The sequence below is a fragment of the Stegostoma tigrinum genome, chromosome 7, assembly GCF_030684315.1.
Source record: "Stegostoma tigrinum isolate sSteTig4 chromosome 7, sSteTig4.hap1, whole genome shotgun sequence".
Lineage (NCBI taxonomy): Eukaryota > Metazoa > Chordata > Chondrichthyes > Orectolobiformes > Stegostomatidae > Stegostoma > Stegostoma tigrinum.
The window spans coordinates 22,878,339-22,950,427 of NC_081360.1; the positions used below are offsets into that span (position 1 = coordinate 22,878,339).

The window sequence follows — 72,089 nt, forward strand, 5'->3', positions numbered from 1 at the left end:
GACAAAGCACCAGATCCACAGCACAAGTGCTCTTTCACTCCCTCGCATGCGCGCGCGCGCACACACACACACACACACACACACACACACACACACACACACTTTGCCTGCCTCCATGTTTCCCCCCACTCCATATTCATAGCTGGTCTTGAGCTTCTATTCCAATTTACCACTCATTCTCTATGAAATCTGAGGGATAGGATTTATGAGTATTTGGAAAAGCATAGCGTGATTAAAGGGAGTCAGCATGGCTTTGTGAGGGGCAGATCATGCCTTAAAAATCTTATTGAGTTCTTTGAGGAAGTCACGAGACAGGTTGACGAGGGCCGAGCAGTAGATGTGGTGTACATGGACTTCAGCAAGGCATTTGATAAGGTTCCCCATGGCAGGCTCATTCATAAAGGTCAGGAGGTTTGGGATACAATGTGATTTGGCTATCTGGATTCAGAATTGGTTGGCTGACAGGAGGCAGAGAGTGGTTGTAGATGGTAAGTATTCTGCCTGGAGGTCAGTGCTGAGTGGTGTCCCGCAGGGCTCTGTTCTTGGGCCTCTGCTCTTTATAGTTTTTATAAATGACTTGGATGAGGAGGTTGAGGGGTGGTGGGTTAGTATGTTTGCTGATGACACAAAGGTTGGAGGTGCCATTGATAGTATCGAGGGCTATTGCAGGCTTCAGCGAGACATTGACAGAATGCAGAGCTGGGCTGAGAAATGGCAGATAGAGTTCAACCTGGATAAATGCAAAGTGATGCATTTTGGAAGATCGAACTTAAATGCTGAATATAGAATTAAAGGCAGGATTCTCGGCAGTGTGGAAGAACAGCGGGATCTTGGTGTTCAAGTGCATAGCTCCCTCAAAGTTGCCACCCAGGTGGATAAGGTTGTTAAGAAAGCATATGGTGTTTTGGCTTTCATTAACAGGGGGACCGAGTTTAAGAGCTGCAAGGTTATGCTGCAGCTCTACAAAACCCTGGTGAGGCCACACTTGGAATATTGTGTCCAGTTCTGGTCGCCCTATTATAGGAAAGATGTGGAGGCTTTGGAGAGGGTGCAGAGGAGGTTTACCAGGATGCTGCCTGGACTGGAGGTCTTGTTTTACGAGGAGAGGTTGACTGAGCTCGGACTTTTCTCTCTGGAGAGAAGGAGGAAGAGAGGTGACCTGATCGAGGTGTACAAGGTAATGAGAGGCATGGATAGAGTCGATAGCCAGAGACTTTTCCCCAGGGCAGGATTGACTGCCACGAGGGGTCATAGTTTTAAGGTGTTAGGAGGAAGGTATAGAGGAGACGTCAGAGGGAGGTTCTTCACCCAGAGAGTTGTGAGTGCATGGAATAGTTTGCCAGTGGTAGTCGTGGAAGCGGAGTCAATAGTGACATTTAAGCGACTGCTGGACATGCACATGGACAGCAGTGAATTGAGGGGAATGTAGGTTAGGTTATTTTATGTTTGAATTTGGATTATTCCGCGGCACAACATCTTGGGCCGAAGGGCCTGTACTGTGCTGTACTTTTCTATGTTCTATGTTCTATGAAATCAACAAATACAGAACCGAGATGTTGTATATGGCAAAAGTTGGGCTTAAGGTTGACTTAAGTCAGCAGTTAGATCAGAGGTTCAGGTTACCCTCACAACAGTGGGATCTACCCTGTGGTAGTAAGAGGTGAAGATTTAACATCTTGAATCAGTCCATATCACCTCTGCCTTTGTCACCAGCACAGTATAATTTTAAAGGTAAAACACAGGAAACAATGCTTATATACCTCCAACATGAATCCTCAGCAATTAGGGTGTATTCCCTACATTTGATTATTTTTTGCAAATATAATTTGCATTACCATTTTAAGTAATGCATACTAGCTGAGCTAACAAGGCACAAAACCTCTGCCTAAGGGATTTAATTTTTTTAATTCGGTGATACGACGTAGGCATTTCGGCCAGGACAGCATCTATTGCCCGTCCCTAATAGCTCTTAAAAAGGTGATGGTGAACTGCCTTCTTGAATTGCTGCAATCCCTGTGGTACAGGTAAACCCACAGTGCTGTTTGGGAGGGAATTCCAGGATTTTCATCTATTGACAGGGAGGGAACAGGGTTATAGTTCTGAGTCCAGATAGAATGTTGCTTGGAGGGGAATTGTCAGGTGATGGCGTTCCTATGTTACTGCTGGCCCTGTCCTTCCAAGTACTTTCAAAAATATATTTTATAAAAAAAAACAAAGTTACGTAAGCAGTTCGATCGTGTACTGTAGCATGTGAGGAAAAGAAACAAATGTTGCAGTTTGATTCTATTTAACAAACAAACCAAGGCATTTCTTAAAAACCAAAAGAACTGCAGATGCTGTAAATCAGGAACAAAAACAAAGTTGCAGGAAAAGCTCAGCAGGTCTGGCAGCATCTGCGGAGGAGAAAACAGAATTAACATTTCGGATCCAGTGACGCTTCCTCAGTTCCGAAATGTTAACTCTGTTTTCTCCTCTGCAGATGCTGCCAGACCTGCTGAGCTTTTCCTGCAACTTTGTTTTTGTCCAAGGCATTTCTTACTTGTGCAGGAATACGTTTACAAATATTTGAGGCATAGGAGGGACTGACAACTGAATGGACCCCCATTTAATTATGATAGAAAGACCTCAGACAGTGGTCTTTCCCCACTGAGAGTTGGTGGCAGATGCATCAAGCTTTAGTGCATCCCTCAGCATGTAGTCCTAGACCTTGGAATCTACCAGTCTGCAACACTCAGTCAGGGTCAACTCCTTGTTCTGGACGACTAACAAGTTTCAGGCAGACCAAAGAGCATCTTTCACCGAGTTGATGGCCCTCCATTTCAATGTTTGTCTTGGTGTGTGTCCGACGGAACAGCGGTTGAGCATAGAGTCCTGCCTCAAAGAGCTGCTCAGGACAAACCAACACAAATCCCACTGCATATTTGTCCCTTTGCAAAGACACATTCCAGCAGGAACTGGGTTACAGTCTCCACTGCATCCATTTTGAGGCAAAGTGAGGTGGAGCAGACAGACCGGGCCGACAAAACATATGTCACATGTAGTGCCCATCTTACTACCAGCCAAGTGATACCTTGGTGCTTGTTGGAAAGTAGTGGTGATAATGCAATCTGCAAAGTGACTTTGACAGTCTGCTCAGGGCCTGTCCTTCAAAGTGGTAGAGGCAACGGATTTGGAAAGAATGCTTTGCTGAGTTGTAATTGCAGAGAGTACATTGTTACGATGGTGCATTTGTGGTCGAGGGTATGAATGTTGAAGGTGTTGGATGTGGTGCCAGTCCAGTGGGGTTGCTTTTCCCTGGATGGCGTCAAGTTCCTGGATTGGTGCTGGAGCAGCAGGCATCTCAGCATGTGGAGAGCATCTCATGCTCTGCTGCTTGATTTGCATTTGTTTGTTTACGAAAGCATGGAAAATATAGTTCATTCTTGCTTCATTAAGGTGGGTTCAGGTGGCATAATAATTAGCATATTGCACTTTACCTCTGGGACCTGGAACTAAACTCAGTGCCGTGCAGGTTAATGTGACATCCCTCACTCTTGTCTATTATGGGAAATCTCCGTTTCTCACAGTTTGGTACTTTCTAATGTCACGAATGAAGGCAAATGTGGGAAAATGTAAAAGTGACATTATTGCTGTAAAGAATAAATTTTGAGGTTACACATTGGTGGAACAGAGCCCAGGTGATTTCAGTCTGCTTAAAATCTGTATTGTACCTGACCTGGGAGTGCATGATAATGATGTCAGTCAAGAACAACAGAAAGCAAAACCTTCCCTTCCCTATGCTAACATCCATCACTCTAGTGTGGAGACAGTCTTCACCAGAGGTTAGAAAGGCAAATAACAAAATAAAACACAGACACAACTCAGAGCTTGTGTTTCAGGAGTCTCATTTGCCCATTTGCTTTCTTTGGGGTGACTGGGTTCCCATGAGGTAAAAACTATGGAGATCGCCAATTCCTACTGCATCCCCATGGCAACACCCTCACCAATGAAAGCTAAAGTGCCTGGTTTGAATTTAAAGTGAACTTTAGACAGTAACTAGATTCTGCTACATCTTCATGCCAACCATAGTCCAAACAGTCATCACCTTGTTCTCATGCGGTATAAATTGTTGTTTCCAAGCTGGCTTCCTTGTGCAGAAATATATGGGGCCTGGGTAATGTGAGCGATGGTTAAGTTTACATCAGGATTGGATGAGAAATCTAGTGAGGCCTGTAGAATACAGAGCTGTACAGCATGGAAACAGACCCTTTGGTCCAACTCATCCATGCCACCCAGATATCCTAAATTAATCTAGTCCCATTTCCCAGCATTTGGACCACATTCGTCTAAATCCTTCCGATTCATGTACCCATCCAGATGCATTTTAAATGCTATAATTGTACCAGCCTCCACCACCTCCTCTGGCAGCTCATTCCATACACGCACCACCCTCTGTGTGAAAAATGTGCCTTTTAGTGTCCCTTTTACATATTTCCCCTCTCACCTTAAACCTATGGCCTGTAGTTTTGGACTCCCCTATCCTGGGAAAAAGACTTTGAATATGTATCCTTTCCATATCTCTGATGATTTTATCAAACTCTATTAAGTCAACCCTCAGCCTCCGACACCCCAGATAAAATAGTCCCAGCCTATTCAACCTCTCCCTATAGACCAAATCCTCCAACCATGGCAACATCCTTGAACATCTTTTCTGCACTCTTTCATGTTATTAACAGCTTTCCTATAGCAGGGAGATCAGAATTGAATGCAATATTCCAAAAGCAGCCTAACCAATGTCCTGTACAGCTGCAACATGTCCTCCCAACTCTTATACTCAATGTACTGACCAATAAAGGCAAGTGTTCCCAACACCTTCTTCACCATCCTGTCTACCTGTGGCTCCACTTTCAAGGAACTATGAGCCTGCACTCCAAGGCCTCCTTGTTTGGCATCATGTTGGGAGCATCTCATTGCATCTTTTATGCGTTTGCCAAGTAGTGAGGTGAGTTTCTCACCAAGCAGTAGTGAGTTGCCGTTTAAGAGGGATTGCAGCAGGTCAAACCCCTTATTACCACCACACAACTCTCCGCATTGACCTCCACCTACCTATGTTACTAAATGTGGGAAGCAAACAAGGCTTTGGAAATCAGGGTGGGTGCCTGACTTCAGCTCATTGCTGGCTGTGATCAATCTCACCTCCTTGTTGCTTAGTACCAAATCAGCATCTCAGGGCAGGGCACAGCAGGCACTAGCATTGAAAACCTCCAGCAGGGGTAATTTGTGTGCGGGGCCAGAAACACAGCTCATAGTTCAGACTCACAGGCTGCTTGCTTGCTGTCTTGGCACTCCAGCTCACAGCGTCCATGCCCTGCCATACCTTGCTATCTCATGCGTATTAGCACGTTGTTGCTTCAGCCCAGAACCAAAAGCTAGCAGTATGTTCATGTCGACATTCTGTTTAGCACAGACCACAGACAGCCTGCTGTAATGAGCTGACACCTTGCCGTACGGCACACTGAGATGCTAGCTTAATGTCATGTGCCAGCTGCTTGTGTGGCAAACACACCGCACTCCCATTCAACCAAATGAATGGGACAGTAGCAGGGTGGGCACTGTTAGTCAGGGGTCCCAGTACCGTCAGTCAGCCCACACACAATCCAGGGGTTTGGCCATGTTCAGTTGCCCCCCTGAGCTGGTTATGATCAGGGGACAGGTCTGACTGCAGTCCGGGTAGTGCAAAATGGTCCATTCCATACCATTAGCACCAAAAGTCAGGGGAATCATGTGTTGTCGGTCAGGGAGGTGCAAACACGATGGTCAGGGGTAAGGAAGTTGCAAAAAGGGCCTGCACGTGCAACAAGAGAATCGCTGCCAAAAGAAGTGGGGGAGACAGTCAAGTCTGTGCATGGTGGGGGAGGGGGGAAGCAGAGGCATTAGTGGAGGTGGGAAAATGGACAACGGCAGAATGATACTCCAGGTGTACGGGGTATGCAGAACAGCACTGGAGGACAAAGTAGGCCACGAGGGCATGGGAAGGGCTTTGGGGACGTGAGTTATTGGCAGTGCCCTCAACAGAAGGAGAGTAGAAGGGCATGTAGGAGGGCATCATTAAGGTGGACCGTGGGATGCAAAGGACAGTTGGAGGCAAAGTTTGATATGGTGGGTCTCCAGTTGTGGGTCTGGGTGGAAATGGGCCGCTGGGCTAATATGAGATAAGAGGGGACATGGAAGCTTGGTTTCCAATTTCCAGCTTAATTTCCAGCATCTGCAGTTCCCATTATCTCTGATACTATGGAAGCTTGGTGATGGGTTTGGATGGGCTGGTTAATCTGGTGACCAGGCAGAGTCCTGACACTGACCAGCACCAGCTGCATTCCCTGCCTTCACTTGTTGGTCTCTAGATGTGAAATGCAACTGGAAAATGGCTCGGGGAGTGACGAGAGTGGGCTGAGCCAGTGTCGATTGGATCGATGAAAGTGGGATCCGTGACTGCTGGGTGTTAAGGTGTTGAAGGGATATATGCATGAAACACAGGTTTGTAAATTCCAGATACATTTTGTTTGTAACCATTTCTCTGGACATAGGCAGTGCATGCTGGGTGGTAGGGTGAGCTGGGAGGAGGATGTGGCGATGTTTCACTGTTATTTGGGTTGAGTGAGCTGATGCAGAATGATGTGGATAAATATAAGTTTGTCCACTGTGCAAAAACAGGAAGGCAGATGATTGTCTGAATGGCTAAAACTTGAGCAAGAGTAAAGTATAACAAGACTTGGGTGTCCGTGTGCGTCAGTGAAAGTAAGCCTCCAGGATCAGCAGGTGGTAAAGTTGGAAAACAGAATATTGGTTTTCATGGCAAGATGCTTTGAGAACAGAAGCAAGGATGCCTTGCTGCAATTGTGCAGGGATTTTGTGAGACCATGCCTCGAGTATTGTGTGCAGTTTTGATCTCTGAACCTGAGGAAGGGTCTCCTTGCTGGAGGCGGACTACAGCAGAGGTTTACCATGCTGCTTCCTGGCGTGAAGAGAGGTTGAACAGTTAAGATTATATTCACCGCAGTTCAGAAGAATGAGAGGGGATCTCATAGAAACCTGCAAAATTCTAACAGGACCCAGACAGGGTGGATACAGGAAGGATGTTCCCAATGGCAGGGAGTCAAGAACTAGGGTTCACAGTCTACGGATACAGGGTTGGCCATTTAGGACTGAGATGAGGAGAAATGTCTTCACCCAGTGAGAGGTGAGCCAGCGGAGTTCATTATCAACGCAAAGCAGTCAAGGCCAAAACATTGTAAGACTTCAACAAAGAGCTGAATGTAGTACTTGGAGCTGAATGGATCAACGGATATGTAGGAAGTGGGAACAGGCTATTGAGTTGGACCATCAGCTAGGATCATAATGAATGGTGGAGCAGGCTCGAAGGGCTGAATGGCTACTTCTGCTCCTGTTTCCAAGTTTCTATGAGTGAATGTGATGATGTGTCAATTGTTGGTTAAAAGGTATATCATACCAGGCAATTGGTGTGAGTTAAGCTAACATTGTCATCTCAGACTAAGCAGTAATAACTTCAAAGGGGTGAATACTGTCCCAAAGTGGCCGATCATTTTGGAAGCTTCAAGAGTGCTTTGGGATTAAGGGAGTATTTGCTGCAACATGTATCATGTAAACATGACAATGGACTCTAATGAATACAATAGAAAGTGGAATGATTGAATGGGTCTGGGATTGGAGCACAGCAGCCACACTCTTTTGAGATAATGGGTTTGCCATTTTTCAGTTGGCAATTTCAGTAAGTTGGTATCCGCTCTCCGAGCTCTATGCAATGCACAATGTGGTCTTGTGGCTGCTGTACATTACATTGCCAGTGAGGGCCAATGCCAGACTGTCAACCCTTGTCCAGAAGCATTTTGGCCTCGGAAGATGGCACAGAAGCAAGGGATGCCAGTCTTTCAGCAGATAGCCAGTAAGCAGTGATAACAAAGTGTAGAGCTGGATGAACACAGCAGGCCAAGCAGCATCTTAAGAGCAGAAAAGCTGATGTTTCGGGCCTAGACCCTTCATCAGAAATGGGGGAGGGGGAGAGGGTTCTGTAAATAAATAGGAAGAGAGAGCAGGAGGTGGATCGAAGGTGGATAGTGGAGAAGATAAGTGGAGAGGAGACAGACAAGTTAAAGAGGCGGGGATGGAACCACTAGAGGTGAGTGTACATGGGGAAGTAGGGAGGGGATAGGTCCATCCGGGGAGGACAGACAGGTCAAGGGGGCGTGATGAGGTTAGTAGGCCGAAAATGGGGGTGGGGCTTGAGGTGGGAGGAGGGGATAGGTGAGAGGAAGAATAGGTTAGGGAGGCGGGGATGAGCTGGGCTGGTTTTGGGATGCAGTAGGGGAAGGGGAGATTTTGAAACTTGTGAAGTCCACATTGATACCATTGGGCTGCAGGGCTCCCAAGCAGAATATGAGTTGCTGTTCCTGCAACCTTTGGGTGGCATCATTGTGGCACTGCAGGAGGCCCAGGATGGACATGTCGTCTAAAGAATGGGAGGGAGAGTCGAAATGGTTCGTGACTGGGAGGTGCAGTTATTTATTTGCAAACCGAGCGTAGGTGTTCCGCAAAGTGGTCCCCAAGACTCCGCTTGGTTTGCCCGATGTAGAGGAGGCCACAATGGGAACAGCGGATATAGTATACCACATTGGCAGATGTGCAGGTGAACTTAATTATCATTGACAAATAAACAGACTCACAATATCCTTATTCATTTTTAAGTAAATATATAATGAATGTATTATTAACTGAAAATCATCTCATTGCTTGCAGCAGTCTCACGTTGTCATGTGAATTCTAGAAGCACAATTGTCTCAGCTATATGGGAACACCACTGCGAGCAATTTCTCCTGCAAGCAACACAGCACCTGATGAGTAGGTAACTCACCGGCCCTTCACTGTCCCTGGGTCAAAACCCTACAAGTCCGTTCCTTGCAGCATTCCAAAGCATCCTGCATCTCAAATATTTTATTGGTTCAAGAAGGCAATTCATCACCACATTCTTCAGGGACAGGCAGTAAATGTTGGCACATTGCGTAATGCCCAAATCCTATGAATGAATTAAAAGTTGTGCATCAAGAGCAAAATAGCTGGATTTATATTCATAGATGTGGTGTTTTGAGCATTATGTTTGACTATTGCAATAGACACTAGTAAACATGAGAAACGGGGTTTGTGTAATGGCTTCAAGGTAAATTTTGGTGGTTTCCAATCTACAACTTCAGGCTCTGCACTCCACCTACTGAACTGACCCCAGTAGTATTTATTCCTGGACTGTGACAGGTATGAGATCTTCACCCCTGTGGTATGTATTAGCAGCAATTTGAATAAAGACAGTCAATGAATTAGGTCAGGAATCATCTTTCTTTGGTGAAGAGTGTGGTTTTTTCTCTTAGGAAAACTATTACTGTTACTTGTACTTTAGTCAAGGAACTGGGAGGCACAATAATGCTGAAGGCTATTGCACCAGACCCTCTACTATCCTCATTATGAAAGGGATACTTTTCATTGTCAATGTCTCAGACGTTGCTTGCATCTATTTATTCTGCAAATTTATTGTTTACAGGAAGAGAAGGCTCAGTCATCTAAATTGGGAGCTTTACACAATGTTGTCCCACATCTGCATGCCCTACTGCTAACCTCCAACTGTATTTCGCTTTGTTTATTCTTTGTGTCAAGAAAAACTGCATAAAATTCCAGCGGTATTGATCAGAAATCTTCAGGAGTCCCAGAGGCAGCTGGCCTGATAATTGAGGTCCTTTACGTGGTCAGTTAATGGCACACTTGAGGCTAGTCCTCACATATTGTAGGGCAATCAAGCAACAGGATTGGGAAAGTGGAGTTGAAACTGGAGACCAGCCAATAGACCAACGATGATGCCTGTGTCCTGCTCCTTGCTTTATATTCTTATGTAACTGGCTCTGCAGCAGGCTGCTAGTTGCTTCTTTTGCCCTGGCTCTGTGTCGGTTCTCTCCTGTGATTTTCCATTTATTCTTAATGAGGTGTTCTTGTCGTTCTGTGAAAACGATGCCTCTTTCGGCAGCAGCTTCAAAACCCTTTCGCTTTGACAAGGGGTGACAACAGCCCGTTTTTGTCCGACTCACCGATGACAAGTTGTGGTCGTTTTTAGAATGTCTGTAACCATTACCATTTGTCGCTTCCATAATGAATTTCATTAACCGGCACTCTCTGAGATTCAGCAGGCATGTTGTGTTTGATGGGCCATTCATGACAAAGACTGTTGAAATACCAGTGAGTTAGCTGGAGCAACAGCTGAATGCTAATTTATGTTGCTTTTGTCTAGATCTAGCTTCAGCACAACTGGAGAGAGCGAGAGGAGAGCGAGAGAGACAGAGAGAGATATGTCTGATAGCACAAATGTTTTGAACCAAGCGTTTGCTGAGTTTAGCTTTTAATCTGCGGAAATGTTTGTCTTTCTGGCTTTTATGTTTGGTAGTTAATCGCAGGATTCATCTTCACTTATTGACACAAGGTCAGAAACCACACGGCACCAGGTTATAGTCCAACAGGTTTATTTGAAAACACAAGCTTTTGGAGCTTCAATCCTTCAGGTGTTAGTGAGAGAGATAGTTTCAGGCACAAAACATATAAACAAAAGACCAAAGGGTCTCACCACTGATGAGGATGTACTAAGCAGACCTAAGATTGGAGGTTTTAATTGACTAATATGTATATTTAAATCCCTAAATTCCTTTGAAGTCCCTGTCCTGAGAGAACTAAAGGCTTTATCAGTCTAAGGAAGAGGTTTCATTTTAGGTCAGACAATGCATGTTAGGTGTGAGACCTTGTTTAGTATCTGTTTGTGTTTTGGTTTGGAGTCAGAATGGTTTTAGTCGGGGATTTACATGTACATATTAATCAATTAAAACCTCCTATCTTCGGTTTATTTAGTACATCCTCATCAGTAGTGTGACCCTTTGATCTTTTATTGTGAATTCTGTGTCTGATACGACCTCTCGCACGAACACCCGAAGAAGAAGTGAGGCTCCAAAAGCTTGTGCTTTCAAATAAACCTGTTGGACCATAACCTGGTGGCGCATGATTTCTGACCTTGTTCAACCCAGTCCAACACCGGCACCTCCACATCATGGCTAAATGGTACAGCCTGGAGTCTGTGTGGAGTTTGCACATTCTTCCCATGTCTGTGTGGGTTTCCTCCGGGTGCCGCAGTTTGCTCCCACAGTCCAAAGATGTGTGCGTTAGGTGGATCGGCCGTGCTAAACTGCCTGTGGTGTCCAGGGGTTTGCAGACTGGGTGGATTAGCCTTGGGAAATGCAGGGTTACAGGAACAGGGTAAATCTGAGTGGGATGCTCTTCGGAAGGTTAGTGTAGGCTTGATGGGTCGAATGGCACGCTCCCACAGTGCAGGTATTCTATGATATTACACACCTCCAACCTGATTACTGCCACCATCAATGCAGGCTGGAAAATGGTTTGGTGACCAACCCCCATTCAGGGAGGTGGGTTTAAACTGAAATAACGCAAGCCAGGTGACCATTCCGTTTTGAAACTTAAACAGTTGTTGGCTCGGTTTCTTAAGCTTTGTGAAGATGAGGAGTTGGTGGATTTAGGAGGGAAATGCCTCTACACTGAACACTGGGCACCTGACCAAGCAAGCTCTGTGATTGCCTGCCAGCACTCTCACAGTGACATTCCCCACCAGGTCACGGGTCGCAGCATGGGGCCCTTTGGCCTGATAGGAGGTCCCAGTCTCTCCCAGGGCTATCAGACGCTGGCTTTTTCACTGTGTTTAACAGTTGTGCCCAGCAGCTCCTCACCCTGTCACTGACACCTCCAACCAGTCTCTCACCGTGGCTATACCAGATGTAATAGGCAATGACGAACAGCTCCTAGCCCCCGAGGGAGACCCAGCTATGAGAGAGTTGACTGAAGGCATGTGTAAGAGAGGGAATGTGTGCATACCTGAGAGTGAGTGTGTACATCTGTGAGTAGGAATGTGTGGAAAATGGCAGAGTTAGTTTTGGTTTTGCATTTTCACCTAGGAAGCAGAGCTAGATAGAAACAGCTAAGCCCCGAATCATCGGGGAAATGAAGAGGCACAGACTAGGGATGAGTAAAGGAGTTGGTTTTAATTAACTCCAGCTTTGTGTTCACTACTGGTCACATATATTCTGAGCTGGCCTTGGTGGAATTTATATGAATGCTGAGAAGTGTCAGTGCATGTGTGTGTGTGTGTGTGTGTGTGTGTGTGTGTGTGTGTGTGTGTGTGTGTGTCTGTGTGTGTGTGTGTGTGTGTGTGTGTCTGTGTGCACGTGGGTGTGTGGTGTGAGTGAGTGTGTGTGTGTGTCTGTGTGCACGTGTGTGTGTGTCCACCTCACCCCCCGCCGCCCCTGTCTCAGGGTACATGCACTATACACACACACACATTTAAGAATCCTTCTCTCACTGACACACACACACACACACACACACCACACACACACACTGACACACAAATGGACACACACACACACACAGATACACACCCCACACACACGCACACAGATACACACACACACACGCGGACACACACACACGCACACAGATACACACCACACACACACACACACACACACACGCACACAGATACACACACACACACGCGGACACACACACACGCACACAGATACACACCACACACACACACACACACACACACACACACACGGACACACACACACACGCAGACATATGCACGCACACACAGAAGGGCACACATAGAAACACACGCACACACACAAACACACACACACACTCGCATACACACAAACACACTCACTCATTCACACGCACGCTTGTTTCCACACTATAGGTAACCTAATCTAACCAATACACACAAACACACGTAACCACCAGAAGCAGTTCTACCAAAAGTCTGTAGTGCCCATTGTTCTCAGCCGAGGTAAGTGATGTTTTATTATGTTCATGGGAATATATAAATATCATGTGCTTGTTATTGATAGAAACTGCACAAGTAGCCTAAACGTCATTGATTTGATTTGATTTATTATTGTTGCAAACCTAAGCGTGGTGAAAAGTTTTGTTTTGCATGCAGTACAGATATCATAACATACAAAGACACAGAGATCATACGGTGATTGAAGATCTGCTGTAGAGAGCTCACAAAGAGTCACCCTATGTCAGCTCCATCTGGTCTAGGGTTTGGGAAGTGGGCAGGGCAACATGTTCAGCACCCATAGGTAATCATTACAAGGCAAAACACTGAGAAATGGCCTTCAGGACTCAGCACTGAAGCTCACACAAGAACTGGCGATCAGCCGGTACCCATGGAACCAATGCCTCAGCGGGTTCAGTATTTTGGGAGAGTGCTGGAATTAAAACAGCCAGACAAAATTGTGCCATTGTGCAAAGTGACTCATTTTATTTATAGATCCATTACAAGCATGTTTCACTGTTCACTGATCCAGTCTTTCACCTACACTAAGAGGTATTGTTAATTCTTTATTTGATTAAATGTATTTTGGCGTTACACAATCTTCGACAGCCTCGCTTGTGTTACATTGCTTTCAAATTAGTGCTGTTCGTCAGTACCTGTAGCTGAAACCCTGCGCTTTATGCAGCATAATGGGCTTCTTCACAACTACACGGAAGCGAAGGTTAGTTTGCAAGAGGGTGCGCTTGCCTGGAACTGCTTATTATTTCTGCAGTGTCTACATAGGCAGAACCCTGCTCTGAATTTTGCTTCCAGTGCCCTGTGAAGGAAAAGAAGGTGAATGAATTTAAATAACTTTAAGTGCATTTTAAACAAAAAGAAGAACTCTGCTAATATGCCTTTTGAAGGACCTTTCTCTGGGAACCTAAGGATTCACTTCTCTGCTGTTGAAACTGATGCATTTCCTGACATATACAGGTAATCACTTATATGACAGAAGGCCTAAAGGAGGTCATTTACTCTTTATTTATAAATATGGAGTTCGAGACGAGGATGGTGGCTCAGCAGTTAGCACTGCTGCCTCACAGTGCCAGGGTCCGGGCTTCAGTCCCACCCTTGGGTGGCCACCTGTGTGGAGTTTGCACATTCTCCTGGTGTTTGCGTGGGTTTCCTCCCGGTGCACCAGTTTCCTCCCATAGTCCAAAGATGAGCAGGTTAGGTGGATTGGCCATGCTAAATTGCCCGTAGTGTTCAAGGATGTGTAGATTAGTGGGTTATTGGTGGATGGGTCTGGCTGGAATGCTCTGAGGGTCACTGTGGACTGGTTGGGCCAAAGGGTCTGTTCCCACACTGTAGGGATTCTGTGAAGGATGACCATCCACTTCCATAGTTGCAGGATTTTGTAGAAACACCACATTCGATGGCTATTAACGGGTACTGCAGTGCTGGCCAATGTGAACTGCGCAAGCTTTTAAGGGAGATTTCAATCTAGTGCCTTTTCACTCAGAGACAAGGATACTATAAACTGTGACAAGGTCAAAATCTGAAGCCTTTCATCAGCATTTCTACACTTTGTAGGATATCCCTGATCCCTTCCCTCCAAAGTACAGAGAGTAAAATTATTTTTCTCACATACATTATATGTCTTTGCCTTGATTCTTTTCTGAGCATGACTTTTACCTGACCTTGACCTTCAATAACTATATTCCACCACCTTTACCCTGCTAACTCCCATTCCAGCTATTTGCAGTTCTTTACCAAAGGGTTGGAGTTCATTTAGTGTTAATTGATTTACCTGGATCTTCATTTCTCATGGTCACAGTTTTGTTGTGCAGAAGCATCTTTTCTAAATCTTGCAAAAATCTGGTCTACTTTATGTTCAAGTTTTGTAGCTTGTTCTTCTCAATCCTACTCAATAAACTGCTTATTGATGTAGCTTGGGCTTTTAAAAACAAAGTTTTGTGTCTCCCCTTTGTCTCACACCCTCATCATCCCCTGGCCACCCTCCCCACTATCATTTTAAAAGAGAAACTCCAAAGATCCATTCCAATTTCAAATAGCTGTTGGCAATTATCTCTGGGATGCATCTTATTGCTGCCCTTATCTCCTTGACTTTTTTCCTATTGCTGTCTTTCTCCTTGATTTATTTTTATTGTTCCAGGTTAGTCCATTTTTTATGTTACTCCTGTGTTTTGTTTGTTAGTCATTAATTCCCCAGATATTTATCTATCCCCACAGAAACACAGAAATGTTACAGTGAAGAAGCAGGCCATTCAGCCCATTGTGTCTGCACCTGCTTTCTCCTGCCAAATTCGTGCCAAACTCCTTCCTGCCTTGTGCCCGCAACCCTGCTCATTGTTTCTGTTTAAACAGATATGAAATGTGCTCTTAATACTTCAACTGAACCTGCTGTCACCACTCTTTCACACAATGCACCCCAAGCCCAGACCACTCACCCCGTAAAAAGTCTTTTTTCTCACTCTGCATTTGCTTCATTTGCAAAACACTTTTAACACTGTGTCGAGATAGTAGGAACTGCCGATCTGAGAATCTGAAATAACAGGATATAGAGCTCAATGAACACAGCAGCCAAGCAGCATCAGAGGAGCAGGAAAGGTGATGTTTTGGGTCTAGACCCTTCTTCAGAAATGAGGGAGGGGAAAGTGATTCTGAAATAAATAGGGAAACAGGGGAAGGTGGATAGAAGATGGATAAAGGAGAAGATAGGTGGAGAGAAGACAGACAGGTCAAGGAGGCAGGGTTGGAGCCAGTAAAGATGAGTGTAGATGGGGAGTTAGGGAGGGGATAGGTCAGCCCAGGGAGGACGGACAGGTCAAGGGGGCAGAATGAGACTAGTAGGTAGGAGATGGGGGTGGGGCATGAGGTGGGAGGAGTGGATAGATGGAAGTACAGGTTAGGGAGGCAGGGACGAGATGGGCTGGTTTTGGGATGCGGTCGGGGGAGGGGAGATTTTGAAGCTTGTGAAGTCCACATTGATACCATTGGGCTACAGGGTTCCCAAGCGGAATATGAGTTGCTGTTCCTGCAACATTCGGGTGGCATCATTGTGGCACTGCAGGAGGCCCAGGATGGACATGTCGTCCTCAGAGTGGGAGGGGGAGTTGAAATGGTTCGCGACTGGGAGGTGCATTTGTTTGTTGCGAACCGAGAATAGGTGTTCCGCTAAGTAGTCTCCAAGCCTCCGCTTGGTTTCCCTGATGTAGAGGAGGCCACAACGGGAACAGCAGATGCAGTATACCACATTAGCAGATGTGCAGGTGAACATCTGCTTGATGTGGAAAGTCTTCTTGGGCCCTGGGATGGGGTGTGGGGAGAGGTGTAGGGGCAGGTGTAGCACTTCCTGCGGTTGCAGGGAAAAGTGCTAGGGGGTGGTGGGGTTGGAGGGGAGTGTGGAGAGGACAAGGGAATCACGGAGAGAGTGGTCCCTCCAGAAGGCAGATAATGGTGGGGAGGGAAAAATGTCTTTGGCGGTGGGGTCGGAATGCAGATGGTGCAAGTGTCAGACAATGATGCGTTGGATCCGGAGGTTGGTGGGGTGGTACATGAGGATGAGGTGGCGTTCTGTTTCGGTTGTTATTGAGGGAATGGAGTGTGAGGGATGAGTTGCGGGAAATTTGAGAGACACGGTTGAGGGAGTCTTGGACCACTGTGTAGGGAAAGTTGCGGTCCTTGAAAAATGAGGACATCTGGGATGACCAGGAGTGGAATGCCTCATCTTGGGAGTGAATGTGGCAGAGGCAAAGGAATTGGGAATAGGGGGATGGCCTTTTTGCAGGAAGGTGGGTGAGAGGAGGTGTATTCTAGGTGGCTGTGGGAGTTGGTAGGCAGGGACACTGTGCTCTCTGGTCTGCAATCTTTTTTTATGAGCAGGAATAATTTTCCCCTAAGCACAACATTCAGATTGCTCTTGATTTTGAAACCTTCCATCAAATATCCCCTCAGCCTTCCCTTCTCCAAGGAAAACAATTCCAACTTCTTCAGTCTACTCGCGCAACTGAAACTTCTCATTCCTGGAATCATTCTTGTAAATCTCTTTTGCATTCTGTCCTGAAGTATGGTGCCCAGAACTGCAATGCAATACTTCAGCTGATATCTTATACTCCACTATTAATGAACCCTAGAGTACTGTATATGTTTTTAACAGCTGTCCCTACCTGTTCCACTTCCTTTCTGACTTGTGAACATATACACCCAGGTCTAACTGCTTCTGCACACCCTTTGGAATTGTACCCCTTATTTTGTTTTGTCTTTCAAGTTTTTTATACCAAAATTTATAACCTCACACTTCTCTACATTGAACTTTGTCTACCGCCTCGCCTTCCACTCCACCAACTTGTCAATATCTTTTTGACACTGTCCTCCTCACCGTTTACAATTCTTTCAGGGTTTTGTATTATCTACAAACTTTGAAATTGTCCGCTGCACACCAGGGTCCAGATTGCTTAGACATATATCAGGAAAAGCAAGGGTCTCCATAGTGGCCTGTGAGGAATTCCACCACTTTAACCTCGGAAAAAGCCTCCGGCCTGAAAGATATCCCTAACGCATTATCGTGTCTTCGTCCTCAAGGCTGTTCCTCTTTGGGTTTTCCTTCTAGTCTTGTCAAGCACTTGATTGCTCCTCTAATCAGGACTTCGATTCCTGAGATGGACAGCTATTATTCCACCCCCCCCCCCCACCCCCCCACTTTTACAATATACCCCATCACATCACCACCTTTAACAAGCCAGTCATTCCATCCTTTACATTCATTCCCGTCTCATTAATTCCAGTCAAAGCCATGTGAAATCAAACCTGAGTAAACGACATCAAAAATCCAATAAGAAATACAGTCTGGAACATGACTGTAAAGGAGTGAAGTTACTACTTTAGGATGCATTATTGTGCCGTTGTGCAAAGGCCATCTTCCTTTGCCCATAGAGCACTGCAGCTCTGCTGAATAAAGGTCCAAATAAAATATTTTTACACAACAGCTTTGTTCAGTGTTGTAGTTATTGTGCACAATAAATAAGCATTGAATATCCTGTTGCACAATGAATAGCAAAGAAAAATTAACCTGCTATAATGACAACTTGGTTTATCCATATTTGCTCTCAAGGGACTTATCCTTAGTGCAGATATTTCTTATTCACTGAAACCCAGGCTTGAAATGCATCAGCCTCAGAAGTCAGGGAAGTTCATGAGCATAGCTGTATGGCATAGTCAGCATGTGCTTCTCTGTACTGCATCAGTCTAGCTGAGTATCAGTAGAAAAAGTGAAACAGATGTCAGCAGAAACATCCTGATACGTGTACAGACTGTGACTTCACCACAGGTAAACATCAAAATCCCATGTACTGAACAATCGAAGTGATCTGCTGTCCATCTCAGGAATCGAAGTCCTGATTAGAGGAGCAATCAAGTGCTTGACAGAACTAGAAGGAAAACCCAGGGAGGATCAGCCTTGAGGACGAAGACACGATAACGCGTTAGGGATATCTTTCAGGACTTGGAGGGGAGTTTGTATTGATTCAGTTAGTTTTGCTTTGTCAGTTATGGTCAGGCATTTTGAATTGGGGAGTTTGATCAAACAAATTACTCGAAAGTTGACAGAAGTTACTATGGATTGCTCAACAGACAATCCCAAGTCCTCTGCTGATTGCCTGTCTCATTTGGTTAATGAATAAATTGTTTGTAGAATAGAGAAGTACACGCAGGCTACACCATGTGCTAATGCTAATGGACTTCCCTGACTTGTGAGGCCTGATTCATTTCAAGCCTGGATTACAATGATTAAGAAACATGTGACAAAAGTACAAGTCCTTTGACAGAAAGTATGAATAAAGAGAGTTGGTGCTAAAGCATGTTAATTTTGTGGAGTTGGTTGTTCTCTAAGATTTCAGCTCTGCGTTCCAACAATGAATCTAATGCAGGATGACAGGATTAAATTGTCTCCAGTCTCGGCTAGTTGTGAGAAACTACATTTTATTTAGCTATAGATGCAGACCCACAGAACAACCAGGCTTAAATTGGCACCGACTTGGCAATGCAACTCAGGCTTCAATCTGGCTTGGTCAGTGATGTAGAAGAGAGTTGACAGAATGATCTCATACCAAGCTTGGTCCCTTTGTCTACCATTTCAAATCATTCCTCAATTCCTTCCAAATCCCTTAGCCATAGCAAATAAAAATGCATTAGAGGTGTTGACTGGTAAACATTAAAGACTGAATCTGAACAATGGGATCTGTGAGTCGCTGAGGAAGCAGAAGGCTATTTACTTGACATCATAAATTCCAGGCAGCTCACAACCATTCAGAGAGCATTTCAAGAACTAAGTAGTTGCTGATTTTCACAAAAATATATCTTAGCAAGCAAGTAGAGGCACTAATCAGACTTAAGGTTGCATTGATATTATCAGTTGGGTAATACTATGAAAAAGGATGAAAGATACTAGTGTTGGGAATTTAAAACTTTGCAAAGCAGTCTAAAATGTTGGCTTGAGTCCTTGGTAGCACTCTCACTCAATATTCAAATTCCTATCAAAGTCTTCAGAGTCTAATCTAATTTGTGGAATGCCAAAAGACTGTTTCAATGCTGTATACATCACACTTCATGTGGGATGCTCAGGTCAACATTGATGATCTCTGACACTATTAAAAGAAACGTTAGCGTGGCCAAAATTTTACCTCCTATCCGTGCTAACAGGAGCAGATTGATTAGTTCTTCAGTTCATCACTGTTTACATGTGACAGATAACTGATGCATTTACACACATTAATAATTTAAAAGTCATGAAACATTTTAAGGTGGCTTTGCAAAATTATAAGTCAAAGTTCTTTCTCTTCACCCAATGACATGAACTCACAGATTTGGTACAAATAAAGGTATAGTCACCATAGCCTCACCAGACCACAAGGCACCTCTCTCATTGGAGAGAAAGAGAACTGACTGGTGGTGGTTTAACCTGAGAGCAGCTATGCCTTAGATGAAAGGCTGAGAAAGTGAATGCTTCAAAGCAGCCTCAGGTGATATAGGGAATTGAACCCATAGTGTGGTAGTAGCCTGTATCACTTGTCCAGCCAACTGACATCCAAATGCTTATGCCTGGTATGGCACAAAGTTAAATGCTAAATCAAGATCAAAAACTGCTCGTCAAACAGCCGGACCTCATTTATAGCAGAGAGGTGGTGCAGAATTAACTTTTCTTTACATCTCAATTTCTGACAGGCAGAGTGTAGGGATGAATGGGCAAGCTCTCAGATTCTGACAGCTGGAGTACTGCAATAATCAGCATTTCATTCTCAAATTTACAAAGCATTTCTGTGACTTAGACAAAGAAATGAGACTAATGTATCTCAGCCTGGTGAAGATGCAAAGGCAGGTGGAAAGTCAAGCTGTTTCAGAGGATATGAAGAGGCTTCAAAGAACAAATAAACACATGAAATAGGAGCAGAAGCTGGCATTCCACCCCTTGATCAAGGTCCACTGTTTGGTAAGATCATGACGAATGCAGACAGATTAAGTGAGAGGGCAACATAGTGGCAGGTGGGGTACATAACATGAAGTGTAAGGTTTTCCATTCGGTGTTAGAGGAGTAGAATATTTTTAAAACCAGAAGAAATCTTGTAAATTGTGACGTTCAACAAAATGCATGTGCACAAGAATCAAAACGTTTGGTATAGCAAGCACTCAGGACAACATGGCATGTTGACCTATATTGCAAAGGTATTGGAGTACAAAGATAACAAAGTCATGGTATACATGTATGTGATTTTGGTGAGATTACAACAAGATCCTGATTTGCAGTTTTGATCCCCATATTTAAGGAAGAATAAACTTTATTGAAGACAGCACAGTGAAGGCTCACTAATCTGTCCCTAGCTAGGGAAAGTCATCCTGTGATGAAAATCGGAGTAAATTGGGTTTTATGTTGTGTGGCATTTAGAAGAATAAAAAGTGATCTCATTGAGACATTGAAGATTATGAAGGGACTTGACTAAGGTAGAAGTGGAGATTCTGTTTCTTCTTATTTGGGAATCTACAATTAAGAGCACAATTTCAGGAGAAGGGGCTGCTTGTTTAGGACTGAGATTAGGGTTCCTTAACTCAAAGATCTGAGATTTGGAATTCTTGACAGCAGATGACTGCGGATGCATCACCATGCAACATATTTTAGGCTAAAACAGTCAGATTTCGGTCTGTCTGGGAATTGACGGAGGTAGGTATTAGGCAGGAAAGTGAAGTTGAAGACCAAAATTAACCACAATCATGTGCTTAGGTAGAACAGTCTTAATGGGATATATGCTCTATTCCAGCTCTTTTTTTCATATTCTTAACTCATACCTACCAGCTTGTAGAAGCAAAAGGAAGATTCCTCAATATTGTTTCATTATATTTTATCCTACATCTATCTTTGAAAAAACCATCTCTAACTACAGCAGTGCAAACTTTAATAAATGGCATACTGCCTATCAGTCTGACCTCAAACATGGCTTAGCCACGGATACCTGGATTCCTGTGGATCAGACTGAGCATTAATAATTTTGACAGAATATGTTTATTAATGACTCATACTTGCAACTTTACAAATTAACTTCAGAATGCATCATAAAACTGGCTTCTCACAAGCCATTACAAATGGAAAAGATTAATTTAGCAATATCTTACATTGTGCTGTCATTTAGCCCATTTACTCATCCTCCTGGACGAAGAACTCATGACAAGCCGCAGTTGTCATAGCAACGAAAGCAACAAACTCCTGAAAATCACACTCTGCATCACCGTCACTATCCAGGCTTTCCATCAACTTGTCCAAAGTCTCTTGGTCTTTAATGTCCTATAGGGCATTTTAAAAAAAAATTCAAACTTCAAAAAGCAAAACATAGAATACAGAATGCCCTGTGCACGTTTACCTTAAACTAACTTTTGCTTTTAAGAAGTACATGCAAGGTCATTTAAAATCAAGTGCTCCAACATCTAAGGATCCTAAAATGTAACATTTGGTTCCTTTACACAATCTGTTCCACTTCTCCAATTGTTTTCATGATACATTAACTGGTGAACGACCAGAGCAAGAACCAAAGTTGCTGGAAAAGCTCAGCAGGTCTGGCAGCACCTGTGAAGAAAAGATCAGAGTTAATGTTTTGTGTCCAGTGACCCTTCCTCAGAACGGGGTCACCGGATCCGAAACATTAACTTTGATACTTTATTCACTGGTGCTGCCAGACCTACTGAGCTTTTCCAGCAAATTCTGTTTTTGTTTCTGATTTACAGCATCCACAGTTCTTTTGGGTTTTGTTGAAAGATAGATTCACTTGCAAAATGTACCTTTACTTTAAAATGCTTTAATCAGTTGATTGAAAGAAAGAAAACAAACTATTTAATTCAAACACAAACATTCTCCAGACTTAGATACATAGGAAATAGGAGCAAGAGTAGGTCATTTAGTCCTTCAACCCAATGCAAAATGTTATTCCCATTTTCTCCCCACAGCCTTTGATCCCTTTAGTGTTAATAACTGTATCTAATTGCACCTTGCAAACATCCAATGCTTTGGCTTCAACCACTTCCTATGGCAGAGAATTTCACTGGCTCACCAGGTAAGTAATTTCTCCATTTTTCAGTCCTAAATGGCTATCCCTGTATCCTTAAGACTGTGCCCCCTGATTCTAGATTACCTGGTCATTGGGAACATCCTTCCTGCATTTACCCTCTCTAGTTCTGTTAGAATTTCAGATGTTTTTCATGAGATCTCCCCCCTCATTCTTTGAAACTCCAGAGAATATATTCGATCCAGTCTCTCTTCACATGTCAGTCCTGCCATCCCAGGCGTTAGTCTGGTAATCCTTTGTTGCACTCCCTGCACTGGCAGAATATCCTCCCTCTAGATAGACATTTATTCCAATTTGCTTCATCCCAGCCATTCTTAATCCTGCCTTGCTCAAAGCACAGAGGCTATCGCAGAAAGCATTGCCAGACCAAAAATTTTCACGAGAAAGCAGAAACATAAGGATATTTAGTACAGTTGAATTCAGAGCAACCATTTGTTCTTTCTTGCTATCTGATATATTCTTAAATGCTGTGTAAAATCTACAATACTACAACACCACAACTGCTTAATAATCCTGGTTTGATAAATTTGGTTTACAGTTAAACCTACAGCAGGTTTCAGTGAAGAATTTATTCTGCTGGCTTCCACCTTCAGAAACAATTACATCAAGGCATGTGTTAAAACTCAGCAGTAGAGAGTGCAAAGTGCTCTTTATTTATCCTCTGAGCAGCTACACAGTTACTTGGTTGTTTGAAAACACTTTCCCTGGGATAGGAACAGAGATTCATCTTCTGGAATGGTCAGAAACATTAGCAAAATAAATTACTGAAGGAAAATACTCCCCAAAAAAAAATTAATGCATTTTCATTGTGCTGTGCTGGGCTGTGTTACGGGCTTGTAAAACAATCAAGTGAGTTGACATAGCTTTGCAGATCACATGAGATGTCTGTGATCATTATCTGCATCCCTAAGCTATTAAGGCCTTTGACACAATTCAAAGTGTGTTAAGCGGCACATCCACATACTGATACATAGAGATCATATTCCATCTCTGATCTATACTGTGTTAGCTTTTTACCATTGGAGAACAATTTAAAGACTTTAATTGGCCTTATAGAGACATCATGGAACAGATGAAGGATATTTGGTTCCTGAAGACCATTCTGATGCCCAAGCCATCCTCACTTGGAATTATATCCCAGTTCCTTCATTGCTGGGTCAAACTCCCTGGAAGTTACTTCCCAAAAGCATTGTGGACATATCTACTCCATATGGGCAACAGTGCTGCAAAAAGGATGCTCACCACCATCTTCTCAAAGACATTTAGGAATGGTTAATATGTGCTAGCCTAGCCCATGATGCCCACATCCTGTGAAAGAATTTTAAAAATCCAGTCAATCCTATTTTTCTCCATTGTATTCTTGGAATCTATAAGTTTATTTCCCTCAAGTGCTCATTTAATTTCCCTTTGATATCATTGATCATCTCCAGGTCCACCAACATTGTGAGCTGTAAGTTACACTTAATCACCACATACTACATAAAAATGTTCTTCCTCACAGCCCTCTGCATATCTTGCCCAAACCCTTAAATCTGTGCCCCTGAGTCATCATACCATCAGCTAATGGGAACAACCTTTCTTTGTCTGTCTTGTCTAAACCTGTCATAATCTTGTGCAACTCTGTCAAATTTCTTTTAAAGCTCATTTACTATAAAGAGAAGAGTCCCGGCTTCTCAAGCCTAATTTTTTAGGGAAATTTTTTTCTTAAATTTAGCAAAAAATTTTACTATCCCTGGTACCAATCTGCTAAACCTTCCTGAAACTTCTCAAGGATCTTCATGACCTTCCTGTTCTATAGCAACCAGAATGGAGTGTAATGCTCTCATCGTGGCCTAAAAAGAGGATTATAAAAGTTTAAATTGTATCAGAGATAATGGGAACTGCAGATGCTGGAGAATCCAAGATAATAAAGTGTGAAGCTGGATGAACACAGCAGGCCAAGCAGCATCTCAGGAGCACAAAAGCTGACGTTTCAGGCCTAGACCCTTCATCTAGGCCTGAAACATCAGCTTTTGTGCTCCTGAGATGCTGCTTGGCCTGCTGTGTTCATCCAGCTTCACACTTTATTATAAAAGTTTAACCTAGCTTCTCTGCCTTTTAGTGAATACCTCTATTTGTGAAGCCCACTTTCACAAGTGTTTTTCTAATTTCTGTTATTTCTAAGCTCTGAAGAGGGGGAACGAATCAACAATGGCTTTCTCATCTTTGATCCTTGTCTAATGACTCTGCAGTGTGGGTGTTGCATAATGCAACGTTGGGTTTGAACCCCTGAATTCATTGTGAGGAACACTCAGGGCTATGGTTCACAAAAGAAAGCAGTTAATTGGGCAAGATTTAAGATCGACAAACAATAGGCCACAGGCAGCATCTGGAGGAAAGGAGTAGTCAATGTTTTGGGTGTTACCCTTATTCAGGAGTTAGAGTTCTATTGCTTAAGAGCTACATCTCTACATGAGTTGGGCCTTGGAAGAGAGTGGATTAAAACACACACAAACAGAATCCTAGATAATAATGTGTAGAGCTGGATGAACACAGCAGGCCAAGCACCATCAGAGGAGCAGGAAAGATGATGTTTCGGGTCGAGGCCCATCTTCATTTTTCTGAAGAAAGGCCTCGACTCGAAATGTCAGCTTTCCTGCTCCTCTGATGCTGCTTGGCCTGCTGTGTTCATCCAGCTCTACACCTTGTTATCTCAGATCCTCCAGCATTGGCAGTGTCCGTTATCTCTCTCACAGTCAGAATCCTGCTGAGTTTCTCCAGCAATTTATGATTTTGTTTCTGATTTCCACAGTTCTTTTTTCTGTTGCATGAACAGCATAATGCATACTTGATAGGCAGAATGTCCTGAATGTATGACAGGGCTTCTGCATTTTCCAACAAAAGTAGTGTGTTCCAGAAGACAATGACCATGACAGACCATGTATAACAGGACAAAGGTTACAGAAGATAGGTATGACACTTATGGGAAACGTCAGGATTTATAAGGCATTGTTAGATTTTGTGGTTTCAATTGTTTATGATGATGCTAGCTGGAAACATTAATATTTATATCCCAATATTAATAATTACATTATCAGAATTAATAGAGTTCCAGTTCTGAGATGCACTGCTGCTTGTGCAGCTTCTGAACTGAGTCATTTCCTCATGAAATCATTAACAGTCTGATTTCTGCATTGCCTACAATGATTATGTAACATTATACAGCAGGGATAAGCAACACCAAGTTCTACCTCAGCAATATCTCCCCTAACCGCTCCACTATCTTTAAATTATCAGATCCAAGACTGGATTAGCAGAAATTTCCTACAATTAAATATTGAGAAGTTTTGCTCACTGCCACGCTATACGCAAACTACTCCCTCTGTCAGGTTGAACCAGTGTGCTCACAACCTGGATTTTATATTTCACCCTGAGACGTGCTTCCAATCCAGTATTCACTCCCATCCAAGAGACTGTCTATTTCCATCTCTGTAACTTTGGCTGTGTCTGTTCTTGTCTCAGCTCATTAGCTGCTAACACCCTCATTCATGGCTTTCTTACCGCTGGACTTAATTTTTTTGATTCACTTGTTGGACATTATCACCGCTGGCTGGCCAGTTTCTATTGCCTGTCCCTAGTTGCCCTTGAGATGTTGATGAGCTGCCTTCTTGAACCGTTGTAGGTCGCCTCAAAATGCTATTAGGAAGGGAATTCCAGGATTCCAACCCCGCAACAATGAAGGAATGGCAACATGTTTGCAAGTCAGGATGGGGAGTGGCTTGGAGGGTAACTTGCAGGTGGTGGTGTTTCCATGTATCTGCGGCCCTATCCTTCGAGATGGAACTGGCTGTGGGCTTGGAAGGTGCTGTCTAAGGAACTTTGGTGAATTTATGCAGTGCACCTTGTAGATGGTACACACTGCTGCTACTGAGCATTGATGGTGGAGGGAGTGGTATGTGGATGTGGTGCCAATCAAGCGGGCTGCTTAACCTTGGATGGTGTCAAGCTTCTTGAATGTTGTTAGAGATGTACCCATCCAGGCAAGTCGGGAGTATTCCATTGCACTCCTGACTTGTGCCTTGTAGATGATGGATAGGCTTTTGGGAATCAGGATGTGAGCTACTCATTGCAGTATTCCTACTATCTTGCATGCATTTGCAGCCACTTTATTTATGTGGTGAGTCCAGTTGAGTTTCTGAACATTGGTAACCAATATATTCCAATACCCTATCTGATCTACCACCTATCACCCTTCTTAAACTTGAGCTCACATTGAATCACATTCACCTATCACCCCATTCCCTCTGATGTGCATTGCCTCCCAATTACACAATGCCTTGATTTGAAAATTCTTGTCATTGTCTTCTGATCTGTCCATTGGTCCACTCCTCACTAACTCTTTAACCGCTGACAACCCCACAACCCCTCACCATCTGAAGCCCTGCCTTTACCTGCTGAGCCCAAACTTGGGAATTCCCTCCTTGATCCTCTCTGACTGTCTCCCTCACCTTCCCTCTTTAAGACCTACCACTTTGACCAAGCTTTTTGCTCATTTGACATTATATCTTCCCGTGTGGTTCAGTTTCATACTTTGGTGACACTGTTGTGAAATGCATTGTGGTGGCCTGAGGTTATAGTGGCGATGTAAACAGAAGTTGTTGTTATTTATATAACTATAAACCCATAAATACAAATCCCATGCTGTCCCAATTTGCTCAGTAAATTTATTTAATGATTGGCTAAGAAAAGAAAACCAGGAAAGTTTAATTTCCAACTTGTCTGATTTGGCTGATAGCCACTGAGAGTTCTAGGAGAGCCTACTCCTGAATTAGGCCAGTGAAATTCAATTAGCTTTGTTATGATTAGATTCCCTATAGTGTGGGGACAGGCCCTTTGGCCCAACAAGCCCACACCGCTCCTTGAAGCATCCCATCTGGCCCATCCCCCTATAACCCCTGAACACTGCAGGCAATTTAGCATGGCCGATCCACCTAGCCTGCACATCTTTGGACTGTGGGAGGAAACCGGAGCACCCGGAGGAAACCCACGCAGACACGGGGAGAATGTGCAAACTCCACACAGACAGTTGCCTGAGGCTGGAATTGAACCCAGGTCTCTGGTGCTGTGAGGCTGCTGTGCTAACCACTGAGCCACCGTGCCACCCTATTCCTGATTATTATCTGCTGGGTCTCAAATAAATATGAGCATTGGATCCTACCACCCTTACACTGGTTGCAATTTAGGTGTTGCCCTCATTACTGCTGCTTGCTTCGACACAAAAATTTATGACTGTTGGGCCATTTTCCCCTTAGAATAGAATGCTGTCACTGTGAAGGAGGGGAGGAAATTTCTAAAAAATGCCAACAAAGTAATATTATCTGTTCTAATTAAAGGTCATTGACATGAGACATCAACTCTGCTTCTCTCTTCACAGATACTAGGTTTTATCAAAATCCCGTACACAATGGGAACTAGAGAGATTCTTAGTCACTTATTATTGTTGGATACTGGAATTTGTATCCAATTTTCATTCATTAGCGGAAGATCACAGAAGAAAATCAAGGACTGTGGGGAGGTCCAAGGCTCTGTGGAAGCAGTTTTTATATCGACTCACTGTGTACTGCTTTCTCCAGCTACAATTTTTCTGAGACATTGACTACTGTGGCTTAGCCTTTTATTCCCTCTTTCACTCTACAGCCATCGGAATATGTTACCGAACATTGTCGTTAGTTGCTGTTACGGATACAAATCTCCTGGTGCAAAATCCACTGCAGGATTTGTTTAAGACTGAAGTGATGGGGCGAATGGCCAGTTGAGCATTCTTTCGGGATGTAAATTCACCACAGACCCACAGAACAGCTCCCTCATTTCGGAGAAGTGACTGGCGGTGGTTTAACCTGAGGGTCACCAAGCCTCAGTCAAGGGGTGAGGTTGAAAAGTTGGGAACACCGTGGTGACCTCAGCTGGTATAGGAGTTGATCCTACACTGTTGTTGTCAGTCTGCATCACAATCTAGCCAATCAAGCTGGTGGACGCTGATGTTGCCAGTGTTATGGCAGTTGATGAGGAGAAATGCCTGTGTAAATGGCACGCCCTTATATAAATGGCACCATCTGACTCCCTCATTGCACTCCAACTCTCCAGTGCATGCAGTTCCATATGTATAAATGTGAGTCATTATTCTATATGTATGCTAGCTGGGTCTGTACATAGAGCCTGGAAGCAAATTTGTCATGTTCTCATCCTGATACTAAATACGGTATAATGCGAAGGTATAGCAGTAAGGCAAGAGCGATGAATCCTTGCTGATTTTGATCTTGATGATCTGTCATTAACAAAAATACTAATCTCCAAACCCAAGTTACCAAGATGTGCGGAGGGTGCTATGCTGGGACACAGTGCCTACCTGTAAAACCAACCTCAACATGAAGGACAGACTTATCCATCACGGGGACCACATTTCAATTTTTCTCTCTTTAGCATGACAATGAGCAAAGTTTGGAAAGTTAAAGTTCAAATGACAGTAAAGATGATTTTCAGAAAGCAAACAATTCCAAAGCAATAGCTTAAACTAATTAGTAATTAATAGAGATTACAATATCAAGTGCCAGGCAGCAGAAATAACTGATAAAACGTCCGCTTGCCTTCTAAGATAAAGACAGAGCCAGGCAGGGAAAAGGACAAGGCTTCAAGACCTATTCAGCAGAAAAGGTGCTGGGATCCAGGACTGTGGTCAGGAATCGATTTAATTTAACACTGACCTTGCATTCTCTACTGGTGGTCCACATTCTGAGCTGGCTACAGTGAATTCACACATGAAGACAGGGGATCTGAAGTGGGTCGAACTTCAGTCTGGGATTTTGGAGGAATACCTACAGCGGCCATCAGGTGTGTTGATCTCATGCTTACTCTCAGAGTTCATAAACTCTGTCCTGCAGACATCCAGCCTGCTCACTCTCCCTCCCTCATTCTCACACACTCCCTCACTCACACTCCATTTCTATCTCACTCATGCTCTACCTTACTCACACAGGCACAATCGTTCTCCGTCACACGTTCTTCCTCTCTCACTGACAATATTCTCTTTCACCCAGAGCTCCTTGCCCTGCCATCTTGACTGCGTCCTTTGGGGAAGGTGGGTGGGGCTAGATAGGCCACCTTTGACAGGCCACATTGTGGCCCATGGGCTGCCTGTTGGACAAGCCTGACTTAGAATAACTGATGCTTCTAAAGCCTATACTCCACCTTACTACATTCATCTGATCAACAAATGTCGCCATTTAGGCATTAGCCCTCACTCTCATTGGGTTAGCATTGGAGTCCAAATCCCATCATGGGTAATTCTGAAATCTAAATGTAATGGATTAAATGAATTAGAATAAAAGTCTAGGATCATGAATCATGGCCATGTAACTGTTGGATTGTTCATTTGGATGGTTTACCAGGCTGACTCCGGGGACAGCGGGTCTGACATATGAGGAGAGATTGGCTAGTTTGGGATGGTTTTCACTGGAGTTCAGATGATTATGGGGGAATCTCATAGAGACTTATACAATTCTAACTGGACTGGACAGGGTGGATACAGAGAGAATGTTCCCGATGGTGGGTGTGTCCAGAACCAGGGGGTCATTCTTAGGATTCGGGGTAAACCATTTAGGACAGAGATGACATTTCTTCACTGAAAAGTGGTGAGCCTGTGGAATTCATTACCACAGGAAGTAGTTGATGTCAAAACATTGAATGTATTCAAGAGGCAATTAAATATAGCACTTGGGGTGAATGGGATCTAAGTTGATGGAGAGAAAGCAGGATGAGGCTATTGAACTGGATGAACAGTTATGACTGTGAAGAATGGAAGAGCAGGCTCATAGGGCTGAATGGCCTCCTCCTATCTTCTATGTTTTGTTAATGACATTTAGGCGAGAAAATCTGTTGCTGACCAATCCAGCCCAAATGTGACACCAGCCCCACAGCAATGCAGTTGACTCTTAACTGCCCTCTGAAATAGTCTAGCTATTATATTCAAGAAAGTGATTCGTCAACACTTTTGCAGAATGGTCTATGGCTGGGCAATCAATGTGACACTCACATCCTACAACTGACTACACGAGCTTTGCTCTCAGTTATGTTGCATACAGGGATGTTGCTAATTTGGACCAGGTATTCAGACACAGGTTGTTGGGGTGACGGACGGTAGGGAGCAAAGGAATGAGAGGGAAGAGTCATTCCCGAGCAACTCCTGTGCGAGTTGGTTCATGGTCACATTGCAGTGATGGCCTCTTGATTCTGGCCAGATCAAAGAAACAGCTTAGCCTTGACATTTTGTGACACCTAAACAGGGCAGCCATCAAATCAACCAATTTGTGTAGTGATGGGAGCCAGGGTTTGGTCAGGGTGTGTGCAGCACTACGGATGAATAGCTCACAAGACGAAGTGAATTGTTCTGATGGGAGCTGATGCAGACTATGATGGGTTGAAAGTCCCCCATCTGCCTCATTGACTCCATGTTTGTGTGAAATAGTGTCTCCACATGGAGGCTGTTTGTTGTGAGAACAAAAACCATTTTGCAAGCTGAGACCTGACACCAGTATTGGAAGGGCACCTGCTGAAATCTGAAGCACGGAGAGTGGAAAGGGACTTTTGCTGCTCTAAGTGGCTCAGAACGAACTGTACTTACACCAATGAAGTTGGAGAGCTCGTTGTTAATGAGCTCCTTCAGTTCCACCTTCTTCAGCTTCAGCTTATCTCCCTCTCTTCCGCTGTATTTGTGAAAGGTTTCAATAATAGTGACCATTGCGTTCTCCAGATCAGACATTCTTTTGGAATAACCCTGCACGAGAGGGAAGAGAGGGCAAAAGGTTACATCCTGGTGCAGCCTGATTTGCAAATTCTCATCCATGTTTTCAAATCCCTCCATGGCCTCACTACTGCACCTCATCCTCACTCCAGATCTCTGTAACATCCTTTAGCCCAACATCCCTGCGGGATATTCCTCTAATCTTGGCCTCTACGTCATCTCTGACTTGAATCATTCCACCACCAGAGGCCAACCCTTCAGCTGCCTTAACCCCAGGCCCTGAAAATTCTTCCCTAAATCTTGCCAGATCTCCGTTTCTCTCCTTTTAAGACACTCATTAAACTGTATCACCTTGAACAAGGTTTTGAGAAGGGTCTAGGTCTGAAACGTCAGCCTTCCTGTTCCTCTGATGCTGCTTGGCCTGTTGTGTTCATCCAGCCCAACACCTTGTTATCTCCTTATGTGGCTCAGTGTCAAACACTCCTGAGATCCCTTGGTCTTACAATAATGAAGATATTATTTAAATGCAAGTTGACGGTGTAATGAAAGGCAATAACAATATTGCATTATACACAACAGAGGGCCCCCGATACTTTAGAAAATCATCTGAAAATACCAAGAGAGGTCGCTAGTCCTTTTTCTGCTGACGGATAAAGTATTTTTCTAAAATTGTACTTTGAGTGGGGATGAATTCAATGGTCTCAACTATGCCTAGGTGTAAAAGAACATCAGAAGTTCCATCTCGATCCAGACACTGCCTGGCGATAAACTCACATCTGTGCCATCAATGTTAACAGTACCAGTTTAAAATTGTCATCAGCATTAACCAATAACAGAAATACTTTCATAAGCTTGCAGGGGCCATGGGCGTAGTCGTACTCACAAGGATGGCAGTGATAGGGCCACCACCACCTAACAGCACAGGAAAAACTGTTCAATGTCTTGTTGGATACTGAACCATTCAAAATAGCCATCAGGACAGCTCCTGGTAATGAGGCCATGAATCCCAGAGAGTTGGAGAATGAAAGAGAGGCTTGCATTTATATAGAACATCTTTCAACCACTGGGCACCTTGCAGTATTTTACAGCCAATGAAGCACTTTTGAAGAGCAGTCACCATTGCAATGCAGGAAATGCCGCAGTCATATATGCACACAGTCAGATACCACAAACAGCAATGTGATAATGACCAGGTAGCCTGTCTCATGCTGTTGGTTGAGGGGCAACTGACTGGACACCAGTGACAACCTCCCGGCTCTTCTGCGAAACACGGCCATGAGTCCTGTTACATCCACTTGATGGGGCCTGGGATCAACCAGTCCGATCCAAACAGTGCCAACTCTTACACAGCAGCACTCCCTCAGCCCTCACTCTGGAATGTCAAATGTGACTTTTCATGTTCGAAACCCTGGAGCTCGGTCTGCATCTGGAACCTCGTGGCTCAGAGGAAAAGGATGGTATTTTTATGTCCTTTCTAAGGGCACATTTGGAGGGTGGAAGTGCATTCAATTAGGCAGGACATGAACCCCAATTCCTTCACGAGGATGATGTGGGCAGAGTTCTCACCTCTCTAGCAGTCGGGGCTGTTAAGGGGCCAATGGATGACCACTCGAAGGCTTCAACCCATCGACATAAACGAGTGGCAGGACGTGTCGATATTGCAAGAGTTGTGCAAACGGAGCAAGGGTGGTGTGAGAAAACAAAACATTTTCACTCAGTGAGTAGTTAGGGTATGAAATACACATCCTGGAAGTGTGGTGGAGACTATTCAGTTGAGGCACTCAAGAGGGTACTGGATGAATATTTGAATAGAAATATTGTGCAAGAACGTGGGGAAATAGCAAGAAATTGGCACTAGCTTATGACGCTTATTCAGAGTGGTAGTGCAAGTATGATGGGCCAAATGGCCTCCTTCTGCTCTGTACCAATTCTGTAATTTTGTGATTCATTCATGACGGGACAATTTCACTCATGCTCTTTGTTGATTTTGCCCATCACCGCAATATCATCACCAAGACATTCACAACTCGTAATGTTTCCTATAACCTGTCCATATTCTGCTGGTACAAATCCTGACTAACAGATAGACCAACACATAAATACTGGAAGCAGTATCTTACAAGAAAGTAGTGTTTCCTTAAGAGTCTTGCCTGATTAACTGACCAATTACTTGCTAACAGCTAGGAAATTCCATGTCACTGGTCAATATCTACACTTAGTATGTGACATGAAGAAAAGTTCAGCTCTTGCAGATTTGGGATTCAACTCTTCGCGTGTTGGAATTTTACATGGTCATCTGTTTAGAGAAAGATTTAAGTGTCTTGTGTCCACACATACTCTGATTATGCTCTGATTTTCTCTTGCTAGCCTTTGTACAATTGACTTATCCCTCCCTCCCTTACTTTGTCAGCTCTGCCACAAACCCACTTCACAGCCACCATCCAAACTCAGTGTATCAATGCCTCTTGCCTGGTCCAACATATGTCTCCTGACAAAAGAAACAGCTCCTACTCTGTGCAACCACGTGTTTCTTGTTCACTGTATACTTAATTCCAAAGGTGCAATATAATCTGGTGATGTTGCATTTTGAAGAGGATACCTGAGATGCTAACAAATTAAAAAAGGTGCTCCGGAAGCATTCCATAAGGAATAACATTCCACCATCAATCTTATGCCAACTTAACACTCGACATTTATCCTGTGTAAAGTCAGTCTCTTTTTAATGTTCTGTATATTTGATTGCGGACAGAAATGCAAACAGGACTATTTTAAACCCAAGGAATGGGGAAGGATTTGCTACACCTTTTAAAAGTAAGCAACTTCGCACTAATTGTTGCTTATACTGCTGTTTGATCAACCTGTCAGGTAAGTTCCTGCAGATTTATTGGTACCAAGTGTGTATGTGTAAGGAAGATTCAGCCATAAACAAAAAGCTGATTGGTCTGTGGCCAGTTATTGACGACAAAGGCCTTCTGCCTGCCAATGTTGATTGATACCTGATTCGCTGATAGCTGCTTGAACAGCTCGTGGTTGTGAATGATACAGCCAGAAGCTTTTTGTCCACTGGAAAGGGAAGTACTGTCTTTCATGCTGCAGTCAAAAATATTTAAAGATTGTAGAAAGCCCATTTATTTTTCTCACCAGCTGTTGTAAGTTGTTCTTTTTACCCAATAAGTCAGAGACATTATAAATTGTGGACCAGCCTCTCTTTGTCTCCTCTGAGTACCTGGAGATGAGAGAGTGTAGCGCAGTAAATCCTGGGAAGCCCAAAGAATCATCTCATTTGCTGATAGGGGCTATTGAACGGCCTGCCTGGTTTTTCTCTCCACCCATAATACCATTTTCTTGTCTGTATGTGTTTGTTTTGGGGAGTTCTTTAAGAGGAAAGAGTTTTAACTTGTAGCATTATAAGTTGACAGTTCATAGTTGTTTATCTCTAACTGGAATATATTAGGTTGAAATAAATGATAAGTAACAATGAGACAAATATGTGAATAGGAAAGGAATAGAAGGATGTGGATCCTGTAAGTTAAGGCAGTTTTAATATGGAAGGGCAAAATGTGTCATCGCAGGCTTGGAGGATCGAAGGGTCTGTTCCTGTGCTGTATTGTTCTTTGTTCTTTTGTGAACCTGGTTCAATGAAGACAGGTAAATTGGAGGATTTTGTGTACTTTGATAACATCTCTAACTTTGGTGACTACTTACAATCATAGCAGGTTTGATTTCCAGTGCACTGCCCCAGCGAGGCATAAGACCTATCATTCGGAAAGCTGTTCTACAGGTATTTATAAAGGAAAAGAACAAGTAAAGTGAGAGTCCTCTACAGAGTGATAATGGAAAGTTAATTGTAGAGAGTAAGGAAATGATAGATGAAATGAGCATATGCTTTGCTTCTGTCTTCACTATAGAGAATAAAAAAAACTCCAGTAGTTGCTGTAAATCAGAAGTTAGAAGGTAGAGGCACTTTGTGAAACTATGAATTTGGGAGAGGTGGTAATTATCAGACTGACGGAGCTATGGCCTGACATGTCTCAGGTCCATGGATTTTATCCTACGGTCTTAAGAGAGTTGACTAATGAACTAGTAGCATTGTGGATGCCAATTTTCTGAAACTTCCTCGATTCAGGAAAGGTTCTATTGGAGAAAAAAGTAGAAAACATAACCATTCTAAAGAGCAGGGAGGCTGAAAATGGGAACCTTTAGGTTAGTTAACTTGATGTCCGTCATGAGATGGGTATTGGGAGTGGTCATTAAAGATATTATAGCTTCACACTTTGGAAAACTCAAGATAATTAGGAAGAGTCAACATGACCCCACAAAGGTCAATCTGCTTAAACAATTTATTAGAGTTCTTTGAAGGAGTAATTTGAGCTGTCGATAAAGGGGAACTTGTAGACACACTGCACTTAGGTTTCCAGAAAGCATTTGATGAAGTATTACACTAAAGGTTATTGTGGGAAAGCAAAAGCTCATGATGTAGAAGGCAATATGATAGTATGGACAGAAGATTAGTTGCCCAGCAGAAGACAGAGAGTTGCATAAATAAGCCTTCTTTGATTGGCAGGATGTGCTGAGTACAGTTCTGCAAGGATCTGCACTGGAAACGTAACCTTTTTCACAATTTACGTCATTGACTTGGATAAGGCAAGTGAAGGCACAGGAAACAAATCCATAGATGACAGAAAGGTAGGTAGGAAAGTTGATGTGAAGAAGACATAAGGAAGTTACAAATCAATGTAGTTAAGTTGAATGAATGAGCAAAAATCTGACAGATGTAGTAGAATGCAAGAAAATGAAGTTATTCACTTGGCAGGAAGAATGAAAACGTAAAGTACTACTTGGAATTCTGTCGTTGTTAGACATTATAAGGTGCAGAGGGATTTAGGAGCTGTTCATCCAAAGACTTAGAACAATACGTACTCAGGAAGGTTAATGGGATACTATCACTTGTTACAAGAGGAATTGAACATTAAGGTGAGGATCTTATGTATGCTTCAGCTATAGAGAGCACTGGCAAGACCACATCTCAAGCCCTGTGCACAGTTGTAGTTTTGTTATTTAAGGAAGGGTGTAAATGCATCAGAGATGGTTCAGAGGAGATTCATCAATCTGATACTGGTCATGAGTGGGTTGCATTTAGAAGATAACTTGGACAGGCTATGCTTGTTTCCACTCGAGCTTAGAAGAGTGATTGGCTAGTTGATTGAAACAAGTAAAATCTTGAATGTGCCTGACAAGATGAATGTGATATTTCCTCTTGTGCGTGAATACAGAACTAAGGAGCACGATTTAAAATCAGGAATCTCCCTGCTAGGAAAAAGCTGGGGAGAAATGTGTTTACTCTGACAGTTGAGTGATTTTATAACTTTCTGCCTTAGAAAGTATTAGACATAGGATCATTGAATAATTTTAAGATTGAAAGAGACAGATTCTCAACAGTTAATGTTTCTAATAACATACTTTGAAGTTAAGTTCTCGATCAAGAAGTTACCACCCAGTGAGTGCAACCAATGCTCGGCCTTAAGATTGTGCTTTGGAGAAGAAAAGGCTCAATGTCCTTAATAACTTTCCCAAGGGAATAATGTTTATCCTTTTGTTCACTCTGTATATATATCTGACTTATTCTTGGGAAACAGTTTCAAAGTACTTACAGCACAGAAACAGGCAAATTGGCCCAACTGGTCCATGCTGGTGTTAATGCTCCACAAGCTCCAATTCTAGGAAGGGGATAAACCGACCATGGTTAACTAAGGAAGTTAACGATAGCATTAAATTGAAAGACAAAAAACATTCCATGTTGCAAGCGTTTGAGGCAAACCAGAGGTTAGGAAAAGTTTTAAGAGCCAACATAAAGTGACTGAAAGAAAGAGGGAGAAAACAAACAATGAAAATAAATTATAAATGAGTAAGCAATGTAAAAACAGATAGTAAGAGCTTCTTTCAGTACATAAAAATGAACATAGGACCCTCAGAAAGGAGATTTGGGAAATAAAAATGGGGAATGAGAAAATGGTAAAGGCATTGTATAATTACTTTGAATTGCTTTGAAGTAATGGGAAACTAGTGGGCCAAAGGGGTAGTAAGTCCCCTGGACCTGAAGGGTTATATCCTAGAATTTTAAAGGAATTAGCTACAGAGATAATGAATGCACTGGTAATAACCTTCCAAGAATTGTTACTTTCTGAAAAAAGACTCAGAAGATTGGCAATCTGCCAGTGCAGCGTCCTTTGACAAAAAGGAAAGGAGACAAAATTATAGTCAGTTAGCCTAACATCTGAAATTGGGGAGATTGTAGAGCTTATTATAAAGGATGCAACAGCCACGTATTTTGAAGTGCATTATAATTGAGCAGAGTCAGCATGGCTTCATGCCTGATGACATTATTAAAATTATTTGACAAAGTAACAAGTAGAGTCGATAAAGGAGAACCAGTAGATGTGGTATGTTTCAGTTTCTAAAAGGCATTCAATAAGGAACTACACATAATGCTGTTTGAAAGGGCCCAAAGGGAATGGAGTATAAAATAAGGAAGTCTTTTAAAATTATACCAGTACTAGTCAGACCACATTTGGAGTACTGTGAACATTTTTTATTTCTTTTGTTCATTCACAGGATGTGTGCGTCACTGGCTTAGTAGCATTTATTGTCCATCTCTAATTGCCCAGAAGGTAGTGAAGAGTCAACCACATTGCCGTGGGTCTGGGATCACATGTAGGCAAGGATGACAGTTTACTTCTCTATAAAAATTAAATTCAAATTCCACCATCTGCTACAGCAGGATTTGAACCCTGATTCCAAGAACATGATCTGGGTCTCTACATTAACAGTGTAACAACAATACCACCAGATCATCAGCTCTCCTCAGATTAAATAGCAAGTGATGTACTGGCATTGGAAACAGTTTAGAGAAAGCTTGTTCCTGTGTACAGAGGAGTTAGCTTGTGAGGACAGTTTGAGGAAGTTAGAGTTGTATTCATTGGAGTTTAGAAGTAAGAGAGGTGACACTATAGAAATATATAAGATACTTAAGGTGCTTGGCAAGGTGGATACAGATAGATTGTTTCATCTTTTGGGAGAGCCTAGGACCAGAATACCAGAAGAATATTAACACAATGTGGAGGAATTTCTTCTGTCAGAAGTTAGTGAGTCCGTAGAATCCTCTATTGCAGAGGGCTGATTCACTAAGTGTATTCAAGCTTTACAGATGGATTTGTCATCAATAAGGGGAATGAAGAGTTAAGGGAATAATGCAGTAAAGTGGAATTGAGGATTATCAGATCTCATTGAATGGCAGAACAGATTCAATGGGTAAGATAGACTATTTATGCTCCTTTGTCTTCTGGCCTTATGCTCATTTTTCGCATGTTAACTTACATTTCAAAGATGTCACTAGGCAGCAAATAGCAAAAATCATTGCCCAGCCAAAATTTCAAAAAGCTTTGAGTATGTAACAAGCAGGTAGATAAGGGGGAACCATTAGTATGGTATTTGTGAATGTACAAAAGGCATTCAATAAAATATCACATCAAGATTAAAGATACATAAAGCTATCACGTAGCTGGCTAGCTCAGTTGGCTGGACAGCTAGCTCGCAATATAAGGCTACACTAACAGCACAAGATCAAATCCCATACAAGCTGAAATTACCATGAAGGTCCTGCCTTTGCAATCTCAGGCATGGTGACCCTCTAGCTAAACTCACTCTCAGTTGTCTCTAAGGAGACAGCAGTCCATTGGTGATTTTACCCATAATATTATGAGGGCAGTTGATTGGTTGAAACTTTTCCACTTCTTGAAGGGATCAGTGACCAGGGGGGCAAAGGTTTAAGGTAAGGGACAGGAGGTTTAGAGGAGATTTGAGTAAAACACATCTCACCCAGAGGATAGTGGGAATCTAGAACTCACTGCCTGTAAGGGTGGTAGAGGTAGAAACCTTCATAACATTGAAGAAGTATTTAGATGTAGACTTGTGGTGTCAAGGCATTTAAGGCTATGGGTCAACAGCTGGCAATTGAGAATAGTTAGGGGGCTGTTTTTAACAGGCGTGGATGTGATGGGCTGAAGGGCCTTTTTCCGTGTTGTAGGCCTCTATGACTGTACACTAGATAAAATCTGATGGTTTTGGAGGAAATGAATTGGCATTGATAGAGGCCCGGTTCATGGGAAATTAACAGTCAAGGGAAATGAGTGATTTTCTGGCTGGCAAATTGTAACTATTGAGGTGCCACAGGGTTCAGTGCTGAGGTTTCAATTACTTGCAGATACAGTGAGATTATAATGAGTTGGATGAAGGGACCAATTGTATTGTAGCCAAATGTGCTCATGGTACAAAGCTTTTTTCATTCATCCCATGCAGCCATTGTTGCCTAGGCCAGCATTTATGGCCCATTTCAAATTGCCCAGAGAGTGGTAAAACATCACCTACATTGCTCTAGGTCTAGGAAGTGCCAGTTATGAAAACCACAGAAGAAACTTGCAAAATTAGATTAAGGGAGTCAGAAAAATGTTTGCAGATTAGTACATTTGGGAAAAAATGAGCTTGCACATTTTTGTGGGAAGAATAGTTGCAATTAATACTTCAGAATATTTCAACTAAGTAATAATTTCTGTGAAACCTTGTAACAAATAAAACTCCATTTCAGGGGAATTGGACGATGTATCCCAGACTGTGACCAAAGGTGCAGTGCATAGGATGCTCTAATTCATCCTCTGAGCAAATTGGATTGCTCCCTGGAAAGGACCAGTGGGATGGAGAAGGGAATGAAACTAGGCCCCCAAGGAGAGCTAACAAAGACACTGTGGGCTTCCTGTGCTGTAACCGTTCACTATTTGCAGTCATTTCAATTGAAGTTTTGTAAGTGATATTGCTTCCAACTTGTCTTATCTAAACCAACTCAAGTGATGAAACTCACTTTCGGGGATTAATGTGAGGATCGATGAGGCACAGCAAATATTTACTTATTAATGGTTAACAACTTAACACATAATCAATGTTCAATGAAATAAAAACTGGTTTGTATTTCCACATTTGTCACAGTACAGTTAGCTCCATGCTAAAGTTCAAATGTCTGTGATACCTATGATAAAGCATAGACTGATCAAAATAAATACACTCAACATAAGAGACGAGGTTTAGTCCAAAACTTGGAATGAAATTCAGAATCCCAGTTTGCTGCATGAACATGTCAGAGTTCAAAGTTCAAATAATTTTTTTTGCATGCTTTCAGGTCAATTCATGAAAAATTGTTTTCAATTCCAATCTATTTCGTAGATTAGTTGATTTGGGGCTAATCAGAAGCTCTTCTGTTGACATTCTAAAAAGCAGCCTTCTTTACAACGCAGCATTAAACAATCTCCTGATTCATGAACTTCTAAAGTCATTTTCCTTCAGAACTTACTGAAAAAAAAAGAAATCTTTCAGTAGACTATCTAAGTTTGGGTGAATGGTGTCTGACTTTATCAGTGTTTTCAGTGAGAACTGACCCTACCATTAACAATCTGCTCAGGAACCAACAAAAGCAGTGTTCCTGATCATTTACATAGAGATTATTCACCAGAAACCACATGCGAAGATCTAACAGAAATGTTAATGATCCTTGTATTCTGACGTGTGAAAATCTCCAAGGAATGTGCATCTCTATGGAGTATTGTGTCAAAAATGTATCTTATTATGTCTTTTCTCGATCCAGAAGCTCAGAAGATTGTGCAACTCTGCCTCAGAAGGTGGTAGGTGGTGGGGGTCATTGAATATTTTTAAGATGGATAAGCAGACATACTCCTCTTAGGCATTGCAGTCAAAGGTCATCAGGGGTTGATGGGTGTGTTAAATCTCAACCAGTTCAGTCATGGTCTTATAAGATTGCCAAGCAGGCTCTAGTAGCTGAAGGCCTGCCTCTGCTTCTAATTTGTATATCTATACAGTAAATATTGAGGTGGACACTCCAGCGTGGTACTGTGGGAGTGTTACACTTTCAGATAAGGTACTAAAATAAGGTCCTGATTTCCCTCTCAGATGGATGCTGAAAACCCCAGGATGTTATTTCAAAGGAGAATAGGGGAGTATCCTGACCAATATTTATCAAAAACAATATTACAAACATCAGACGGTGTACTGACTATCATCACATTGCGGTTTGTGTGAGCTGCTTGAGTACAAATTGGCTAAATGACAACAGTGGCTGCATTTCAAAATGTATTTCATTTGCTACTTAGTTAGTTGGAACATCCTGATGTTGTGAAAGGTGCTATATATGTGCAAGTCTGTTTTTTTGTAATGCTGTTAGTGGGGTCTTGCTACACACAGGGCTGTGGTGTTTGTCTGTGAGGAAAATTTTAACTGACCTGAGAACGGTGTGCATGGAAATCATGGTTCCCAAACGTCTGGTGTCCCCTGCAGGTTCTGTATGGAAGTTAGCCAGATTGATGAATTGGTTTATGCGAGGTGTCTTGGGAATTAGGTGCAATCTCACATTAGAGTTTAAATAGTAAATTGTAACTCAAAGTTTCCTCTCTAGTTTCCTCTATTGTCTGGGATTTTCATCTAATTATTTCAGTCATGCAGGTGACCACAGGACAAGGTAACAATGTAAACAATTCAGCTTTAATTCCATTCACCATTGAAAGCTATTACAGGCTGATGTACGACTGAGGCAATACAATCTAGAACGATCTAGTCCGTTGCTATCCTGGTAATTAATTAGTATGAAAACCCTTAAGTCCGTTCACTCTTTAAAACCTTTCAGATATCCACCCTTTATTCCTTGCCCCAGCCTCTCACTTTCCCACCCCCCAGTATCTCATTGCCTATTGACCCTCTCCTCACCTCATTCCCACCCCTCACTGTCCCTCACCACCTTCCTATCTTTACCTCCCCACCCTTCACCCCACATCCTTCAACTAATTGGATTTAAATTAATGCCCTCATCCTTATTTCAAATACCTCCATTCCCGCCCCCCCCCCCCACTACCCTGACTCCGTATCTGCCTTAATTGTCTTCTAGAGCTATAAGATTGTCCTACTTTCCTATCCCAATCCCTTTATGTTTGGGAGAGAGCTGGGAACATGGAAATGAACCTCCCTTCCCCACATATTAGTGCTGTCAGAAACAATGGGATGGACGGGATTAGGGAAGTAACAAAAATAAATCATCTAAAGAGACATCCTGGAAACTCATTGTCCAATGTGTGGACTTAGAAATGAAGGAATGAACACAGCACCTGTCTGTTCCATTGCAACTACAGTATATTGCTAAAACATTTCTCCAGTTAAACATTATATTTTTGATAAGTAGTGAGTTAATAAACTCAGTAAATCAGTCTGTAGATCACAGAGTAAATGCACACCCAAAAGAATGGAATGAGAGGGAGCTTTGACCAAATAGACTATATACCAGAATTCAGAGGTGCATATCTCACCTTTTGACTCCCCAAAGCCTATCCACCCTCTACAAGGTGCAAGTCAGGAGTGTGATGCAATATTCCCCACTTGCCTGGATAAGTGCAGCTCCAGCAATGTGCAAGAAGCTCAACACCATGTAGTCAAAGCAGCCCAGTTAATTGACATTCCATTCACAACCATTCAGTAAACATTCACTTGCGCCATCACCGATGCATAGTGGCAGCAGTGTTTAAAGTGCGTTGCAGTTGTTCACCAAGACTCCTTTGACAGAACTTTCTGAACCCCCATGACCTCTATCATCTGGAACGACAAGGCCAGAAGATACATGGGAAGCCCAACAACTGCAAGTTCCCCTCCAAGCAACCAGCATCCTGACTTGGAAGTATATCACCATTCCTTCACTGTGGCTGTGTCAGACTCCCTTCCTAACAACACACTGGGTAAACTAACACCAAATGGTTCAAGAAGGCAGCTCACCATCACCTTCTCAATTAAAGAAAAAATGTTGCATTTATCTATAGACTCCAAACTAGCCAGTATTCCTCCTTTGAGATAGTTACATGACATTAAGGCATGTGACATTTGTTTTAAAGATACTCGCTGAACGTATAGTCACTTTTCTCTGTGTCATGAAATAAGTTGTGTCTTCAGTCAATCAACAATGGGTGTGTAATGTGTGGAAACATCAGTAAGTGCAGAACATGGATGAAGCATGATATTGTAGCTGTGTAAATAGTTAGTTTTGTTAATAAACTTCAAGATATCTGGCTCACCAAAAACCTGACTCCTTGACTTGTATTTTATCTGGGCTGACATCAAAAAACCACAAAGTACACCAAGCACTTCCCACATATTTCATAAACAAATGAGGCAACAGCAGCTTAGAGTTTTCATGGAGTAACACTTTGAACCCTCTCTCCAGTTTCTGCTGATCAAGAAATAAGGAAGACATTTATGAGCTGCAGGATGGGCAGTGAAGAGTTAAAAGGCTGATTCCATGTGTCCTCTCATGTCGGTGCTACGAGAAACCAGGGTTAAAAGAACACTTTTCTTCAGAAAAAGAGAAGCGGGGCATAAAGCTTTAGAATCAAAGTAACTAAAGTTACAGCGGAGTGAGATGAACATTTCTCTGGATGGATGTTAAATGGATTTCCTTTGCCATAATTATCACTGGATTTTGTGAGATGACAGTCTGGGCAATATTTTGTCTCAAAAATTTGCTCCAAAGCATAACTGTTTAAACTTTCAGTCAGTCTGAAAGTAAAGTGGATTTATGTGGATTGACCTTTTGTTCATTGCAGGAAATATTGGTTCATTCAATGTTGCCATGGTTGCAACACCAAGGATTGCTTAATTGATTCATTTAAATTGGACAGTAGGACCACTTGTTAGTATGACTTAATGTTATGACAGGGAGTGCTATTGTATCGGCATTGTTTGTGTGTCAATCTTTAGGATTCCTGAGGATCCAATACCCAATACAAAAGAAACAAGGCAGGTTTGTACGATTTTAAATAAAACCTTAATGCAGTGACAATCCACATTTCTGGTCACTTCACAAATATCACCTCCTGGACTTCCTGACTACAATCTAATAACAAACTCATTGCTGAGAGACTGGCAACCAATTGGCTGTCTACGGATTCTCATGTTTCAACATTGACACTTAATGAATTAAGGGAACATCTCAAAATCCCTGTGCTATGTTGTTTCATTGTTGTTAAATGTTTTCTGAAGGACCAAGTTCAGATCAGTGTCTTGCTCAGGAGCAGTAAAGCAGCTCCATCATTCAAGTTTACTCTGTTAGGTAGCAGTGGGAAATTAATCAGGGAGGCCCATGGCATAACTCATTTTCCCAGGAAGAAAAGCTTGCATTTCTATTGCACCCTTTAAGATCTCGGGACATCGTAAGCTGCTTCCCAGCCAATGTAATACTTTTTAAAGTGTAGACACTGTTCCAATGTAGTCAACCTATAAATCCTTGTTATGCATTTCTAACAGGTAATAAGAGTTGGACAGTCTTGTGGTCAGCCAGAAATGTATAATAGCCTGCAGGACACCAGCTATCCCATGTTAAAAGACTCCACCCACAGGGTCTTAATTGTCATGAGCACACACCAGCCAGCCATATTCTGAGGAACAAAAACACATGCACACAGTCTCTGTCTCTCTTTCTCTCTCACACACACACACACACACACACACACACACACACACACACACACACACACACACACGCACGCTAGAAACATTCGATACATTTACTGCCTTCATCAGAATAATGCCATAAGTTGTTTTAAGTTAGCTGAGAAGGTTGAATGGGGCCTTAATGAACATCTCATCTGAACAATAGCACATCCAGCAGAATTCTCTCAGCAGAAGTGGAGTTCTGGCTGCAATGATGCTCTTAAGACTCTGAAAGTAGCAATAGTGATGTGTGATCCTTGTCCTTGTTCACTTTGCTGTTTTGGAAATGAAGAATGATTTTCTGTAAACTGGAGCTTGTGGGTGGTAATTCACATGCAGGGAGCAGCTCGGATAGGCAGTAATTTACAAAATACCTGTTTCATATTCATTGAAAAGCAGTTTATTTCTTTTGAAGAAGTTGAACACCAACAAAAATGAAAAGTGTAAGAATCCTGTGTCCACCATGTTGGCTATTCTTCAATGTCTTCAAGATGCTTTATGAATTATATATTTTACTCAATCAAGTGGAATCTTACAACAGGCAAGTGGGTTATTCGACTCATCAGGTTTGAACTTGCTCTTTCAGAGGGATAACTAATTAATTCTACCCTTTTTGTTTCTCCCTGCATTTCAAGTGTATTTTCATTCCCCTTTCCAAAGTTACATCAGCCTTTCAAGCAACACAGTCCCGTTCATAACAACTCATAAGTTTAGCGCTTAGAAGCAATGCTTTCCTTTCATGAGCCAGTCACTCTGAAGGGCTTGGAAGGGGACTGGGTTCCATATGCTGTGAACCCCTCCAAGCTCATCCACAGACTCAGTTAGTTGTACGTTCTGCAACAAGTTGCACTGGAGTCCTTAGCTTGAAACAGCACACAGTTTAAGAAACAAAAATCATAAAAACGAGAAACAGATCTGATGATCATTAACTGTCTGTTCCATGTTTCTGTAGATTCAGACTGATCTTGCTGTATCAGTACCAGCCATTCTTTTTAATTTGTTGTTAATTTTGATTTTCAGCATTTGCGTTTTTCTTTTGATCTATTTTTATTCTCTCTGTGATGTTCAAGCACTTCTGCTAAGAAAGGCTTTATCACACTGTCAGGCAGCCTGCCTACCCTATGCTAATTCTGAGGAAAGAAGAAGAGTATAATAAAGCTCCGCTCCCCTGCTGTCTATCCATAGCCCAACAGATTCTTCCTTCTCAAATATTCACCCAATTCTCATTTTAAAATGACAAATGAACCCGCTCCTCTACCCTCTCAGACAGTGGGTTTGACTCTCTCTGTTCAGCTTTGAATCAAGCCTGAATATACTTAAGGAGTGGCTTTATTCCAATTCTCCCAGGAGAAGGACCTTATTTAATAAAATACATTCCAGTCAGAATTTTCCGCTAACGGCATTAAGTGAGATTGTCTTTAACTGACACAGATCATATTGATGCATCCCAGTTTCATTCCACACAAACAGTTTTATTCTCCTTACCTTGGTGTGGTTCCAGCTAACTTTCAGCGTACAGTTGACTGCAAGTTTTTTGCTGTCGGACAGAGATCCTTTTATCCTCTCTTGAGTTGCAAGTTGAAAGCTATTATTGAATTCACTGCAGTCCCTATGCGGATAGTTCTGACCAATCGGTGTACGAGGTTCGCCACATCCCTCAGACTGGCTACATCAGTTGCAACTTAATGAAGTGTAAATGATACAGCAATTTCTTTTAAAGTACCCATCATCTCACTGGAACCTAAGTAGAACATCGCAGAGCTGCAAAACTGTGACGATCTAGATTGTCTCTGATGAATATAACACAATAGACTTGAAGGTTAATTATATTATGTATGGCATGTCTTCCATTACTGTTGGCAGACCTAATATCTGTTGCACAACAATAACCTCTTACGTCTGCTCAGTTCTTGTACATCTCACGTGTCTCCTGAGAAAGCTAAACCAAGTGGAGGAACAAACCTATCCAAATAATTGGTTGGGCCCATGTTTGGAAATTTGCATCCGGCTTCATCAAACCTACCTTAGAGTAAGGAGAAAGCGCAGGAGGGATTCACGATGAGGTGAGCAGACTTAGATGTCATGGGAGGCTAGGGAAAATCGCTTTAGAACGCTACCGGTGGTGCTCACAATAAAGAGAATCTTTGCAAAGGGCAAGTAGTGTGAGGGTTCATGGATAGATGGGTACAGTGGGTCTGAGTGTTTAAGCGCTGTTGGGTACAGGATGCAAGGGTTTATGTACGGTTGGGTACAGTGGTGCAAGGTATTGTGTACAATGGTGTGACTGTTTAGGTACAGTTGGGCACAGTGGGCCAAGAATTTGTGTTTGGCAAAGTGCCAGGGTGAGGGGGTGAATACATTAGGTTCTGGGTGGGAGGGCGGGTGCCAGGTCCATTGGGGTAAGGTCTGTCCAGTCAGGTGGCAGGAGCATGTTGAGTCTTGGGTTGGGGGTGGTGGGGGTGAGGTTGGTGGGGGTGGGGGGGAGTGGTGGAGCGGTGAGAGTTTCCGGTCCTAATGGGGAGAGGAGTTGGATACCAGCACTGGTGGTGGAGGAGGGGTGTATGGGTGTCAGGACATTGGTGAGGCTTAGGGTGCTGGCAGGTAACTATACTGGGAGAGGTGTAGTTGAGAAGGTGGGTAACGTTGAAGGCAGCAATCAGCTGAATAGTTACTCAGGAGTTGTATTTAGGTATTTAACCTTCCACCTTTTCCTCGACAACTGTTTACCTCACAGTAATGGGACCCTCAGAATTTTCTGATTGAAATGGATACTTCTGGAGGCTCCATGCATAGAGCAACTGGCCACCAGAATCTTCAAGTTCTGGGGTAATTTCTTCAGAGTCAGTTATGTCAGGAATTCCACAGAGGCCCAATGTGCAATTCCATACAGGAACAGCTGTGTGGCCCTGGAAAGTCCTTAAAGGAGAACAGGCAGGGATAAACTCTTTCCACTGCTTGGAGATTTTAGCACTTGGTACATAATAGATAGACCTTACAGGGATGAGATTAGAAGACACTTTGACAGAAAAAGAGTAATTGAAGCTTAGAGCTCTCTCATGTAAATGGTATTTGAGGTTAGATCAACTATTGAGTTTAAATCTGAGATTGATGTCTCTTTATTCATGAGAAGTAGTCAGGGATAGCAAGCAAAGGGTTTAGAGTAAGATCAAAGATCAGCTACGATCTCACTGAAGCGCGGAAGTGGGCTTATGGAGCAGAATGCCTTTTAATTCTTCCTGTATCCCTATCCTGTGTCACACAAACACACACACACATGCACACATATATACACACACACACACACACACACTCACACACAGAGACACACACACACACTTACACAGACCCTCTGTCACACAACACATGCACCCACCCATACACACACACACACACACACACACACACACACACAGACACACACACACACTTACACAGACCCTCTGTCACACAACACACGCACCCACCCATATACACACACACACGCGCGCGCGCGCGCGTGCGCACACAGTCTCTCAGACACACACATGAATTATTTCATCTAAGATGTTTGTGTAGTTGCAGATACATTCTGTCTGGTTCAAGAAAAGACCTGACTCCAGTTTAAAACATACACAGAGTATAAACAAGAACTCACACCTAAAATGCATTGTCTGACCCAAGATATCACCTCTTTTATACATTGATAAAACCTTTAATTATCTCAGGACAATGACTTGAAAGGAATCTGGATTGTACATTTAATTAGTAGTCTCCTTCCGAACTGATTAACGATTCAGCAAGAGGTAACCAGTTTTAGGGTTGATACTGTTCTGCTTATAAATTCTGTGTCTTATACCTTCTCTCTCAAACTATGCCTGAGGAAGGAGCTGAGCTATAAAAGCTTGTGTTTTCAAACAAAGCTGCTGGACTATAACCTGGTGTCGTGTGATTTTTGATCTATGTTTTCAAAAGGCACAAAGTTGTAAAAAACACCAAGTTGTGCCTAACACCAAGCACAACTGGTTGTCACTGTGTTATTTGCCACCTTTGAAAACAGACAGAAGGGTGAAGCAGTCGTCATTAACGCGCGGCATGCTATTGCACAGAACATACATTTTTGTGTCAATGGAGACTAATAGGTGCTATGGCTTTGTAAAGAATGTAAATTGCTAGAGTTAAGTGTTAATCAAAGCAACATTTGTGGTAGCCCTCATTATGGATCTTGCTTTCTGTTCTTTCTCTCTGTCTTCTGAAGAGACTGTGACAATGCTGTGGCTTTGAGAGGCTATTTTGTCCTGTTTTTTTTCTAGAAGAGAGGTTTTAAGGCAGGGGTGATGATCAGTTTACCAAAACCATTAGAGTAAACATCTTGTGGAGCCTTGAGTTTGTTTTTAATGTTGGAACAACTGAAACAGCCTGACAGCGGTGATGGTTGTGGGTTGGAGGGAGGGGTGGTGGTGGTCAAGTCCTTATAGAAGCCATAATTAGTTTTCTCCCCAGCAGATGTTGCTGGGGTCTCAGCAGGATTAGAAGGGAGTCAATCTCTCCCAGTGGCTACACTCTCTAAGTTTACTCCCGATGTTTTTCCTCCTGGGCAGCTGGAGTTGCATGTGAGACAATTCTGTTTCCTGATTTTGCTTTTTGACATTCAGTATTTTTATGGGAGGTTACTATATTGGAACAGTTAATGTTTAATAGTAAAATAATCTATTATCCGCTTAAGTTTTCCAATTGAGTTAAGTTATTCCAAGGTCCTCTTTCTTTTGTTGTATTAGAATAAATTGTGTATTGCTGAACATCGAGTAATTTGACCAATCGAATTGCATCTGGACCACATCACTTCACATTTACATTTAAAATAAGAAAAAGTTAGGGTCTAGGCTACCTATTTTATATATTTTGAGGAGGTCTGGTCTGGTCCATAACAAGATGTAGTAGTGAAAAGCCCAAGGTGTTGAAAATGATCCTTTGGTACATATTGAAAGTTTCAAAGGAACTGGAACCAGCCATTATCATTTTTTTCTGTGACCTGTTGGGCTCCAGAAATCAATGACAAAGAAGCATGGGAGGAGCTCATGGAGAAAGGCATCTGGCTGTTTGCTTTACCCAGATTAACTGTGGCAAATATGCTCCATTGTGGAGCATTATGGTGATTAATAGGTCACACAACTTTTTGCAGAGCTCATCTTAGCTAAATGGAGCAAGTTGTGAGAACTGAAGCTTTGTGCATGGAGCCGATTCTCCTTTAATGGCGCTCTATGAACTGATCTGATCTGCATGAACAATATGCCTCACACCAAGTTGAAAGCACAAACGGCACCCTCCCTGTTTCACTAACACGGTTATTTTTGATCCAACATCTTATCCTCACATTTCACGTCAGTTAGATTAATGAATGACAGGTCAATGCACAACCAGGTTTGTGATGCAGCCTCACACTCTTTCATCAGGATGAAATCTGCTGAAGTGATTCGATTTAAACATTTTGAAGAGTGTCACACTTTGTCACATCTTTGTCCAATTTTAATGGAAACATAGGGAGTAAAACAAATCCCCTTTAGACGCCAGGTACACAGATATTTCAGACCCCTGTCTCGTGGTCCGCAAGATATCTGCATGTTATTGCTTAGAAAGAGCTGAATGATCACTGAGGTGGAAACCTGGCACTACAACTGGAAGACACAATGTAAACAATTGCTCAATAACACCCAAACCAAAGCTGGATTTTTCTACCTGTCTTGTGCAGTCAGAAATGCTGAAGTAATGAGATATTTCAAGATTACTACAGCACAAATTCTGAAACCTTTAACAAGTTGTTACTGTATTTTATACTCCTTCATATTCTACTTTAGAAAATGGGAATTGGGATCAATTTTAGATTATTGTTAACAGTTATTCTCTCTGCCTGCACTTTGGATTGGATTGGATGATTATATTGTATTGTAATTGTATTGTACTGAATTGCATTTATTGTGGCCTTACAATCCCGTAGCTAGTGAAAGAAAGTCTCAGGACATCTTCAGAAAGCAGCCCACAACCAGTAAAGCCATTTGAAGTATTGTCACTATTGCAATGGAAATGTGATGATAGACGATACGCACATAATAAGGTGCCACAAACAAAATAAGGTAAATGTTAAGTTTTTTTAACATTGGCAATTGAGGGATACATATTGGTCCGGATACCATGGAGAATTCTCCTACTGTTTTGAAAATATAGTTATGAGGTTTGTTACATCGAGCCGACATGTGGCAATGTCATTTGGAAGGTAGCGCCGTAAGAGGAACAGCCTTCTACCTTAGCCTCAGCTTGGACTAGAGATTTATGTTCATGCAGTGGGACTTGAACTCAGAGCCTCCTGCTCTCAGATTTAAAAGTAAAGCAAACTGAACCGCCACCAATTGTCAGTCAACATAATAACAGCACTTCAGCTTAATAACAATATCTCACATTCCTGAAGGTACATTCTGATCATTTACTCAGCCACAGCCAAGACTTTGACATCAATTGCAAAACAAAAGGTTTAAACCATTGTATAGATTCTTGGGGACCCTTATTCATCATATCCTGCCAATGAGAGAAAGATTCTGTTATACAAGGTCTATGTCTTCTGCTTGCCACCCAATCTTCTAAGATGTTAGTATGTTGCCCTCAACACTAGGTATTCCTACTTTGCACAATAATATTTTAGGTAGCACTTTGGCAAATGTTATCAGGAAATTCACAATACGTCTTCAGGTTTCTCTTTATCCTGCATTTTACTCATGGAAAATATGTACAAGGGCCAGGAGTAAGTCATTCAGTTTCCTGAACCTGCTCTGTCATTCAATAAAATCATGGTTGGTCTGATTGTAACCTCAAATCCGCATTTCTGTTTACCACTTATAATCTTTCAACCTCACTTTACAAAAATCAATCTAACTCTGCCTTGAAACAATTCAAAGATTCTGCTTCCATCTTCTTTTCAGGAACCAGGTTACAAACTGAAAGAAAAAATATCACCAAAACTGAAATTCTAAATGGGTGCTTCTGATTCTTAAATTGTGACCCCAAAATCTAAGTTCTCCCCTAAGAGGGGCCATCTTCTCCACATCTATCCTGTAAAGACACTCAGGATCTTAGGAATCTCAATCAATCCATCTGTTACTCTTGAAAACTGCAGAAGATAAAAGCAAAGCCAATCTAACCTGATAATAAAATGTGAGGCTGGATGAACACAGCAGGCAAAGCAGCATCTCAGGAGCACAAAAGCTGACGTTTCGGGCCTAGACCCTTCATCAGAGAGGGGGATGGGGGGAGGGAACTGGAATAAATAGGGAGAGAGGGGGAGGCGGACCGAAGATGGAGAGTAAAGAAGATAGGTGGAGAGAGTGTAGGTGGGGAGGTAGGGAGGGGATAGGTCAGTCCAGGGAAGACGGACAGGTCAAGGAGGTGGGATGAGGTTAGTAGGTAGCGGGGGGTGCGGCTTGGGGTGGGAGGAAGGGATGGGTGAGAGGAAGAACCGGTTAGGGAGGCAGAGACAGGTTGGACTGGTTTTGGGATGCAGTGGGTGGGGGGGAAGAGCTGGGCTGGTTGTGTGGTGCAGTGGGGGGAGGGGACGAACTGGGCTGGTTGAGGGATGCAGTAGGGGAAGGGGAGATTTTGAAACTGGTGAAGTCCACATTGATACCATATGGCTGCAGGGTTCCCAGGCGGAATATGAGTTGCTGTTCCTGCAACCTTCGGGTGGCATCATTGTGGCAGTGCAGGAGGCCCATGATGGACATGTCATCAAGAGAATGGGAGGGGGAGTGGAAATGGTTTGCGACTGGGAGGTGCAGTTGTTTGTTGCGAACTGAGCGGAGGTGTTCTGCAAAGCGGTCCCCAAGCCTCCGGATAATGCCACCCGAAGGTTGCAGGAACAGCAACTCATATTCCGCCTGGGAACCCTGCAGCCATATGGTATCAATGTGGACTTCACCAGTTTCAAAATCTCCCCTTCCCCTACTGCATCCCTCAACCAGCCCAGTTCGTCCCCTCCCCCCACTGCACCACACAACCAGCCCAGCTCTTCCCCCCCACCCACTGCATCCCAAAACCAGTCCAACCTGTCTCTGCCTCCCTAACCGGTTCTTCCTCTCACCCATCCCTTCCTCCCACCCCAAGCCGCACCCCCCGCTACCTACTAACCTCATCCCACCTCCTTGACCTGTCCGTCTTCCCTGGACTGACCTATCCCCTCCCTACCTCCCCACCTACACTCTCTCCACCTATCTTCTTTACTCTCCATCTTCGGTCCGCCTCCCCCTCTCTCCCTATTTATTCCAGTTCCCTCCCCCCATCCCCCTCTCTGATGAAGGGTCTAGGCCCGAAACGTCAGCTTTTGTGCTCCTGAGATGCTGCTTTGCCTGCTGTGTTCATCCAGCCTCACATTTTATTATCTTGGAATCTCCATCATCTGCAGTTCCCATTATCTCTATCCCCAATCTAACCTGATCTCATAACACAATCCCGTCACACTAGGTGTTAGTCTGATAAAGCTTCTTTGAGCTGCTTCCAACACACACACACACACACACACACACACACACACACACACACACACAAACACACACACACACACACACACACACACACACACACACACACACACACACGTGCATATGTGTCGTCCCTTAAACAAGGTGATTAATATCATACAGAGAAAGCCAAATATAGTCTCACCAATGCTCTGTGTAACCAAAGCATAATGGCCTAACTTTTACATTTAATTGCGCTCGTAATAAATAGCATGATTCAATCAATTTTCATGATTACCTGTTGTGCTTGTATTCTAAACCTTTGTGGTTCATGCACTAACACACCCAGATCCCTCTGCATCTGACACCTCTGCAACTTGTAACTATTTAGATAATATGCTTGCTGCTGCTGAAATGGACAATTTCACATTTTCTCAAGTTATATTTCATTTGCCACAATTTTACCTACTCACTGAAGTTATCTGGATGCTACTGTAGCCTTCTTATGTTATCTTCACAACTTACTTTCCTAACCATTTTTGTGTCATCTGCATATTTTGCAACTCTACCTTCAGTTTCTTCATTTAAGTCATTTATGCAAATTATAAAAATTATGATCCCAGCTCTGTGACAAAACAGTTGTTACATTTTGCCAGCTTCAAAAAATCCCATGCATGCCTACCCTCTGCTTCCTGCTAGCCAGCAATCTCCTATCCATGCTAACCCCTGTACTTTGGGCCTTATTTTCTACAACAGTCTTTGATGTTGCACTTTATCAAATGCCTTCTGGAAGTCTAAGTGCAATACATTCTTTGGTTCCCCTTAACTCATTGACCATCCTCAGAAGAATTCTAACGGATTGGTCAAACATGATTTCCTTTTCAAAACAAAATATGTTGACTTTGCCTGGTTACTGTGAACCCACCTCAATGCCTGCTATAACTTTAATGATAGCTTCTAATATTTTCTCCATCACAGATCTTGAGCTAATTGGCCGAAAGTTTCCTGCTTTCTATCTCACTCCCCTTTTGAAATAGGGAATTACATTTGCTATCTTCGAATAACTCCAATAAATTGGTTAAATGTGGCTTCCCATCACAAAACTATGGTGACTCCTCTTAATTACTTAATTTATTTTCAATAACCCCATAACGATCAATGATAGAGACAAGCATTATGTACCAAACATTTTAGATTTTACTCCCATTTCACAAAGGGAGTAAAAACTAATTGTAACATATTTAATGATTTTTAAAAGAACATTACACAACCCCACCAAGGTTGTTTCTATAATGACATAATGGATTTAACAATACCCTTCAGAAACGACTGCACACCAACGTCAGCCAGACAATCAACACCCAGGCATCTCTTCATGGGCCTAGAATGTCGACAATTACTTTATAATCTGTTACAGGGATTATTTCTCCAAGAAAGATTTCTCCAAGGGTGGCACTGTGCTTAACACTGCTGCCTCACAGTTCTGGGGGACCCTGGTTCTATTCTACCCTTGGGTGACTGTCTGTGTGGAGTTCGCACATTCTCCTCGTGTCTGTATGGCCTTCCTCTGGGTGCTCTGTTTTCCTCCCACAGTCCAAAGATGTGCAGGTTAGGCGGATTGACCATTCTAAGTTGTCCATTGTGTTCAGGGACATGTAAATTTGGTGGGTTATAGCCAGATGGGTCTGGGTGGGATGCTCTGAGAGTCAGTGTTGACTTGTTGGGGCAAAGGACCTGTTTCCACAATGTAGGGGTTCTATGAAAAATGAGAAATACATGTGAGAATTACAGATTACAGTCTTCCCACAAGAAGATCTTTTAATTACTTTCCAATAAACCTCTGGTATGGACCATGGACAGTCTTTCTCAGTCCCATGTCTAGATCTTCCCGTAAATTTGTAAGCATAACTTGTGTTGCAGGAAATTCCAGATGTATATGCTGGTGGGTCCTATTTCTGATTTAATTTTGAAACAGTATTGGTCAATGATCCCCCTTATGTTTTTTCCCTCCTGTGTGGACCTCTAAGTCCGTGTGCAGCAGTGGTCTCCATGTGCAAAGCAAATGTTGTTTGCGGGCATTGAAGAGTCAGCACCCATGAACTGAGACCGTTGAGAAATGTCATTACTCCGTTGTTAAACTAAATGTGAATGCATTCGCATCTTCTTCTGTGCAGGTGGTGAGAATAGGGAAAGAAATCTGTTTTAAAATTCCCAAACAGTCCAGGATGCTTGTAACACCAACACTTTTGCTTTAAGAATTTCCCTTCAGTTTTCTCTTTCTGATTTTCTGAAGACATTGAGTAATGTTCACTGAATTCTTTCCTTATCGTACCTTAGCCATAAAATTGGGCATGGATTCCAGTACATCAATGGGACAGTGTGGATATAGTGAGAATGTGGCATCGGGAGGACATTTGCTAGTTTCTGCACAGCCACAATGGCCATCGGGTGCTCTTAGCCTCCCCCCCAACATCTTCTATCTTCAACATTACTCGCCTCCCTTTGCGTGACAGAGATCCCACCGGGAGACTGCCTTCCAAAGCCAATCGTCCTTGAATGAAAAAGTTGGGACTGGAGTTGGAGATTACAACTAGGGCATTGGGTGGAAGAAATCTGCATACCCTGCATTGGGTGGTATGATGGCACAATGTGTAGCACTGCTGCTTCACAGCGTCAAGCACCTGGGTTCTCCTCAGGTGACCATTGGTGCGGAGTTTGCACATTCTCCCTGTGTCTGCATGCGTTTCGTACGGCTTCTCCAGTTTCCTCTCACAGTCCAAAGATGTGCCGGTTAGTTGGATTGGCAATGGTAAATTGGCCATAGTGTCCAGGGATGTGAATTCTAGATGGATTGACCATCATAAATACAGGGTTACAGGGATTGGGTGGGCCCAGGTGGGGTGCTCTTTGGAGTGTTGTAGTGGACTCGATGTGCCGAATCGGATCCCACACTGTCGGGATTCTTCGAAGTCAGATATGATTTGCGAAAGTTGCCCTGAGTGACAGCAGAGTTATTCGTCCTCCCAGGCAATGCAAACAAATCTGATTCTCTGATCATTACAGACACAGAAGTTTTCATACTCTTCAAATGAGCCACCCACTTGAAATGTTTAGGACTCATCTGTATATTCTATCCAATTCAGTCAAAAGTAATAGTGTCCTTGGGGCTTAGCGCCAGGGTTAGAACATCTTGTTGTTGCCCCAGACTAGGGTAAGTGGCTTACACCTCTACATTTGTCAGCATACATAGGTATGCATTCTGAATTCCTATAGATCCAATTCTTGACTCAACAGTGGGGTCGTTGTCTGAGGTTCATGGTAGACCTCAACTCAATGTGATTATAGCCACCATGGTTTTGTGAAGGGTAGGTGCTGCCTCACAAACCTTATTGAGTTCTTTGAGAAGGTGACTAAACAGGTGGATGGGGGTAAAGCGGTTGATGTGGTGTATATGGATTTCAGTAAAGCGTTTGATTAGTTCCCCACGGTAGGTTATTGCATAGAAAGCGGACTTAAGGGAATGAGGGTGATTTTAGCGGTTTGGATCAAAAATTGGCTAGCTGTAGGAAGGTAGTGGGTGGTGGTTGATGGGAAATTTTCACCCTGGAGTTCAGTTACTAGTGGTGTACCGCAAGGATCTGTTTTGGGGCCACTGCTGTTTAACATTTTTATAAATGATCTAGATAAGGGCGTAGAAGGATGGGTTAGTAAATTTGCAGATGACACTAGAGTCGGTGGAGTTGTGGATAGTGTGGAAGGATGTTGCAGGTTACAGAGGGGCATAGACAAGCTGCAGAGCTGGGCTGGGAGGTGGAAAATGGAGTTTAATGCGGAAAAGTGTGAGGTGATTCACTTTGGAAGGAGTAACAGGAATACAGAGCACTGGGCTAATGGTAAGATTCTGGGTAGTGTGGATGAGCAGAGAGATCTCAGTGTCCATGTGCATAGATCCCTGAAAGTTTGATAGGGTTGTTAGGAAGGCATACAGTGTGTTAGGTTTTGTTGGTAGACGGATTGAGTTTCGGAGCCATGAGGTCATGTTGCAGCTGTACAAAACTCTGATGTGGCCGCACTTGGAGTTATGCGTACAGTTCTAGTCGCCACATTATTGGAAGGATGTGGAAGCATTGGAAAGGGTGCAGAGGAGATTTACCAGGATGTTGCCTGGTATGGAGGGAAGGTCTTATGAGGAAAGGCTGAGGGGCTTGAGGCTGTTTTCGTTAGACAGAAGAAGGTTGAGAGGTGACTTAATAGAGACATATAAGATGATCAGAGGATTGGATAGGGTGGACAGTGAGAGCCTTTTTCCTTGAATGGAGATGGCTAGCACAAGGGGACATGGCTTTAAATTGAGGGGTGGTAGATATAGGACAGATGTCAGAGGTAGGCTCTTTACTCAGAGAGTAGTAAGGCCATGGAATGCCTTGCCAGCAACAGAAGTAGACTCACCAAGTTTAAGGGCATTTAAATGGTCATTGGATAAACATATGGATGATAATGGAATAGTGTAGGTTAGATGGGCTGCAGATTGGTTTCACAGGTTGGTGCAACAGCTAGGGCCAAAGGGCCTATACTGCACTGTAATGTTCCATGTTCTATATTTTATGTTCGACCAGCATCACACTCATGTACATTTTCTGAGCCTCGTTTGTGGAGGGAGGTGTGTGGGGCGTGGGGAGTGGCTGCGGTGGTGGTGGCAGGAGAGTGGGTGAGTGGGGCAGTATGGTAGTCATACTTGGCACTGCCCGCTTCCAGTGATCTACTTGCAGTGGATCCGTTGGATACGGGGCATAGTAGGCAGAAGCTGAACTCTCTGCTGGTGTGAAAACAGCTGCAGCTGCGTTACTGGTCGCCTGGGTCTGACGCCATAAATCATTTTCTTGACAGACACCTGTGATCGCCTGCCAACTGGTGCTGACAAGGTGGTGACAGCTGTCTGTAATGTCAGCCATGGGCATCTGCCCAAAGGCCAGGTGCATGCTGACTTCTAATGAGCCCTCAGTATGAATGCATTCTCAGTATGCATGTGGCTAAACTAGAAACTAGCCAACAGTGTGGACATTTACTCAAAGCTTGTTCTCGGGATTTTATTCCAACACTTGTCTGTCCTCGCAGGTGCATGCCATGGCACTAAGTTGAAGATGATTGGAGGAGTTCCCTCTCATAATCTGGTCAATACTTATCCTGGAACGGAACGAAATGGACTATCTGATCCTTATCACATAAGTTTGTGTGGCACATTGCCTGCTCCTTTCTTACATTCCAGCAGTACCTGCACTTCAAAATGTCCCTCATTAATCTCAAAGCTCTTTTTGATACCTTAAGATCATGAAAGGCGCTATGAAAATGTAAGTCATTATTCCCTTACAGTCAAACAAATGGTGACAAGGTCATACTTCTTACAGTCTTAAAACTGATTCGTGATGACACAATTTTGGGTCTCCCTTCATTGAGAAAAATGAACAATAAGAGCTAAAGGCCTTTTCCATTCTCAGCAGTGAATACTCCTGGTCAGCTTTGGGAATCTTTAGTGTGGAGTCAAGGAGCAGTCTTTTCCCACAGCAATTACAGCAAAAAAACTCCACTGTATTTTCTGAAGAAGGGTCTAGGCCCAAAAAGTCAGCCTTCCGGCTCCTCTGATGCTGCTTGGCCTGCTGTGTTCATCCAGCTCTTCACCTTGTTATCTCAGATTCTCCAGCATCAACAGTTTCTACTATCTCTCTCCACAGAATATGCCTATTGTTTTACAGCTCATAATAGGAGCAGATAAAGAATAGGAAGGAATTTCAGGAGGCCAGATAGACCTTACTGAGCAATTTGAAAGTGAGGAGCAAGGTAGCAAAGCAGAGACTTAGGGGGAATTCCAGAATATGGGAGTGCAAGAAGGCTGAAGGTTCTGAGGCTGAGAGAGGCAGAAGCAGAGGGTTTCAGCAGCAGCATTGAATTGCAGAGAAAGGAAAGAGCGGATTAATGTGGTGGAATGTTTGTAAACTGAGCTATGCTGAGGAATGAGTCTCCGATTGAAAACCTGAAGACCGTGAAGTTAATGAGTGGAAACTCGTTATGGGATTGATGTGATTGGTCAAGCAGTGGATAATTTGCAATTTAAATTCAGCTATTAACTCATTGTGACATATAATAGTGATTAATAATGCCAAATGTAACTAAAAGATTGTCTTAGCTACCCTCTGTAATGGTCGAACAAGCCGGGCAGTTAGAGATGGGTAATAAATCATGGCCTTTTGTGTAAAATGCCACAACTGGCACTTATCGTCCCTGAGTCAATGTGATCAAGCTACTGTTGTTATCCATCTAAACACTGGAGACAATCAGAGCACAGAGTGCTAGCAACACTATGAAGATCGACACAGCTGGCTGAAATAATAGCTTTCCTTCTGCTTTTTCTCGTGGTTCCTTTTAAGGGAAATGGGATATAACAGAAACATTTCACCAGTATTTTAATGGTTAACTTTGATGCAAAGCCGATGTGCAACAGCCAGGAATGTAAAGTGGTTAAAACATAGCATGCATGCCTTTGGGTTATGTCAGGATCTGATACAATAATTGCTTGTCTTACCAAAATGCAAAAAATAATACTAACATTAAATAAAGTCCTTTTGGTAAGGACTTATACGGTTGATGGTAGGATATTGGGCTGTGTTGCCAAACAAAAAGACCTTGGGGCTGCAATTTCATACTTCCGTGAATGTGGAATCTCAGGTAGACAGGGTGGTGAAGAGGGCATTTGGCTTTATTGACCAGTGCATTGAGTACAGGAGTTGGGATGTAATGTTGTGGCTGTACATAACATTGGTGAGGCCACTTTTGGAATATTGTGTTCAGTTTTGGTCACCCTGCTATAGGAAAGATGTTGTTAAACTTGGAAGAGTTCAGAAAACATTTACAAGTTCTTTGCCAGGGTTGGAGTGCTTGATCTATAGGGAGACGCTGAATAGGCTGGGGTTATTTTCCCTGGAGTGTCGGAGGCTGAGGGATGACCTTATAGAGGTTTATAAAATCATGAAGGGCATGGATAGGGTGAATAGCCATGACCATTTTCTGAGGGTAGGGCAGCCCAAAACTAGAAGACATAAGATGAAGGTGACAGGAGAAAGATTTAGAAGGGAGATGAGGGGCAACATTTCACACAGAAGGTGATGCATTGAGTTGCCAGGGGAAGTGGTGGAGGCTGGTACAATTATAACCTTTAAAAGATGGCTAGATGACTAGGAAAGGATTAAAGTGATAAGGGCCAAATGCTGGCAAATAGGACTAGATCAGCTTAGGATACCTGGTCGGCATGGAGGCGTTGGTCTGATAGGTCTGTTTCCATGCTGTACAGCTCTATGAGTCTATGACTCTACTACCTGTGTATCTGTTGCCTCAGTGGATTATTACTGGGGAAGCACTATTGTCTCCTGACCTTAGAGATGCTCCCGCTCAAAGGTAATTGACTGGTCAGTGCAGCAGGCAACACAGGGTGTCAGAATTACGACGAAACAGCCTGTCTCGCCAGCTATCAGTCCTGCCAACATTTTCACATGGCATACTGTCCTTCTGTTGCTGCTGTATAACTAATGAGGGGCTGGAAGATCTGGAAGTGTTCAAGCCAGCACCATGCAGATGCTTTGTGAATACAATAGATGCCTGCTCCTTCCTTCCTCCTTCCTCACTATCAGTATGCTCAATGTTTATATTGTCTGCGCTGCCTCTTGTCTCATTAGCACAATCTTTTATATTCAGATAGAAAGGATAGGCTTTTATGCATTCTGTCTGGGCTGAGTGTGTACCACCCAGGTTTTTAACAGTTACCAAGCAACAAGGCTTTGAATGCAACAAAATCCTTTTTAAGAACATAACTTTTATCACTCTTCCTATTAATACACAGAACAGTGAGAAAGGCAACAGTAACATAACTTAAAATGTTCATTGATGGAACAGTTTCACATTGCCTCATAGCAGCAGAATCCTATTTCAATGATCATTGTTAGGATCTGGCATTAGATCAGCAGGAGGCGCTAGTGAACCACACTCATCGACCAAGCTTCTGATTAACACCATCAAGAACACAAGTTCTCAGAGGGACTTGTCTCATGCCACTGATATACCTCACAGTAAATATATTGGAGAAGTTCTCATCAAGGGCTATTTATGTCATGTCAATTCTTATCTTTACAAAAGACTCCATATTTATACGCAGCATTGTCAGGACATTCCAGAGACCTTGAAAAGTGGCAAGTTTCATATTAAACTGCAGCCTCTTAAGTCAGGCTCTCGCATAACCTGGAGTGTGGGAGGCTGAGTGGTGACTTTATGGAGATTCATAAAATCATGATGGCCATAGATAAGGTGAACAGCCAGGGGTAACCGAGAAGGCATAGGTTTAAGTTAAATGGTTAAGATTTAAAAGGGACCTAAGGGGTAATGTTTTCATTGCAGAGGGTGGTGTGTGTATGGAATGAGTTGCCAGAGGAAGTGGTGGAGGCTGGTACAATTACAACATTTAAAAGGCACCTGGATGGGTATATGAATAGGAAGGGTTTAGAAGGATACAGGCCAAATGTTGCAAATGGGACTAGATTTATTTGGGATATCTGGATTGCCTCTCATTTCTCTAAACTCCAATGAGCACAAGCTCAACCACTCATAACAAAATCCCTCCATACCCAGAATCAGCTTAGCAAACCTTCTCTGGTCTGCCTCCAATGGCAATGTATCTTTCCTAATATAAGGACACCAAAACTGTTCACAATATTCCCAGTATTGTCTGACTAGTGCCTTGTGTAGTTTTAGTAAGACTTTCATATGTTTATTCACCATTCCCATTGAAATAAAGGCCAATAGGCTTCTTTATTATCCACTGAACTTGGTTGGTAGCTTTTTGTACAAGGATTCCCAACACCCCCTGTTCTGCAGCTTTCTGCAGTCCTTCTTCATTGAAATAACATTCTGCTCCTCTATTCATCCTGCCAAAAGTGCATAACCACACATTTTTTCACATTATATTCCATCGGTCAAAACTTTGCTCACTTACCTATAACCCTTCTCAGACTCTTTTTGTCATCTCACTATATGCCTTCCAATCTATTTTTGTGTCATCCACAAACTTGGCAATAGTGCATTCCTTTCCTTCATCAATGTCTTTGATATGTAGTGTAAATAATTGTGGCTCCAGCATTGACACACGAGTTGCAGGTTGTCGTCCTGAAATTGCCTCTTTACCCTAAGGATCTAAGTGTTCTCGTGCATGAATTGCAAAAAGTTAGTATGCAGGTGCAACAAGTTATTCAGAAGTCAAGCAGAATGCTATCCTTATGTTCAGAGAAATATATAAGAAAAAGGATGTTAGGCTGCAATTATACAGAACATTAATAAGACTACATTTTAAAATACAGTGTACAGTTTTGGTCTTTCTGGTGAAGAAAACTAAATATATTGGAGGCTATTCAGAGGAGGATTATTAGATTGCAATCTGGAATGAGCAGATTATTTCATGAAGAAACATCTGACATACTGGGCTAGAATTCATTGGAGTTAGGAAGGGTCTTCACAAGTTGTTCATGGAAATGATGCTTAATGACTGTGGGTGAGTCCAGAATGGGTGGGCGCAGGGGCGGGGATACAGTTTTAAACTTAGGTGTTGGCTGTTTAAGACAGAGATGAGGAGGAAAGATTTTCTCTGTAGGACTTTGGAACTCTGCCTCAGAAGGTGTTGGAGGTAGGTCATTGCATATTTTTAAAGCAGAGGTTGACACATAGTTGTAGGGCAAGGGAATGAAAGGGTAGATGGGAATTTAGGATTCAAAATGCAAACTGTGGAGAAGACTCAGTCTACTCGTGTTCCTAATTCAGCTGGCCCCACGTTTAAATGCTTAAACCTGCCTGGTCAATATTTTGGTCATCCACCTTGATGTAGTTTGGTTAAATTTTACTTTTGAATACTCCAACATGCTGCCAAAGACATGTTGTCAGATTAAACGTGCTATTTAAACAGTGTTGAATAAAGAAATAATGCTGGCTAGGATGAACTTGGAGACTTCAGAATAGCTCCAGCCTCTGATATATAAATGATTGTCTCTGGGAAGAGTTACCATTTCTATCCTATGGTCAGTTTGTTGTGAGTTGTTAGTCAGCACGACAGTCTACGACCATTAGCACAGATGGAGATACATTGAGTGGAATTCTTTAGGGGTCTGTGTAAAATGTGTTAGAATCAGACAAGGAGCCCAGCATGGCCGGCCTGAACAACTTGCTGCATCGGTTGACTATGTTCTGTGGAACTAGGTGCGATTGTTGGTTGGCAGTGGTGAGTTGCCCATTATGTAAGGTTTTTGCTTGTTAATATCCTTCCCAATGGTGGACCTTGCAGTCTTCAATCACACCGCACGCTGTAAGGAAACTGCGCTCTGTGATTTGCCAGTGTGGAAGTCTGAGTGTGTCCTGGCAACTTCAGCTCCTCACTTGCTCCAATGCCAGCCCCACTGCCGCCACCACCTGCACCCACACCCCGCCCCCCCCACCCAACCTGTGTTGGACTTCAGCCACCAACATCTCAAGGTATACTCAATGGGCACTGACCACATGCACCCCACATCCACAGGCATTGGCATTGACATGTGGCAGCCTCTAAGAACCCTCCTGGCACAATGCCCGATCTATTTAAAACAATGTTTTTGTACTCTGTGCTGCACCTCAGGGTGCATTGGCAATTCGACTTAACGCAGCAAGCACACAGGTCAACTCATCGACTGGAGAGGGCGGCACCTCCAGCCTGTTTACTTCCTCTCTTAGTGCTAGCTACCCCTGAGCCCACCTGGATGCTCACGGCATTCCTACGTTGCCTTGGTTCATCTTTTTGCACCTTTCTGCTGACTCAGAGACACCAGGCCCACTGTGCTGCTGTCTTGCGATACCATTTAGTACAGACTCAAACCCAGGGCTTGATGGGTGTCTCCCCTGGGCATGACAGGATTATTCTCCTTGGGCTTTGAGACTAGGCCATTTCCTTGAAGTCCGTGATGCAAGTGAGAGATTGATGTGGCCAGTGCCGTGCAGGAAAACCAACAAGCAGTAACGAGCAATGCAATTTGCCTTGCTTGGTGTCTGCATGAAACTATCACAGTACAGCAGTTCTGTAAGCCTCTATGCTCTGGCTGAGGGGGCAAGGCAAGGCAGGGATGCTGTGAACATTTAGATAGGTGCTAAGTAAGTGTACGCTAAGTGAGTAAGTGAACAGGCCCAATCTGGGAGCTGGATGCCAGTCCGAGTGCCCATTGCGTCCTTTCAGCAGTGTTCCAATGATTGGTGCGGCTTTGCCTCGATCTGTGCCACGGTGGTGTTGAGAGACTGGCACCTGTCAGGTATAAGCACCCATGGGTGTTGGGGGTTTGGGCAGTCACTGCCCACGGAGCATGCCCTGGGATGTTGGTGTCCAAGATGGAGGTCTGTCAGATGGAGAAGCTAGCTGGAGTTGCCAGGTAATGCACTCTGACTTTCACCACGGGACAATTCAATATCAGCAGGGAGTGGAATGAGAGCCCGTAAGTTAATGAGGTGAGATTACATCAGAGTGGGAGTGATCATGAGCGATAATTCCTATTGAAAAGCCTTGTACAGCTCAGTGGCCTTGTCTGGAACTTAGATGGAAATGTGACTTATTGCTCTTAATATCAAGAAAGGCCTCAGCTGACATCTCATTTCATACTCGACGACTTCTCACCAAAACCTACATTGCTCAGGTGCTGGAAAAGTTCATCCTGTGTTTCTTAACTAGTCTCAATGTAACCTAGTATCTTACTGGTTTGTGTTAAACCATTTCTTGCTACTCAAGTACATTCCTCTTCTGCCAAAGACTGCAGTGGTCAATCCTTTACCATTGAATACTGGAAAGTCTAGGAATAGATGGCGGTTTGGTAGTAACACATCAACACAAAGAAAATCCCAGCAGAACCAATTGCCAGCTGCAGGTAACTCGTTCAACATACAAATTGTTGCTACTATTGCTTCTTTCTGTGATACACTATGATAATTCCAATCATGGGAATAGAACGGGGCTCCATTTTGGGTTAAGAATGTCAAGAGAGGACACGGGCTGTAAGGGAGACACCTCAGGGCCGTGGAAGAAGTGACCTACAGCAGTAGGAGTGCAAGGAATCTGCAGGCGGAGATATCTCAAACATCATCCACAGGAATCGCTCTCAAACCCTGATGCTCCTCAGGCTGCAGCTCGATGAAGCATGAGGACTGACTAAAACAGTACATACAACATCCACTCCCAACAAATGAAAGCGCTGTGGGTACAAGCATTGAGATCCCAAACATAGCCAAGTCAATTGTTTTAGCCACTCCACATCTAGGTTGATCCTGTTAACATTTAAAAGCATGTTCTACAGGGAGCTGAGAATATTATACTAACCTAGGAACAGGGGGCCTTATGGCCTTCTGCTGTATTCAATACCAGACTAGGCCTGATTGCTTGTCTTCATTTTATGAATGTGGCCAGTGGCGCAATGGAAACGTGTTTAACTTCAGGTGAAGAAATATTAGGAACAAAAACAAAGTTGCTGAAAAAGCTCAGCAGGCCTGGTAGCATCTGTTAACGTTTCGGGTTTGGTGACCCTTCCTCAGAACTGATGGTGCCGGGGAATACATCAGTCTATATGCAGAAAATGGGGAGGTGGGTGGGGTAGGGATTAAACCATAGGATAGAGCCCAAAGAGAGAGAAAGACAGTTAGACAGACAAAGGGATTGCTAATGATCAGGCTGGGAGGGTGAATAGCTGTTAATGGGGGCTGTTAGTGACTAACAACAGGGGGTGTGTAGTGGCAGGCTATGTGTTACGAAGCCTAGTGTGTGGGGGAGAGGGCTGGGACATGGGAGAGTTTAGGCACTAAAATTATTGAACTCAATATTGAGTCCGGAGGGGTGTAGGGTCCTTCAGCTCGCATTGGGCTTCACTGGAACACTGTAGCAAGCCAGAGACAGAGATGTTGACCAGGGAGCAGGGTGGTGCATTGAAATGGCAGGCAACAGGTAGTTCAGGGTCTTTTTTGTAAGCCAAATGTAGATGTTCTGCAAAGCGGTTGCCAAGCCTATGCTTGATGTGGATGCTGGTGGGATGGTAGGTAAGGTTAAGTGGAACCCTATTGCTGTTGCGGGAGGGAAGAGAAGGGGTGAGGCCAGAAGTGCGGGAGATGGGTCGGACCCGATTGAGGGCCCTGTCAACAATGGAGCTGGGGAATCCTTTGTTGAGGAAGAAGGTGGACATTATGGAGGCTCCCTTGTCAAACTTGGCCTCATCTGAACATATGCGACTGAGATGGAGGAACTGAGAAAATGGGATGGAGTCTTTACAGGAACTGGGCTGTGATGGTGTATAGTCCAGGTAGCTGTGGGAGTCGGTGGATTTGTAATGGATATTAGTGACCAGTCTATCCCCAGAAATGGAAACAGAAATGTCAAGGAAGGGAAGAGTCAGAGGTAGACCAGATGAAAGTGAGGGCAGGGTGGAAATTAGAGGCAAAACTGAAGTTTTCCAATTCTCGACGAGAGAGGGAAGCAGCACCGATGATATCATCGACGTATCGGAGAAAGAATTGCGGATGGGGACCGGAATAAGGAATGTTCCAAATACCCCACAGAGAGACAGGTATAACTCGGGCCCATGCGGGGACACATGGCAACCCCTCTTACCTGAAGAAAATAAGTTGAAAGAGCAGTTGTTGAGGGTGAGGACAAGCGGAGGAGGTTGGTGGTGGGTGGGGATGGTTCAAGTCTTTGCTCCAGGAAGAAGCGGAGACCTCTAAGACCCTCCTGGTAGGAAATGGATGTGTTAAGGGATTGCACATCCATGGTAAAGGGGTGGTGGCTGGAATATTAGGTTTGACTCCTGCCTGGCTCACGTGCAATTTATGACTTTTTCATACTTCCAAACTAATCATTACCATTGTCCTGAAGCCAAGATGAGGTTTAATTTCTTGATCTGATGACAATATTTCAATATCTCAGATCCGTGAATAGGGAAGTGTGGTGGCTCAGTGGTTAGCTCTGCTGTCTTGCAGCACCAGGGGCCCGGGTTTGATTCCACCCTTGGGCCACCGTCGGTGCTGAGTTTGCACATTCTCCCCATGTCTGTTTGGGTTTCCTGCCACAGTCCAAAAATGTGCAGGTTTGGTGGGTTGGACATGCTAAATTGCCCCATGGTGTCCAGGGATGAGAAGGTCAGGTGAATTAGCCATGGGAAACATAGGGTAAGGAGGTGGGTCTGGGTTGGATGCACTTCTGAGGGTTAGGTTGGGCTGGATGGCCTGCTTTCATGCTTTAGGGATTCTGTGATTTGATGTTTGCTTATTGTCCAGAGATTCGTGGTACTGTAGTTGATAGCACATTTCTGGAGGATACAACCTCTCATGACCCTTCCTCTTGAGTTACGGTCTTGCTGTGCTCTTAACTCTGGTCTAGAATTTTGTTGAAGCTACGTAGGAGCGAGGTGATTTGCTGTTGTGTATGGGCAAAGGTTTCTTGCGATTCAGCTACAGACAGGACTATTAATGCAGTAGGCACATTTCCACGCTGAGAAAGGTACCAACATGGGAGAACCAAGATAAAAAATGAACAATGAAAGGGTAAACATAGCCTCTGGGAATTCCTAACAATACTCTTTGAAGGTATTTCTGCCAACAGGGCATCATTGAAACTGTGTGGGCTCCCAGTTTGTGTGGGCACTTGATAAGATCATAACATTGCACTGGAAAATTGTGCGAAGAATATCAACACAGGAATATTAGGGGTAGGAGCAGGCTATTTGGACTTTTGGACCTATTCTGCTATTTAATTAGGTCATGGCTGACCAATAACCTCAATTTCACTTCCCAGTCTTTGCTCCATATGTCTTGTTCAATGAAAATGTATTGATCTCAGTACTGAAAGCTCCAATGGTTGCAGTGAATGTCAATAAATCATTTAGTGTTTTGTTTATAGAAGCCATCTGTCAAATTCACAACACCAGAGAAAGCTCTGATGGAGACTTGCACAAGGTGCTCGGAAAAGGCCACCGTCAGCTCCACAACAATCATGCAGATTTGAAAGAGGCCATTCAGTCCAACACTTCAGTATTGACTGCTTGGGAGAGACCTGCAATTCATCCCACTCCCCTGCTCTGGCCCCATTGCCTTGCAAATATTTCCTGTCTTAAGTACTTATTGTTGAATGTGCTTCCACTGCCTTTTCAGGCAGCATGTTCCAGATCACAAAAGCTCACAGTGTAAAACACAATTCTCATCAGTCCCAGAGTTAGTGGGAACTGCAGATGGTGGAGAATCCGAGATAACAAAGTGTGGAGCTGGATGAACACAGCAGGCCGAGCAGCATCTCAGGAGCACAAAAGCTGACATTTCGGGCCTAGACCCTTCATCACCCTGATGAAGGGTCTAGGCCCGAAACGTCGGCTTTGTGCTCCTAAAATGCTGCTTGGCCTGATCTGCTCATCCACTTTGTTATCTCATCCATCCCGTTGTCGATTATTTTAAATCTGCGTCCTTTGCGTAGTGGCACTCCTTGCTAGTGCAAACAATTTCTTTCCACCTACTTTTCAAAAGCACCAACAATTTTATTAAATTTCGCCACTCCTACTACCATTCTAGTAAATCTCTGCTACAGTCTCTTCAAAGCCACATTCTTTTCAAAGTACTGTGCTTGTTGTAACTCCAACTCAGAACTAACTCATGTTTTATAGAGGTTGAATGTAAATTTCTTGCTTCTCTGTTGTAATAGGGAGGGTGAGGGATTAGATTAGATTCTCTACAGTGTGGAAACAGGCCCTTCGGCCCAACAAGCCCACACCGCCCCTTGAAGCATCCCACTCAGACCCATCCCCCTATAACCCACACACCTCTGAACACTATGGGCAATTTAGCATGGCCAATCCACCTAGCCTGCACATCTTTGGACTGTGGGAGGAGGATCAGGAAAGGGAGTAATAAAATGAACAGGAAAGAGTTAGCAGTTTAAACTGGCATGTATGAGAAACTCTACATCAAGCTGTTGCAAATGCAATTAATCCAGTTTAATGGTAGAAAGTTAGGGATAGTCAGTGTAACCTGCTTTGGGGACAGCAGGATTAAATGGGACTGTATCCCTCAGCTTGTGTTTCGGGGCACAAGAGCGTCACTAGGCCAGCATTTATTGCCCATCCCTAATTGCCTAGAAGGTAGTTAAGAGTCACCCACATTGCTGTGGGTCTGGAGTCACATGTCGGCCAGACCAAATAAAGATAGCAGTTTCCTTTCCTAAAGGAAATTAGTGAACCAGATGGGTTTTCCCAACAATCATTAATTCATGGAGTCATACAGCATGGAAACAGACCCTTTAGTCCAACTACTCCATGTTGACTATTTTAAAACTAAACTAGTCTCATTTGCTTGCGCTTGGCCCAAATCCCTCCAAGCCTCTCCTATTCATGTACCTATCCAAATGTCTTTTAAACGTTGTAACTGTATCTGCATCCACCACTTCCTCCGACAGTTCATTTCACACATGAACTACTCTCTGTGTGAAAAAGTTGCCCCTTGGGTCCTTTTTAAATCTTTCCCTTTTCACCTTAAAATTATGCCCCCTAGTTTTGGACGCCCCCATTCTGGGGAAAAGACAATTGTCATTCACCTTATAATTTTATAAACCTCAGTAAGGTCACCCCTCAAACTCCTATAGTCCAGAGAAAAAAAATCAGTCTTTCCAGACTATTTTTATATCTCAAACACTTCATTCCTGGCAAAGTCCTTGTAAGTATTTTTTGAACACTTTCTAGTTTAATAATATCCTTCCTATAGCTTGGAGACCAGAATTGCAGACTGCATTCCAGAAAAGGTCTCACTAATGTCTTGTACATCCTCACATGAAGTCCCAACTTTAACTGTCAAAAGTCTGAGCAATGAACACAAGTGTGCTAAAGTGTGCCTTCTTAAACAGCCTGTCTATCTGTCACGCAAATTTCAAAGAATTATATGCCCGAACCTCTAGGTCTCTCTGTTCTACAGCAATACCCAGGGCCTTACCATGAATTGCATAAGTCATAATTCATTAATCACTCCAGGATTCAAACCTGGGTCCACAGAACTTTACCCAGATTAATAGCCCAACAATAATATCATGAGGTTGTTACCATCCCTATTGCTTAATGTGATTTTTTTGAGTAAAAAAGGAGGCTGGAACAACCAGATTCAGCAGTAATAAACACCACAGCAGATACTGGCATTTGAATTCAATAACATTTCTGCAGTTAAGAGTCCAATGATGACTGTGAAAACATTGTTGAATTTTGTAAGCCTATCTGATTCATTCAATCTGCTCTTAACTAGTCTGACCCACAGCAATGCGTGCATATGTGAGAGAGAGAGGGGAGAAAGAGAGTGAGTGAGTGTGTATGTGTGTGAGACAGAGCGTGAGGTGGAAGAGAGAGAGAGTGTGTGAGGGTATGTGTGTTTGTGAGAGAGAGACAGATGGAAGAGAGAGAGAGTATGTGTTTGTGTGTGTGTGTGTGTGTGTGTGTGAGTATGTTTGAGAGAGGGGGGTAGAGAGTGTGTGTGTGTGAGAGAGAGAGTGGGGGAGAGAGAGTGCGCGCATGCACACAAACATAGACACACACAAATCTCTGGCGTGAATTTGTATTTGCAGATACATTCTATTTGTTCAATAAGCACAAAATTTGTAGACAGTCAGTCAATGTGGTGTTTTATAAATTTCTACTTTAGAAATAAAACCAGTCTGACGCCAAACCAAACACAAATTCTAAACAAGGCCTCACACCTAACATGCATTGTCTGACCTAGAATTTCACCTTTTCTTTCCACTGATAAAACTTTTAGTTGTCTCAGGGCAGTGACTTGAAAGGAATTCAGGGATTTACATACATATATACATATTAATCAATTAAAACCTTCTAACTGATTAAAGATCAAACAGCATCTTGGGTTTGTTAGGTACATCCTCAGCAGTTGTACGACCCTATGATATTTTACACATAAATTCTGTGTTCTGTGCGCTACTTTCTCTCTTCACCTGACAAAGGGGTTATGCTCTGAAAGCTTGTGTTTTCAAATAAATTTGTTGAGCTATAACCTGGTGTCGCGTGATTCCTGACCACGTTCACACAATGCTGTTTTCAGCTTGAGGGTTTGGGATAGGCAAACAAGTGTGTTTGGGAACATTTTCCACCAGAGGGTGCTGTTCATTAACACTTGAAAGCTGCAAGCCACTTTCCTCTGGGATTATGTTCGATATGTGGGGAATGATCCTGGTGTGAAATTTGTAGGAAAGGACAGAAATGTCACCTTATTACATGGCCTACATTCTGGGAACAAGTGGGAAATCAATTATAATAAAATGTGAGGCTGGATGAACACAGCAGGCCAAGCAGCATCTCAGGAGCACAAAAGCTGACGTTTCGGGCCTAGACCCTTCATCAGAGAGCCCTTCATCAGAGAGTCTAGGCCCGAAACGTCAGCTTTTGTGCTCCTGAGATGCTGCTTGGCCTGCTGTGTTCATCCAGCCTCACATTTTATTATCTTAGAATCTCCAGCATCTGCAGTTCCCATTATCTCGGAAATCAATTATGTTACTCGTAATACATGCAGTTGTTCGTATATTGTCTTTTTTTAAAAGAATATACTTATTACTGAGCCCCTCTTGTCCTCGAGCCATGAACTCTCCCTTG

General features: G+C 43.1%; 2 protein-coding genes across 3 annotated transcripts in view; one reads left to right on the plus strand and one right to left on the minus strand.

Annotated features, from left to right (window-relative positions):
* The window catches only part of LOC125453839 (leucine-rich repeat-containing protein 3B-like), a 24,046-nt gene extending 14,724 nt beyond the window's left edge, over positions 1–9,322 (plus strand). The window contains exon 3 of the mRNA XM_048533854.2: positions 8,791–9,322. The gene's annotated coding sequence lies outside the window, so the exon portion shown is untranslated. The remainder of the gene's footprint in view (positions 1–8,790) is intronic.
* Positions 9,323–13,392: 4,070 nt separating this feature from the next.
* On the minus strand, positions 13,393–46,522 carry s100b (S100 calcium binding protein, beta (neural)). 2 transcript variants are annotated; one of them, XM_048535277.2, is made up of 5 exons: positions 46,388–46,513; positions 36,970–37,035; positions 31,199–31,351; positions 21,599–21,767; positions 13,393–13,751 (listed from the first exon to the last, which is right to left on the minus strand). In XM_048535277.2, exons 2-4 carry the CDS (start codon positions 37,003–37,005, stop codon positions 21,621–21,623), a joined length of 336 nt encoding a protein of 111 aa, XP_048391234.1. In that variant the 5' UTR covers positions 37,006–37,035; positions 46,388–46,513; the 3' UTR covers positions 13,393–13,751; positions 21,599–21,620. The 2 variants fall into 2 exon arrangements, with proteins under 2 accessions (XP_048391234.1, XP_048391235.1); XM_048535278.2 differs by lacking the exon at positions 36,970–37,035 and having other exon boundaries at positions 46,388–46,522.
* Positions 46,523–72,089: the final 25,567 nt, after the last annotated feature.

Coding starts and splice junctions, on each gene's coding strand:
- s100b (XM_048535277.2), bottom strand. CDS start 37,005: ATGGACCAGTTGGGCCAATTTGCCTGTTTCTGTGCT. Junction 31,352..36,969: donor AATTTGCCTGTTTCTGTGCT/GTAAGTACTTTG, acceptor CCTCTCGTGCAG/GGTTATTCCAAAAGAATGTC. Junction 21,768..31,198: donor AGCTCTCCAACTTCATTGGT/GTAAGTACAGTT, acceptor AATGCCCTATAG/GACATTAAAGACCAAGAGAC.